At 42.6% G+C, this 72,089-nt stretch overlaps 4 protein-coding genes and 1 pseudogene across 4 annotated transcripts; 2 read left to right on the forward strand and 3 right to left on the reverse strand.

The window, feature by feature from the left end:
- Positions 1–5,652: 5,652 nt before the first annotated feature.
- On the forward strand, positions 5,653–6,735 carry LOC102165881 (vomeronasal type-2 receptor 116-like). Its single transcript, XM_013995405.2, is given in 2 exon segments — positions 5,653–6,245; positions 6,248–6,735. Coding segments are annotated over 2 exon segments (918 nt in total). The 5' UTR covers positions 5,653–5,815.
- Positions 6,736–13,390: 6,655 nt separating this feature from the next.
- Positions 13,391–14,391, reverse strand: LOC102166003 (olfactory receptor 2AE1-like). The gene has a single exon (XM_005661895.2). It carries the CDS (start codon positions 14,351–14,353, stop codon positions 13,391–13,393), a length of 963 nt encoding a protein of 320 aa, XP_005661952.1. The 5' UTR covers positions 14,354–14,391.
- Positions 14,392–16,841: 2,450 nt separating this feature from the next.
- Positions 16,842–48,800, forward strand: LOC110255288 (vomeronasal type-2 receptor 116-like). The gene is given in 6 exon segments (XM_021081032.1): positions 16,842–16,988; positions 30,809–30,977; positions 37,985–37,987; positions 42,919–43,472; positions 43,474–43,938; positions 48,669–48,800. Coding segments are annotated over 6 exon segments (1,470 nt in total).
- Positions 48,801–50,461: 1,661 nt separating this feature from the next.
- Positions 50,462–51,424, reverse strand: LOC100523780 (olfactory receptor 2AE1-like). Its single transcript, XM_003124327.3, has one exon. It carries the CDS (start codon positions 51,422–51,424, stop codon positions 50,462–50,464), a length of 963 nt encoding a protein of 320 aa, XP_003124375.3.
- A 16,582-nt stretch (positions 51,425–68,006) lies between these two features.
- LOC100523431 lies at positions 68,007–69,003 on the reverse strand (annotated as a pseudogene).
- Between the last annotated feature and the right edge of the window lie 3,086 nt (positions 69,004–72,089).

Consider the following 72,089-nt stretch of genomic DNA (forward strand, 5'->3'; position numbering starts at 1 on the left):
CAATGCCAGAACCCTCATTTAAAACCAGGCAAATTCATTCTAAATTTCCTCCATAAGAAAAAATAGGTTCAGGAATTCCCGTCACAGTGCAGTGGTTAACGAATCCCACTAGGAACCATGAAGTTTCGGGTTCGATCCCTGGCCTTGCTCAGTGGGTTAAGGATCTGGTGTTGCCGTGAGCTGTGGTGTAGGTTGCAGACGTGGCTCGGATCCTGCATTGCTGTGGCTGTGGCGTAGGCTGGTGGCTACAGCTCCAATTAGACCCCTAGCCTGGGAACCTCCATATGCTGCAGGAGCTGCCCTAGAAAAGGCAAAAAGACCAAACAAACAAACAAACAAAAAAAAACAAAACAAAACAAAAAATAGGTTCAAAGAAAATAATTACATAGCCGAGAAATTAGGGAGAAAAACCCATTTAAGATATTGAAGGTTATTAAGCAGTAACTTTTCTTCAATGTGGTTCAAACACGCTTGTTTTTTTTTTAAAAAAAATAGCAATGGGATCCTGCTATGTAGCACTGGGAATGCTGTCTAGTCACGTATGATGGAACATGTAATGTGAAAAAAAAGAAGGTGTTCATATATGTGTGCCTGGGTCACCATGCTGTACAATAGGAAAAACTATATCTATAAATAAAAGATAAAGAAGACAAAAATGACCATTTTTGCTACAATTTGGTAGCAAGTCAAGGATCTAAATTAGTACACAAAACACCATAGTGTTTCCATAGACAAGTAATAACAATACTAACTTTACCTCAGAAAATATTCCAATAATATAGCTACACATTTAAAATATTTAGTCATAAACTACAAGAAGTACACAAGCCTGGTCTAAAGAAAAATTCTAAAATTTAAGTACAAACATAAAACAAATTTATAAAAAGTAAAGGGATCCCATTATATAGGAAAACTCAAGTAAGGAAAGGGACAGCATGGCAGGACAGGAAACTTTTAGATGATCACTGCTCACTCCAGCATCACAGAATATCTGTGGCCCCTCCCACCAGGAAAGGCCCAGAAGGGAGCTTGGACTCCCAAGCTGTCCAGGCTGCAGTGAGACCGCCCCCCCCCATGGAGGCCCCTACATGGAGCATTAGAGCACGTCCAGTGGGGAGGTGGGATCCTCCTCAGCAAGGGCAGTAACCAGGCCCCTCCTGCAGGTGGGTGACTAGAGCTCCGCCCCTCCTGGGCCATATGGAGCCAGAGTTACCAGGCCATGCCCTTGGTATCCTGGGAGCCACAGGGAAGCAGGGGAGGTGTCCCTGGAGGCCTAGTGGGAAGTCACCCTCCCATAGCTCCTCAGAAGTAAGGAGATCTCTCTCCTCATGTGCCCACAGAGGCTGAGTGGGAAATGTGGACTTGTCCCCACCTGGGTGGTAACAGGGCAGTGTCCCCACTCTTTCCCACCCAGGGCAATGTCAAAGGAAGCCTCACAAAACAGGAGGTTTTAATCAAATCCAGAGCCTGATGACACAATAGCCAACATGTTCTGGTTTTCATCAAATGTCACTCATCATAACAAGAACCAGGAAGATCTCAAACCAAATGTAAAAATTCATCCAAAAGACAGTAACAGGGAGATCACAGGGATGTCAGTTATCTAAGAAATATTTTAAAGCAACCATCATAAAAAAATTGGGAGGAGCAATTATGAACATGTTTGAAACAAATGAAAAAAAAAAAGGTTCAGCAAAGAAACAGAGTTTACAGCTATGAATGAATAGCTATGTCAATATCCCAGCTGTGATGTTGAACTCTTTCGTGTGGGTTTTTTGTTGTTGTTCTTTTTGGGGGGGTGGCAGGGGTGGGGGTGGGTTTGGGCCACACCTGTGGCATGTGGAATTTCCCAGGTTAGACAGATGCCAGCCACTGCCACAGCCACAGCAACGCCAAATCAGATCTGCATCTGCGAACTGCACCACAGCTCACAGCAATGCTGAACCCTTAAGCCAGACCAGTGAGAGAACCCGTATCTTCATGGTTACTAGTCCAATTCATTTCTGCTGAGCCACCGTGGGAACTCCCATGTTGAAAGGTTTTTGCAAGATGCTACCACTGGGGAAAAGTGGGTGGAGGCTGCACAGGCTCTCCCTCTATCTTGCCAACCACTGCATGTAAAACCTCAATATAGAAGTTCTATTTAAAAATTACACAGCTTAGGAGTTCCCTTGTGGCACAGAGGATTGAGGATCCCTTGTCACTGCAGCAGCTTGGGTGTCTGCTGTGTCAAGGGTTCAATCCCTGGCCTAGGAACTTTCACATGCCGTGAATGAGGCCAAGAGGAAAAAAAAATAATTATGCATAGCTCAGCTTTAGAAAAACATGGCATTTTCAGTGTCAATTAAACCCTGGACATTTAGGCTTATTGATGGTAAAACTGTGGTTACTTTATCCCATCTCACTGTCGATAATTTAGGTAGCTTTAACAAATAACTGCCTTTGTATTCAATGATATATGTATTCCATGAATTTGTATATTGGGTGCTTATTTGATGGAGTAGCCACGACCAGGTAAGTGATGGGAACTGCTAATAGCATTGATTGGGAGACTGTGTTACAGACACATAGCTACATACCTGCTTTTTTCCGTTAAAAAAAAAAAAAACCTGTGGGAGTAGCTGTTATCATCATTATCATTTTAACCTGAGTTGACTTTACTGTGAGTATAGATTTTAGAAAGGCAAACACATGATTCCCCAAAATTCAGAATAAACATATGTCTTAAAGAGTTTTGTGGAACGAATACATTAGTGTTGACACAACTGCTTCCAGGGCTTTAGGTGAAATGAGTTTATATTGATTACCAGTAAAAGCATTTTTGGCAATAGAACATCAACAAAATAGTGTTAGAACACAATTTATAAGTCATAGACAAAAATGAGTAATATGCTACAATAAAACCATAATCTTGGGGCTTCTCTTTCTACTGGTTCATCTGATGTATAGGTTAATCTGCAACCTTACAGTGTTTGAGCCCTAATCAAATAGGAAATCCCAAAGTCAAACAGAAGCCTTTTGCTGGATAAATAAATAAGCCTTGAGGTGGCTTGGTAAATGATGCTGCAGGATGCCATGGAAAGAGCTTGTCATCCTCTTGCATGACTTCTAGGTATTGAATAAATTTTTAACAAATTAATAAAATCAGATGCTTAAAAAGTGGAAGAGCCCAAATTTGAATACCTCTAACTCCAAATCTTATCCTTTTCTCTTGCAAATAAGCCACACTCTTCCCGAACATCCCCAGCCTAAGGCGATCAGCAGAATGTAAAGAAAAGGGAAATAAAGTGTAAAACGAGATTATAGATACAAACATAGGGTGTGTAGGGAAACTAAGGAGTCAATAAGCCTTACACAGGCAAGAAATGCTACTCAGGTGAGATGAATCAAGCTGAGTCTAGAGACAGGTGTTTCTGGGAAAGGAAGGAAGTGACGTCCTAGAAAGAAGCATACCTCACCTGTGATCCACACACGTATCACAATCCAGGAGCATGTTGGGCTGAAGGGAGATGTCTCTTAAGGTCTCAATAGTCAGGAAGGACCTCAAAGGGCTGCTCACCCAAAAGTGCACAAGGTGCAGACAAGACCTGAGGATTCCATGAAACCTTTGGGAACCAGGTAACTCTCACTCACTTTGAACTATCCCATAATTTGTCTTAAAGAGGAAAGCTCATGAAATTTATTGCTTGCTTTTGTTTAGTATAATTCAGTGTAAAATGCTTGCTAATATTTGGACTATTGTGTACTCAGTTCTGCCCTACTCTAAGTTGAATTTCTTTGAAATTCGTCAGCTTGAAAATATTTAAAAGCCCTAATTGACTCTGATATGCTGTTTCTTTTGAACTTGATAAACTTATTTATAAGACTTTACTTAAATTTTATTTATTCGTATTTTATAAATGAGAATGGTCCATGGTTTTCTTTTTCGTGATACATTTCTTTTTTTTTTTTTTTTTTTTTTTTTGCTATTTCTTGGGCCGCTCCCGCGGCATATGGAGGTTCCCAGGCTAGGGGTCCAATTGGAGCTGTAGTCTCCGGCCTACGCCAGAGCCACAGCAACACGGGATCCGAGCCGCGTCTGCAACCTACACCACAGCTCACGGCAACGCCGGATCGTTAACCCACTGAGCAAGGGCAGGGATCGAACCCGCAACCTCATGGTTCCTAGTCGGATTCGTTAACCACTGCGCCACGACGGGAACTCCCGTGATACATTTCTGAACTAAAATCTTAAGAAATTCCTCTCAAGAAATAGTATCAAATACAGAAATTTCTCTGAACACTGTCATTCTAAGGGAATGAGACCTTTTTAAGGGAAAGGGATGTGATGAACATGAAACCTAGCAAAAGGTGTAGGATGGAAAGATCATAGGATTTGGAATCTCACAAAGGTGAGTGGAGATGGGACTTTGGTGAGGGAGGTGAGATGCAGGAGGTACAACTTCAAGGAGGTGCCTGGGGTCAGGCAGGGGTAGGGGTGGCACCTGAAAGAGAGTCTAGCTTCAATTTTGCCTCTTTGGTGACCTGTGTTTCTCAGCCTCATTCAGCCCCTTGGCCATGAATCTGGATACCAGCCCTACTCCCACTACCTCCACAATCTCAATTGAATTATGTCAGCCTTTTTGGCATCAATTATTTCCTTCTGCAGAGCAGTTGCTTCTATCTACCAACCTCCAAAGATTCTGTGAAAATTGAATAGATATATTCTATCAAGCGCATTGCCTGGAATATCACAGGTGCACATTAAAGTTGGTTTCTTTGCCTTCCTATTCTATCTACTCCCTCACCCCCCCGAAAAAGCTACTGCAGGCAAAGTAGGTAGAAGGTAGATAATTACAGACCTTTTTGCATGGCTAGGAGTTTGGACTCAGTCCAGAACAGTGATTCTCACAGTGTCTTACGTATACCAGCAGCATCTGCATGACCTGGGAATGTGTTGGAAATGGATGTTCTGGGTTTCCCTGTCAGAAACTCCAGCAAAACGAATGAGCCCTCCATAGGATTCTAATGGGTGCTGATTGAAAATCAGGTTGTAGAAGAACTTGAGAATGATCGTGACATTTGAATCAAGAAAGTAATATCAAAGTATTTAAATCATAGCAACATTCATAGCTGTGACTGAATAAATGAAAGATGACAGGGATTCAAGGCAGAAGGCACAGAACCTCATTAGGAAGATATTCCCTTAAAGTAACAATTCTGTTTCCCAAATATGAACGAGAATAGTGAAATTGATGATGCCTAGGACAGAGGTTTGCAGTGGTGTGGATATAGCAGAAATACTGTCAATGGGAAGCTTCTTAGTGAGGGTGTGCCTTGGTCCTCTCTAGATCTACAAAAACTGGGATACCAGCTTGGTCACAGGCGGTGGTCAGTAGATGGTTGCTTTTGAGTGAATGAACCCAGAGGATGTCCTACTCTGCTCATATTTAAGTGAAATAGTTGTATGTAATTACCTTTTTGTTGTGCTCACACCTGTGGCATATGGACATTACTGGGCTAGGGATCAAACCAGGACCACAGCAGTGACCCAAGCCACTGCACTAACAACGCCAGATTCTCACCCAGATGAGCCACAAAAGAATTCCCAGTTTCAAAGAAAAAAACTTGTTCTGTGGCATATGAGGATTAACAAAGCTCTATGATCTTTAATATACCAAGAAAAAGTAGACAACATGAACTTGGAATTTTTCTCTCTGTCTTGTTCCTTTTTTTTTGCTGCTGAATTAGAGTCTTCTGAGTAAATGTGAGTATGTGAAGAGCTCATGAGAATCACTGAACCCACGGTAATGGCACGTCACTTCTCTTGCCAGATATGAAGCAATGTGTGAGGTGTGCAGAGGATCAGTACCCTAATAGTGACCAAGACCATTGCCTGTCAAAGGTGGTGACCTTCCTGGCCTGTGGAGATCCTCTGGGGATGGTCCTGGCCTGCACAGCCCTTGGTCTGCCTGTGCTCACAGCTGGGGCTCTTGGGGTCTTTGTGAAGCACAGGGACACCCCCATAGTCAAAGCTAATAACCAGGCTCTCAGCTACATCCTGCTCATCTCCCTCATCCTGTGCTGCCTCTGCTCCTTCCTCTTCCTTGGCCGTCCCAACACTGCCACCTGCCTCCTCCAGCAAATGCCCTTTGGGGTCATCTTCACCATGGCCGTTTCCACCACTTTGGCTAAAACCATCACTGTGGTCCTGGCTTTCAAGGTCACAACCCCAGGGAGCATGATGTGGCAGTGGTTGCTCTCAGGGGCCCCAGTGCCCTCACTGCCATCTGCTTCTTGATTCAAGGGACTTTCTGTGCAGTCTGGTTGGGGACCTCTCCCCCTTTCATGGACATATATGCACATTCAGAACCTGCCCCCCTGATTGTCATGTGCAACAAGGGCTCTGCCATGATGTTATATCTTTCCTTAGGATACTGGGTTTCCTTGGCCCTCTTGAGCTTCGCCTTGGCTTTCCTGGCCAGGAACCTGCCCAACAATTTCACTGAAGCCAGGTGGCTGACATCCAGCATGCTGGTGTTCTGTAGTGTCTGGATCACATTCCTCCCTGTGTACAATGGCACCAAGGGGAAGGTCACAGTGACAGTGGAGGTCTTTTGCTTCTTGGCTTCCAGTGCTGGGTTACTGGGGTGCATCTTTGCCCCCAAGTGCTATCATATTCTCCTCAAGTCAGAGAGGGACACCCTGACAAGACTAAGGGGCAAAACCAACTCTGGAGAAAAAGAAATATTCTAAGATAGATTTTGTTTGTGTTTATTTCCTAAGACAATTATAAAGTTTGAAAATTTATACAAAACGTTGAGGAGTTGCCTCCATGCACCTTTATGTGGTTACCTAGCCATTCTGGCATTATTTTCCCCTTGATTTGTAAAGCCCCAGTTTTGGTAAACTACTTCCCTGGACATAAATCTCTGTTCTGTACTCACTCTTCTTTCATTGATTCTTTCCCTGAATGAATACTCTCTTCTTCTCACTTCCTAGTTTTCATAATATGTTTTGACAGCTGGTAACATTGTCTGGTATTGCAGTTTTACAGTTATTTTCTGTTTATTCTTAACAATTTTCTCTTTGACTTGACTGTCTGAATGGTCTTGGCAAGTTCCATAATGCACAGTAAAACATTTGGTTTGGAATAATTTTTATTTCAAAGATTAATTTGAAGAAGGGCTGACCTCTTTGCAATAAAGTTTTCCACTCTGAAATTCAGGTGATCTATCTTAGCTTTCTCTTTTTATTGGTTAAATTTTGGTTATGTTTTCTAAATGGTTATTTGGGTTGTTAAGTAGTGTATTGTTTCTTGTTTTTTTTGAGCTTACTGGTTTTCTCCTATTAGTTCTAAGTTCATTGTTTTGAATTCTAAGGTGTGCAAATAATATCAGGTTTCTTTCTCCTCCAGATAATTTTTTCTATACAATTGTATTAATGGAAGTCTTTAACACAATGCTTACTAGTAGTAGGAACTGTGAGGGAGTTCCCATCATGGCTCAGTGGTTAATGAGTCCGACTAGGAACCATGAGGTTGTAGGTTCGATCCCTGGCCTTGCTCAGTGGGTTTAGGATCCGGTGTTGCAGTGAGCTGTGGTGTAGGTTGCAGACACGGCTCAGATCCCACGTTGCTGTGGCTCTGGTGTAGGCTGGTGGCTACAGCTCTGATTCGACCCCTAGCCTGGGAACCTCCATATGCCGTGAGAGCAGCCTAAGAAATGGCAAAAAAAAAAAAAAAAAAAAAAGAAAAGAAAAGAAAAAAGAAAGGAACTGTGAGCTTTGTGTCCTTGGATTTGATGGAAATGTTTCTAGTATCTCTTTTTTTCAGTAAAATGTATGTTGGTGGTTTTCGATTATATCTTTTTTTAATTGAAATAAATATCTCATTAATGAGGAGTGTCCTGTATTCCACCCGTTAAGATTGTCATAAATGTTTTATATTGTGATAAAATATACATAATACAAAATTTACCATCTTAACCATATTTAAGTGCACAGTTCCATAGTAAGTACATTCATATGATGGTGCAACCAAATTCCAGAACCCTTTTGATCTTCTCAAAATAAAAGTCTATAAGAATGGGACAACTCCCCACCCCCTGGCTCCACAATTCTACTTTCTTTCTCTGTGAGAAAGAAAGTAGAATGTGTCTTTTGATGAAGACTTTATTTCACTTAAAATAATTTCCTTAAGGTTCATCCATGTGTAGCATATGTCAGAATTTTCTTCCTTTTTCAGGCTTAATCATATTCCTTTGTTTGTGTATGTACCACGTTTTATTTATCCATTCATTGATCAAGAAGCACTTGAGTTGCTTCCACTTCTAGGCTGTTGTGAATTACACTTCTATGAACAAAGGTGTGCAAATACCTCTTGGAAATGCTGCTTTTAATTCTCTGGGGCATATACCCAGAAGTGCAATTTCTGGATCACGAGGTAATTCTATTATTCATTTTTTGGGGTACCACCAAAACGTTTGCTCTGATGGCTGTACCAGTTTACATTCCCACCAAGAGTGCACAAGTAGTGCAGTGTCTGTGCATCTCTCCCAACACTTACTAATCTCTGCTTTTTAAAGAATAGTCATCTCAATAAGCTTGTGGTGGCAGCTGATTGTGTTAACAGATGTTTGTTTTTTCTTATTAAAGAGTGAGACTTAATTTTCTTATTTTAATAGTTATAAATGACATAGAACGTTATATTCCTCCAGGTGCACAGCATAGTGATTTGCTATGTGTGTGTTTCAAAATGATTGCCACACTAAGTTTAGTTAATTCACCTCACAGAGTTAGAATATTTTTCTTGTTATAAGAACTTCTAAAGTCCTTTGTCTTGGCAGCTTTCAAATACACAATTCTACATGATTAACTATAGTCACCATGCCATACATTAAATCCTTCAAACCCATTTACCTTACAACTGGAGGTTTTAATCTTGATCACCTTCACCTACTTCTTCTACCCTGAGCACCAACCCTGGCGTCACTAATCTGTTCTCTGTTTCTGCAAGTTGAGAGTTTTTGGAATTCTCTTATGGCACAGCAGGTTAAGGATCCAGCCTTTTCACAGCAGCGGCTTCGGTCCCTGCTGTGACACAAGTTCTTACACATGCTACAGGTGCAGCCCAAATAAATACACAAATAAAATTCGAGAGGTTTTTTTTGGTTCCACATATAAGTGATATCAGAAAGTATTTGTGTTTGTCTGACTCATTTCACTTAGCATTATGCCCTCAAGTTTCTTCCATCTTGTCACAAATGGCACGAAATCCTATTTTTTATTGTTAAATAATATTCCATTTATATATGAGTGTGTGTGAATATATATATATATATACATATATATATATATGTATATATATATCACATTTTATTTATCCACTCATCCATAAATAGACACTTGTTTTCCCTGTCTTGGATGTTATAAATAATACTGCAGTAAACATGATGGGGGGAAGACACATTTTCAAGGTAGTGATTTCACTCCCTTGAATATATACAGAGAACTGGAATTGCTAGATCACATTGTAGGTCTATTTGCAATTATTGAGGAATAAGCAGACTCTTTTCAGTAGTAGCTTTACCAGTGTACACTCCCACCAAGAACGCACAAGGGTTCCCTTTTCTCCACCTCCTCCCCAGCACTTACTGTGTTCTCTTTTCTTTCTTTCTTTTCAACTTTTTTTTTTCTTTTTAGGGTGGCACCTGTGGCATATGGAAGTTCCCAGGCTAGGGATCAAATCAGAGCTACAGCTCCCGGCCTACTCCACAACTACAGCAACATGGGATCTGAGCCACGTCTATGAGCTTCACCACAGCTCAAGGCAATACTGGATACTTAACCCACTGAGCGAGTCCATGGGTCAAACCCACATCCTCGTGGATCCTGGGCCACAGTGGAACTCCCTGTTTTCTCCTTGATAAGGGCCATTCTCCGAGATGCGAGGTGATGTATCTTTGTGGTTTTGAGTTGTATTTCCCTGATGATTAGTAATGTTAAGCACGTTTTCCTATTCCTCATGGCCATGTGGGTGTCTTCTTTGGAAAAAAAAAGTCTATTCAGTTCCACTGTCCAGTTCTAAGTCTTATTGTTCTTTTGCTATTGTGTGATCTTCTAATGTATTTTTGATATTAAACCCATATCAGATACATGATTTGCAAATATTTCTCTCATGCTCCAGGTTGTTGACTTTTTGATGGCTTATCCTGATATGAAAGGCTTCTGCTTTTTAGTTTTATGCAGTCCCACTTGTTTATGTTTGCTTTTGTTGCTTTTGCTTTTGGTGTCATACTCAAAAAATATTGTCCAGACTGATGTCCAGGAGCTTATACCACATATTTGGTTTCAGATCTTACTTTCAATGCATTAATCCAAAAGGAGATGGTTTTTCTTAAATCACATCCCAAGGGATAAATGAGATTGAGCATCTTTTCATGTGCTTGTAAGCCATTTGTATAACTTGTTTGGGAAAATGTCTTTGCAAGTCCTATGCCCATTTTTAATTGGGAACAATTTAATTTTTTTTCATTGTCTTTGAATTCTATTCATTCTTTATATATTCTGGATATTAATCTCTTATCGTGAAGCTTTTTCCTGTGTTTTCTCCTAAGAGTTTTATAGTTTTACCTGTTACATTTAGGATTTTGACACATTTTTCACTTAATCGTTTGTGTGAGGTAAGGAAAGGGACTTACATTTCTTTTCCATGTGGCTATCTGGTTTCCTCAGCACAATTTAGTGACAAAACTGTCCATTTCCCATTTAATGATCTTGGTGTCCTTGATGCTAATTATCTGGCCACACCTGTGAGGTTATTTTTTGGGGGTCTCTATCCTATTCCATGGTTCTATCCATCCATATTTATGGAAGTGTCATACTGTTTTGACTACTATAATTTTGTAGTAAGTTTCAAAATAAGGACGTGTGAGTCTTCCAGTTTTAGCCTTTTCCAGAATTGTATTGGCTACGTAGGTCCCTCGATTCCATGTGAATATTAGGGTAGGTTTTTCTATTTCTGAAAAAAATGCTGTTGAGATTTAGATAGTGATTGCCTTGACTCGGAGATCATTGTGGTAAGAAGGTGATCTTAGCAATATTAAGTCTTCTAATCTATGAAAACAGGGTATCTTTCCATTCATTTAGATCCCTTTAATTTATTTCAGCAGTTTTGTAGTTTTCAGTGTGCAAATCTTCCACTTCCTTAGATAAATTATTTCTGTTATTCCATTTGATTTCTATGGAAAGTGGAATGAAGTTGAAACCTCACCTTACACAATATACAACATTTAACTAAAAATGTACCAAGAACCTAATGTAAGAGCTCAAACTATAAAACTCTTAGAAGAAAATCTAGGGGGAACCTCATGGCAGTGCATTCACAAAGATTTCTTGGCTATGACACCTAAACCACAGACAACTAAACTAAAACTACATAAATGAGAATGTAGCAGAATTGTAAAACTTGCCTTTATTAAATGACAGAATCAACAGAGTGAAAGGCAACCTATGGAATGACAGAAAATATTTGTAATCCCTGTGTCAAAGAAGGGGTTAATACTAGTTCCTGTTGTGGTAGAGTGGGATCAGTGGTGTCTCTGCAGCACTAGCATGCAGGTTGAGAGGTTCCATGCCTGTCCAGTACAGTGGGTTAAAGGATCTGGCTTTGCACAGCTGAGGCATAGGTGAAAGAGTGGCTTGGATCTGATCCCTGGCTGGGGAAACCCATATGCCTCAAGTCATCCAAAGAAAGAAAGAAAAAAAAGGATAGGAGATTAATATCTAGAATATATCAAAATGATTACAGTTATGTAGAGTTATATCTCTTCTCAAGAGGGCAGGGGGATATAACACTGTCCTCTTTTATTTTTGGCAAATAATACATGAATAGCCACCCATCCACTTAGGTTAGGCTGTTTCATTCTATAATAACTTAATAGCATTCCTGACAAGGCCATATTTGTCTGACTAGAGAGAGAGGTAGCAGAGTAAAGACCAACTCTTTGTGTGTGTGTGTCCCTTTAGGGCTGCACTCCCAGAACATGGAGGTTCCCAGGCTAGGGTTTGAATTGGAGCTGTAGGCAGTGGCCTATGCCACAGACACAGCAATGCCAGATCTGAGACTTGGCTGTGACCTACACCACAGCTCATGGCAATGCCAGATCCTTAACCCACTGAGCGAGGCCAGGGATAGAACCTGTACCCTCATGGACACGAGTCAGATTCATTTCCAATGAGTCACAACAGGAACTCTAAGACCAACTCTTGCTAACTGGGATGGAGACCTAGCTGTTTATTCAACACCCTTACGCCTTCCAAAACAAGCCAGGCGTCGTTTCTGTAAAAATCAATTCTCCTTGATTGTGCTGTGTTACAAGGCAAATACAACGTGAGGGCTAGTGGTGAATATGGCCCCAGCTCATGATGAACAGCCCATCTTAGCTCATCATCTTGAGGATGCCAAAAGGCTCTTTCTCAAAGGGAAAATACCTGCCTGTCAAAGAAAGCATAACCTTGCTCCCAAACATTGTGTTACTCCTCTGAAGATGGTCACTAAGCTGAACAAAGCGTTTAACAGCTAGAAGAAGCAAGAAATAGGAATAGAAATCTGTCCATCACTTTGGCATCCCTCAGCCCATTAGACTCCAGGACAGTTCACTGAGATGTCAGATCCGTGAGATCACAGGGGAGTAATACATGGCTATCGTAGAAAATGACTCTTACTAAGGGATCTGTTGTAATGTTTATTTATATAATCAGTTTCCCCTCAATTGAATATCATTCATGTCAATTGAGTTAGCAAGGAGTCTTGGCCATTTTCCCTTATTAATCCATGCAGTAAATAGTGCGCAATTATGTCATGTCATGTTGGTTCCCAGCTTGAGTGAGAAATAGTAAACATAGCAGAGCCCTTGCCCTCTTGAAACTGTCATTCTAATACAGGCAACAGTAAGTGGACTATAATATAACATATTATGCAAATCATGCAGATGAGGTTCACAAAGTACAAACAGGGGACAGAGAATGAAGATACTGCTTTAAATAGGAACTTAAGGAGCCATGTTTGGACAAGGTCACTTTCAAAATGAGATCCAAAAGAAACTAGAGAGTGTCAAGAACATTCATGACTTGACCTTCGTCTTAGTCTCCAGAACTGTGAGAACTGAGTGTTTGGTGTTTAAGCCATCCCATTCTATGGTATTTTTGTTAGGGCAGCTCAAATGAACTAAGGTAGTTCTCTATGGTGTTGTAGTACTCTATGCTCTCAATACCCCTGAGACCAAGATTGAATACTGGAAATGTCTGTTAAACATTTAACTTTTGCAGCAGTCCTCAGGGATTGGTCCCTTGAAAAATCTTTAAAATTTACTGACGACAATTTAAGGAGCTTTAACCATTTGTCGCACACTCAGGGCAACCGCACTTTTGGGTTTTGAGTGATCATCTCTCTCCCCAGCACCCTCTTCAGAGCCTTAGCTATATCTTTATTTCGGAGAGTGTAGATTAGAGGATTCAGGGTGGGAGTAATGATAGTGTAGAACACGGAACCCACTTTATCTTGCAATGGGGTGCGCTGGGACCTGGGCCTCATGTAGGAGAAGATGCAGGCGCCAAACCAGAGGGAAACCACAGTGAGGTGAGAACTACAGGTGGCAAAGGCATTCCTCTTACTCCCAGCTGAGTGCATGCGAATGACACTGCGGAGGATGAAGATGTAGGATGCAGAAATCAGGACGATGGGGAGAAGGAGCAGGACGATGTCACTGATGTACACGGCGATTTCATACACAGTGATGTCTCCACATACCAACTGCACAACTGCTGGAAACTCACAGTAGAAGTGGTGGATGTTCCGGTGCCCACAGAAAGGGAAGTGCATCAAGATCACTGTGTGAATGAGAGAGTTTACTGATGCTCCCAACCAAGACATAACAGCCATCATCTGTCCCACCTTTCTGTTCATGAGAACAGCATAACGCAGTGGGTGACAGATGGCCACATAGCGGTCATAGGACATGAAAGTTAGGAGAATACACTCAGCACAACCCAGAGACAAAAAGAGGAAGTACTGAGTGGCACAGCCCACAAAGGAGATGGACTTGGTGCCAGAGAGGTAGTTGATGGCCATCTTGGGGATGGTGGTGGAGACATGCATCAGATCCATGAGGGAGAGCTGGCTGAGCAGGACGTACATGGGGGTGTGAAGCCGGGGGTCGGCACAGATGAGGAGGATGGTGAGGGTGTTGCCACTCACCGCAATCAGGAAGACCACCATGGTCAAGGAGAAGAGGAAAGCGTGGGCCGGGGAGTCATCAAAGAGCCCTTCCAGGATGAAGTCAGCCAGAGAGGAGGTCTGATTCCTCTGCCCCATCTCTCCTTTCTCTGCCCCTGGGGAAAGAGGAAGTGGGGACCAAAGTGCTATTGGAAATACTGGGGTTCATCCAACCTGACAGAAGCATCTTTTGATCTAGAAAGTAATTCTTCTAATTTTCATGCCTTATAGTTGATGTAGAATGTTGTGTTATTTCTCCTGTATAGCAAAGTGATTCAGATTCTTTTTCTTAATTTTTATTATAGTTTATCACCAGATATAGAATATAGTTCCCTGTGCTATACAGTAGGACTTTATTTTTGAAAGAAGGTTTAAATTTTTCTTCCATTACTAATTATTCAACAGCTCTAATTGTTGAAATAATTGTTCTTTAAATTGTAGAACTTCATATATCTGTTCGTGTATATGTTTTCTCTGTTCACTGTTCACTCTGATGTTCCAAAATATGTAGAGCCAAACTTCTAAACAGAGTCTCTCCTCACTAAGGAAGAATTATGTAGACACACATGTATATACTCATGTTCTTTTATAAGTGTACATAATATGCATGTGCTTTTCATGCATACTCTAAATTTTATATATAATATCAATGTAATCTTTCAGATTATTTCATATATCAGTCAGGGCTTAACCAGAGAAGCTGAACCACTGAAAGATTTATATATATATATATGCACATTTAATGGTTTGCGCAGAAAGGTGTCCTTACTTGACTGTGAAAACAGGTTAAGCAGGTCTGTGTAAGGCTGTCAGCTTTGTGTCTGATGCTGGAACTTGCAGTCCATGGGGCAAGCAGCCAGTCAGGAAAGATGGATATTAAGTGCAGTGAGACAGTTCCCTTGTGGCTCAGAGGGTTAAGTAATAGGCATTGTCAGCGCAGTGGCTCTGGTTATTGGAGTGGAGCAGATTTGATCCCTCCTGGGAACGTCCACAGGCAGTGGGTGCAGCTAAAAAGAAAAATGAGATGATGGATCAAGGTCAGGCTGGAACCCACAGACATGCCAGGTAATCCCACAAGGCAGACTGAAACCCAGGTGCCTTCTGGACTTGGGGACAGGGTTCTCTTGCACACCCTGAGGCCCTGCTTAATGAGTCTAAACATACCCTCCTGGCCCAGAAATCAGAGCATCTACGGCAGGATCCAGGGAAAGGTAGAGTAACTGCAGGCCCATAGCCACCTCCCACTAGGGAAGTGAGTCAGCAGATCAGAAGCAGATCAGCAGCAGTGTCATCAATGATAAGAACGGGTGCACCTATTCTTGCCTGGAAGTACTCCAGAGCATCTCCCCTGAGCCCACCTTAACCTGACACTCACAAGAGAGGGGTTCTGGTAAATGATGGGTATCCTAGCCCAGGCAACACATCACAACAGCCACAGACTGGATCTCCTGTCAAGGTGGCACATGTACTCATCTCCTTAAAACACACGTGATCCCTCAGTGAACACAGCAGAGTCATCCTTCTGCCTACTAGAACTATCCAGCATACAACCAAGCACATGTACGCAGTGTTAGGAAAACAGGGAAGAAATTACTCTTTACTATTGTCCATGGAATGAGTCACCCTTTCCAAGTGTTGACCCATCTGTGGACATCAAGTGCTCGCTTTCTCAGTCACTCCTGTTGATGCTGATAGACTCACAAACACAGTGACCAGGCAGCATGGGTGGAGGCTCTATGTGGGCCCAGAACCTTCCACTGACCATGGATGTCCACTCAGTCTACACTCAGCCTCTGCTGGGGCCCCATCTGCCAAGCCCAGAGACCAACACAGATCCCTGCTGTGGCACCATCCCCAGCAGAATCAGCCAGATACTGGGTGGTAGATGCATTATATTGATGGCTGCCATTAAGGCAGGGAAATTACTTTATTCTTACTGGATTGGACACTCTGGAGATGGACTTGCCTCCCTTCCCTAGAACTATGCTGCCACTCAACCCCCTGTGGATATACAGGAAGCTCTATTTGGCATCGTGCTGTACACGGAGCAGCTTCTGTCTAAGGAGCTCCTTTCATAGCACATCAAGTGTGGGGATGGGCCCCTTGCCCAAGGAATCCACTGGCCTTGCCATATGCTCCCTCACCCTGAAACTAGTGGCTTGTACAGCAATGGGGCTGCCTTCTGAGGACTCAGTTACAGCAGCAGACATTTGGCAAAACCCCACATTGCTGGGGATGTGGTCTCTCCTCAGTGTTTCTAGCTCCATTTATGTGCTGTTTCTCCTGTCGCAAGGGTTCACGGGATCAGGAATCAAGAAGTGGCAATGGGAGCAAGTTCTCTCCCTGTAATGTCTAACTATGGTTCACCAGTTAAAATTTTGCTTCCACACCTTTATGCTCTGGCTTATAGGGCTCAGTTACAAGGAAAGGGTTACCTTCCTCAGGCAGCACGATTTCACTCACTGAGAGCTGAGACCTTGCCAGTCTGGGCTCCTCATATCTCTGACTCAACAAGCCAAGCAAGTTACTCTGCTAATTGCTGTGGTGGATCCTGACTCACAAGGGGAAACTGAGTTGCTCCTGCACCATGGGGATGAGGACGAGCAGGCCTGGAGTGCAGGAGAGCTTCAGGCTGCATGCTCTACTCAAATGTGCTGCAGTGAACGTCAATGAAGGATTAAAAAGGTGCCATTCAGACATGCCAGCCAATGGCCCAGATCCTCTAGGAATGACAGTTAGGGTCCCTCCCCACCCTAATCATGGTCAAGTAACCATGACCAACTCCAGACCATGGGAATATGGAATAGACAGTGAGAGAAGGTAGATAGAAACACCAGCCAGGACCATGTGAGCAGCCAGAGAAACAAGCCAGATACAGTCATAGGCACATCTTATTTATATATGAGTACTTTGTGTATAAATATATTTACCAAATATTTCCAGTTTTTTCTGCTTAGTCACCCCTTGTCTAACATAAGATATATGAACATGGTTAACTGCATAGCTGAGCATTGAAGTTATTGGCTATGACAGGGGAATCAGGATTGAAACAAGCTTCACCTTTTTTATGGGAAGAGGGTTGGTTTTTTTTTAATGTTCTTTTTGGAAGCATGTGACGTGTTTTTTGCTTGAACATGGAATAATTGTATCAGGTTACTGGGAAGGAAACATGATGTTGCCTTTTTTTTGGAGATTAAGTGCAGCTGATAGAGATGTTTGTGGGAGAAAGGTTAACACATGATAAAGCAGCCATAGTATTTACTTGAGAGCAAATGAGGTAGGTGCCCTGTGTATATGGGTGAGCCTTCAACTTGTGGGCCAGGAAAATAAAACTTGAATTGTAGCATTTACTCAGCCAGTCAGCCCTTTATCACATTCTCCCATGAACATGGATCAGAATGAGAGCTTGATCTGTGTGGGGGCACTAGACCTTAAAACAATGATCTAAATCGATCCCCAAACATCCACCCTATCCTTCTTTCTGTTTTTCTCGAAAATATCTTTCTAGATGATCATGCATCCAGAGAACTTACATTTTAGAGTGAAGAGCTCACCAGTGAGAGTATGTTTAGAAGTATCATTTGACCAGTAAAAGAGCAGGCATGATCCCTACCTTGCTCCACATGTAAGCAGCCCAGGTCATCCTCTGGGCTGTCACCTCACACGGTCATTTCACACTCAGCTCCCCGTGGATGAAGAGCCCACATTCCCCACACTCCCTCTGTTCACTGCAGCCCAGGAAAGACTCCACACATTTCCCTTTACTTGGGCACCTGTATCCTTCCCTCAACACACACACTTCTCTCACTAGTCTCCATCTTTCTCTGGAAATGTCCATAGCGTACATTGATCCATCACCTGAGTCCTACCTCCCTTCCTCCAACAGGCAGCCTTCCTGTTCAAGTCCCATTCAAGGGAATTTTTCCTCTGTCTCCTCAGGCAGCTCTCATCAAGGAACAACCTGACGTCACCCCTGACCTGAGGTAGAGGAGTAAGCTGACCATGTCAGAGGTTGCCTTCATCCCTAATAAAAGGCTCTGGAATGGCCCAAGCCCCAACAATGCCTTACCTGGAACTTCCTCTGCAGAGGCTTGTGGGGAGAACAAGCATAGACGTGAAGAGAGAGGGCAGGACAGAGCCCCACTGCCTCACACCCTGGCTACTGGACATCCAAACAGGGCTTTTCTGAGGGCTCACCAGACGTCCTTCCTCACCCTGGGAATCTCCATTTACTGTGGAGGAGCAGAGGGTCCCACCCAGTCACCACTGTTTCCACTCGTTCTGTCCTGACAGCATCACCAGGAGAAACCGGGCATGGAATTCTGGGATGCTCTTGTGTGCAGGTTCAGAGTTTGCACTCCCTCAGCATACCTCAGGACAGATTAACTCACTGAACTTCTTTAGCCTCTAACTGGAGGGCCTTTGAATCCTGCCTATGCCTCCTCTGCCTCTAATGACAGATCGAGGTGCTTCTCCGTCCACAACAGTGATGAGATCTTGGGCCAGAACCCTTTACATTAATGCTCCCTGGTTAAGAAGCTCCATTTAATCCCTGCTGAATCCTCATGAGTCCAGAATCAAAAGAAAATCTGTTAGGGATTTTCTGCTCTATGTGGTCATTTAAGGAACATTCTTCTTAGTTTCACTCCTCCTTTCCCACTTGGTAAAGTAAGAATTTGGTTTTGGCCCTGATGGTTTTCGAATAAGCACCTTCCTGACAGCACAAATATTTCCTCAGGAAGAATAAAGGGGCTCAAATGAGGACAGACTGGGCCTGAGCTGAGCCAATCCTGAGGGAAGAGAGGAATCATCCATGAGAGATAAAACAGCCCCCAGCCCAGGGGACCCAGGTCAGCCAAGGCAGTTGAGGACACTAAATATATGGCATCAGGAATTCCCACCCAAAGGACATGTCCCAAATCTCTTCTGGAAACCATGCCTCGAGATGCCCATTAGACTTGCTGTGTGCATGAGTAAGTGTCCCCAAGGGCTTTGCTTGAAGTTTGAGTGTAGTCTCAGGGGAGTGAGAGATTTTGAGGAGTGTGGCTCAGAAGATCACATGGGGATATCTTCTCCAAGGGCCACTGAATTGTGGAGAGAAGCACTTCTGGAGGCCCTAGCTTGTTTTTCTTTTTTTCATTTATTCCTCACTTTAAAAAAGAATTAATTTCTTTATGAAGTGTAGTGATATACAATGTTATGTTTCAGGTATACAACAACGTGATTCAATGGCATATATATATATATTTAGCATATTTTCCCCCCTAGATTCTTTTTTTTTTGGTCTTTTGTCTTTTTAGGGCCATACCTGTGGCATATGGGGGTTCCCAGGCTAGGGGTCCAATCAGAGCTGTAGTTTCCAGCCTTCACCGCAGCCACAGCAACACCAGATCCGAGTCAAGTCTGCAACCTACAACACAGCTTGCGGCAATGTCAGATCCTTAACCCACTGAGCAAGGCCAGGGATTGAAAGCACAACCTCATGGTCCCTACTCATATTCGCCTCCACTGTGCCACAATGGAAAGTGTTCTTATAAAATACTGAGAAGGGTTCCCTGTAGTATGCAGTAGGTCCTTGTTGATTATCTATTTTATATATGGTAGGGTGCATATGTAAATCCCCAATTCTTAATTTATTCTTTTGCACCATCTTACCCCTTTGGCAACTATTACTCTGTTTTCTGCGTCTGTGTCTCTATTTCTATTTTGTGTATGTTTATTTGTATGATGTTTATTATGCTTCCACATATAAGTGATAGCATATGATATGTGTCTTTGGCATATTTCACTTAGTCTGATAATTTCTGGGTCCATTAATGTTCCTGCAAATGGCATTATTTCATAATTTTATGGCTAAGTTTCCATTGTTGAAATACACCACATCTTCTTTATCTATTGATCTGCTGACCCACATTTGGGTTGCTTCCATGTCTTGGGATTTGTAAACAGTGCTGCAGTGAATGTTTGGGTACGTGTCTCTTTTTGATTTTTAGGGTTTTCTCCAGATACGTGCCCAGGAGCGGGACTGCAGGACCATATGGTAGCTCTATTTTTCAGTTTTTTAGGGAACCTCCATACTGTTCTCCACAGAGGCTGAAGCAACTTACATTGCCACCAATAGTGTAGGAGGGTTCCTTTTCTCTGCCTCCTCTGTAGTATGTAGTATTTGTAGACTTTTTGATGATGTCTTTTTGGACCTGTGTGAAGTGATACCTTATTGTGGATTTAATTTGCCTTTCTCTCAAAATTAGGGATGTTGAGCACCTTTTCATATGCCTACGAGCCATCTGTATGTCTTCCTTTTTCTTTTTCTTCTTTTGTTTTGTTTTGCTTTTTAGGATTTCTTCTGCAACATTTACATGTTCCCAGGTTAGGGGTTGAGTCAGAGCTGAAGCTGCCAGCATACACCACAGCCACAGCACCGTGGGATCCAGGCTGTGTCTGCAGCCTATGCCACAGCTCAAGGCAATGCCAGATCCTTAAGCCACTGAGTGAGGCCAGGGATGGAACCCACATCCTCGTGGATACTCGTGGGGTTCCTAACCCACTGAACCGTAATGGGAACTCCTGTATACTTCTTGAGAGAAATTACAGATTTATTTATTTAGATCTTCTGCCCATTTTTTGGTTGGATTGTTGGGTATTTTAATATTGAGCTGTATGAGCTGTCTGTATATTCTGGAGATTAATCCTCTGTCGTTTGCATCATTTGCAAATGTTTTCTCCCATTTTGCAGGTTACCTTGTTGTTTCCCTTATGGTTTCCTTTCCTGTGCAAAAGCTTTGAAGTTTCACCAGGTCCCAGTTTGCTTTGTTTTTGCTTTTCTTCCCTTTGCTGTAGGAGGTGGATCACGAAGGATATTGCTGCAGTTTATGTCAAAGAGTGTTCTGCCGATGTTTCCTCTAGGAGTTTTATAGCATCTGGTTTTAATTTAGGTCTTTCATCCACTTTGAGTTTATTTGTGTGTCTGGTGGTGGTGAAAGTTCTAATTTCATTCTTTTACGTGTAGCTGAGTCCAGTTTTCCCAACACCATTTCTTGTTCTTCAGTATTGCTCTTTTCCAGTTATTTTCTGTTTGTTCTTAGACCTGTCTGTTTGAATGGCCTTGGCAAGTTCCATAATTCACAGTACAAGATTTGAACTGGAATTATTTTTTAAAGATGATGTTTATTTTTATTTATTTGTATAATGATTTTTATTTTTTTTTATTATAGTTGGTCTACAGTGTTTGGTCAATTTTCCACCATACAGCAAAGTGACCCAGTCCCCCCCCCCCCTCTCTGTCACACACACACACACGCACATATACATTCTTTTTCTGATATTATGCTCGATCTTGCTCCATCACAAGTGACTAGATATAGTTCCCAGTGCTATACAGGAGCGTATCATTGCTTATCCATTCCAAAGGCTATAGTTTGCATCTATTAACCCCAGATTCCCAGTCCATCCAACTCCCTCCACCTCCCCCTTGGCAACCATAAGCCTGTTCTCCAAGTCCATGTGTTCTTCTTCCGTGGAAAGCTTCCTTTGTTCCATATATTAGATTCCAGATATGAGTGATAGCGTATGGTGTTTGTCTTTCTCTTTCTGACTTACTTCACTTAGTGTGAGAATCTCTAATTCAACCTTTGTTGCTGCAAATGGCATTATTATGTTCCTTTCTTATGGTTGAGTAGTATTCCATTGTGTATATGTACCACATCTCTTAATCCATTCATCTGTCTATGGATATTTAGGTTGTTTCCATGTCTTGGCTATTGCAAATAGTGCAGCAATGATCATGTGGGCGCATGTGTCTTTTTTAAGGAAAGTTTTGTCTGGATATTTGCCCAAGAGTGGTCTTGCTGCGTCATATGGTATTTCTATAGTTTTCTGATGCACCTCTATGCTGTTTTCCATAGTGGTTGTACCAATTTACATTCCCACCGAAAGTGTCCCCCACCTTTTCTCCACACCATCTCCAGCATTAGTTTATGTGGATTTATTAATGATGGCCATTCTGATTGGTGTGAGATGGTAACTCATAGTGGTTTTGATGTGTATTTCTCTAATAATCAGTGATGTTGAGCATTTTTTAAATGTGCTCGTTGTCCATCTGTATACAGTCTCTGGAGGAATGTCTGTTCAGGTCTTTTGCCCTCTTTCAATTGGGCTTATTTGATTTTTTGCTGTTGAATTGTAAACGTTGTTTGTGTGTTTTAGAGATTAAGTCCTTGTCAGTTGCATCATTTGAAACTATTTTCTTCCATTCCATAAGTTGTCTTTTTTTTAATATAGTTTCCTTTGCTGTGCAAACTGCTCAGTTTGATTAGGTCCAGTTGGTTTATTTTTTATTTTATTTCTGTTGCCTTTGACGACTGACCTAAGAAAACATTTGTAAGATTGATGTCAGAGAATGTTTTGCTTATGTTCTCTTCCAGGAGTTTGATGGAGTCTTGTCTTATGTTTAAGTCTTTAAGCCATTTCAAGTTTACTTTTCTGCATGGCGTGAGGGTGTGTTCTAGTTTCATTGATTTACGTGCAGCTGTCCAGTTTTGCCGACACCACTTGCTGAAAAGCCTGTCTTTTTCCCATTTTATATTCTTGCCTCCTTTTCTGAAGATTAAATGACTGTAGGTGTCTGGGTTTGTTTCTGGGTTCTCCACTCTGTTCCTTCCGTCTGCGTGTCTGTTTTGGTACCAGCACCACACTGTCTTGATGACTGTGGCTTTGTCATATTGCCCGAAGTCTGGGAGAGTTATGGCTCCTGCTTGGTTTTTGTTCCTCAGCATTGCTTTGTCAATTCTGGGTCTTTTATGGTTCCATACAAGTTTTCGGATTGTTTGTTGTGGTTCTGTGACAAATGTTATGGGTCATTTGGTAGGGATTGCATTGCATCTGTAGATAGCTTTGGGTAGTATGACCATCTTTACAATATCAATTTTTCCAACCCAGGAGCATGGACTATCTTTCCATCTCTTTGAATCCTCTTGATTTTCCTTGATTACTGTTTTATAGTTCTTTCACCTCCTTGGTCAGGTTTATTCCTTGGTAATTCATTTCAATAGGTATTTTATTTTCGTATTCCTTTCCTAATCTTTCATTACTAGTATACAGAAATGCAGCTGACTTCTGAATATTAATCTTGTAGCTTGCGACTTTGCTGAATTTGTTGATCAGTTCAAGGAGTTTTTGCAGGGAGTCCTTAGGGTTTTCTCCATGGAGTATCATGTCATCCGCATACAGTGACAATTTTCCCTCTTTTCTCCCAACTTGAATACCATTTATTTCTGTTTTTTGTCTGATGGCTGTGGCTAGGACTTCCAATACTATGTTGAATAGAAGTGGTAAGAGTGGGTATCCTTGTCTTGTTCCAGATGTTAGTAGGAAGGCGTTCAGTTTTCTCCATTGAGTAGTATATTTTCTGTGAGTCTGTCATAAATGGCTTTTATTATATTAAGGATGTTCCTTCTATACCCACTTTGGTAAAATTTCTATCATGAATGGATGTTGAACTTTGTCAAATGCTTTTTTTCTGCATCTCTCGAGGTGATCATGTGGTTTTTGACCTTTCTTTCGTTAATGTGGTATATGCTATTGATTGATTTCTGTATGTTGCACCATGCATGTGAACCTGGGATGAATCCCACTTGGTCGTGGTGCATGACATTTTTGATATGTTGTTGGTTTCGGTTGGCTAAAATTTTGTTGAGAATTTATAGAGTCTATATTCAATTTCAGGAGTCTATATTCATCAAAGATATGGGCCTATAATTTTGTTTTTTGAATCTCTATTTTATTGCTTTCCTCTCTGATCTTTATGATTTCTGTCCTTTTGCTGACTTTAGGTTTTGTTCATTCTTTTACTACTTGCTTTAGGTGGTGGGTTAAGTTGTCAATTTGAGATTTGTCTTCTTTTTTGAGGAAGGCCTGTATTGCTATGAACTTCACTCTGAGCACTGCTTGTTTGACATCCCATAGATTTTGAATCTTCATGATCATTGTTCTGTCTTCATGATCATTTGTCTTGAGGTATTTTTAAATTTCATTTTTGATTTCCTCACTGACCCATTGGTTTTTTAGTAGCATGTTGTTTAGTCTCCATGAATTTGGTTTTTTCTCATTTCTCTTTCTGTGGCTGATTTCTAGTTTCATGCCATTGTGGTCAGAGATGACACTTGCAATAATTTCCAAATAATTCCTTAAATTTGTTGAGGTTTGTTTTGTGCCCCAGTATGTGGTCAGTCCTTGAGAATGTTCCATGTGCACGTGAAAAGAGTGCATATTCTGACTTTTTTGGATGTACGATCCTGAAAATGCCAAGTCTAAGTTTTCTGTTGTCATTTAGGATCTCTCTTGCCTTACTGATTTTCTTCCTGGAGGATCTGTCCCTTGCTGTGAGTGGGGTGTTAAAGTCTCCTAGTAGTACTGTATTCCTGTCAATTTCTCCTTTTATGTCTGTTAGTATTTGCTGTGTGTATCTGGGTGCTCCTGTATCAGGGGCTTGTATGTTAATGATTGTACTATCCTCTTCTTGAATGGATCCTTTTATCATTAAATTATGTCCTTCTTTGTCTTTTTGGATAACCTTCCGTTTACAGTCTATTTTGTAGGATTTTGGATTGTGATGATCATGGTACGACTATAAATGTGATAAATTCATTGAGTAATAAAAACATCTATTTGGTCTGATAAAAGTATGGCAACTCCTGCTTTTTTTTATATTCCATTGGCATGAAATATCTTTTCCCATCCCCTCACTTTCTTTCTTTCTTTTTTTTTTTTTGGCTTTTTGCCATTTCTTGGGCTGCTCCTGTGGCACATGGAGGTTCCCAGGCTACGGGTCTAATCAGAGCTGTAGCTGCTGGCCTGCAGCAGAGCCACAGCCACACGGGATTCGAGCCGTGTCTGCAACCTACACCACAGCTCACGGCAACGCCGGATCGTTAACCCACTGAGCAAGGGCAGGGATCGATTCTGCAACCGCATGGTTCTTAGTCAGATTCGTTAACCACTGGGCCACGACGGGAACTCTGTCCCCTCACTTTCAATCTATATCTGTCCTTTGACCTAAGGTGAGTCTCTTGTAGACAGCATATTGTAGGCTCTTGCTTTTTTATGCAGTCTGCCACTCTGTGTCTTTTGATTGGAGCATTCAGTCCATTGACATTTAAGTCATTGTTGATAAATATGCATTTATTGCCATGTTAAATCTTGTTTTCCAGTTGCTTCTATGTGTCTTCTTTGTTCCTTTCTTTTTGTAGTTGGATGATTTCCATTTATTTTATTCTTGTGTACTTTTCAGTGTTTGTGAATGTAATGTTTGGTTTTGATTTGTGGTTACCCTGTTTTGTAAGCATGTCAACCCCTTCCTATAACGGCTTGCTTTAGCCTGATAGTCATATTGGCTCAAAAACATTCTTAAATAGAAGAGTCTAGATTTTCTTACTTTGTATCCCCACGTTCCATGATTTTGAAGTCCTTTTTAATATCTTCATGTTCTACTATTCCTTGTAGGGTTTTTTTTCTTGCGTTGCTTAACTTTTTTTTATTATTAAATGAAACAAAGTATAAAAGTTGCCTAGATCCAAACAAGTTACAAAAGAACACCTACAAATGCACTATGGACTACATGTGACAATTCTATTTAACTTCTCTTTTAGTGATTTTAGTGTCCAAAAATATCAACGCCAGCATTTTTTCTTTTTTTTTAATTTTATTTTTTTTTCCCGCTGTACAGTGTGGGGACCAAGTTACTCTTACATGTATGCATTTTTTCCCACCATTTGTTCAGTTGCAGTATAAGTATCTAGACATAGTTGTCGATGCTACTCAGCAGGATCTCCTTGTAAATCCATTCCAAGTTGTATTCGATAACCCCAAGCTCCCGATCCCTCCCACTCCCTCCCTCTCCCCCCAGGCAGCCACAAGTCTATTCTCCAAGTCCATGATTTTCTTTTCTGTGGAAAGGTTCATTTGTGCCGGATATTAGATTCCAGTTATAAGTGATATCCTATGGTATTCATCTTTGTCTTTCTGACTCACTTTACTCAGTATGAGAGTCTCTAGTTCCATCCATGTTGCTGCAAATGGCATTATTTGGTTCTTTTTTATGGCCGAGTAGTTTTCCATTGTGTAAATATACACCACATCTTCCTTAGTATTGTTGTACTCTTTGGGCTTCTGTTTGTTGGAGAAATTCTTTATTCCTCCTTCTATTTCAAATGATATTCTTGCTGGATAGAGTATTCTAGGATGCAATTTTTTTTTCTCTTAGAACTCTGAATATATCTTGCCCCTCTCTTCTGGCCTGTAGTGTTTCTGTAGAGAAATCAGCTGATGGCCTTATGGAGGTTCCCTTATAATGATTGCTTTGTGTAGCTCTTGCTGCCTATAGAATCCTTTCTTTCACTTTTGCCATTTTTGTTATAATAGGTCTTGGTGTGGGTCTGTTTGGGTTCAACTTGTTTGGGACCTTCTGTCCTATTGTAGATTGATATCTGTTTTCTTTAGCTTTGCAAAGTTTTCAGCCATAACTTCTTCAAATATATTTTTGATCCCCTTGTATTGCTTGTATTGCTATAAATATTCCTCTTAGAATGGCTTTTGCTGATCTCATAGGTTTGGAAGTGCCGTATCTTTAAATGGGGAGTCAGGATTCTGAGGAGAGTTTTGCTTTGTGAATCTTTGGGGGCATTTCATGCAGTTGCAGTTGTCTCAGAATTTTCATCCTTTGTCAGGTTGAATGACACTCAGCTGACTTCAGCTATGTCCTCAGGCAAAGTTGTATGGTCTTTGGTGTTCCTGTCATGGCTAAGTGGTTTAATGAACCTGACCAGTATCAGGTTCAATCCCTGGCCTTGCTCAGTGGATTAAGAATCCAGTGTTGCTGTGAGGTGTGCTATAGGTCACAGACATGACTCGGATCCTGTGCAGCTGTGGCAAAGTCTGGCAGCTACAGCTCTGATTCAACCCCTAGCCTGGGCACTTCCATATGCAGTGGATGTGGCCCTAAAAAGGCAAAAGACAGAAAAAAGGTGAGTGATCCTTCTTGCCTGTGACCATAAAGTACAGGGAAGATAAGGGGATTTTGGAGGCCTTGGAGGGTGCAGTCAGGATGCTGTGGGCCCTGAGTATGAGAGGGCTGCAGAGCCCCACTGGCCCCTCTATCCTGGCATTTGGGGAGCTTGAAATGAGGACTGCCTTAGATGAGCACCAACACTGACATGAAATCTCTGCCCATCACTGTGTGGACTTGGCCATTGGACACAATGAAAGGACCCTTTGTGTCAGAAAGGATGGTCCTTTGTGGTAGTTTTCTAACTTCACATGTCTATGACTTCATATTTCCAGGGCTCAAAATAAAAATTGATCACTTGTGTATGGAATAATGATAATTTGTGGAAATAAACTTTTAAAATCACACTTCAAAAAAAAGAAGGAGAGGAGGTAGTCGTAGGAGATGCTCTCTAGGGGTTCTGATGAAATCACAGGGACTAGGGCTGGAGTAGGTGACATAAACATGTATTTTTTTCAGGTGTTTGTCTCTTGAGCCAGGCCTCAGATGTGCAGCCTCTGGACAGAGGAGGTCCCCAGGCCCTACAGCTGATGGGAGGGGATGCTGTGTCTCTGATGACAACAGGGGCCTTGACAGTGTCCCCTATGACCTTGAGACGTATATGTAGACTTGGTGCCCTTGTGTTCACCCTGGCCTTACATATGGGCCAAGACACCCCTGCCAATGCATTTCCTCAGAACAGTGGGGGGTTTAGCCTTGGCTTCTGTTTCCCAGGCTTCCCCCCAGCTCTGCCTGTTCCCTAACCACAGACTAAGAAGGAGGGTTGTCCATTGCAGAGACGTTTCCGCGATGATCTCTCTGATGTGGTGCTTTCTGATCCTGCACTTTCTTTCCACCGTCTGTGTGCAGCTCACACGATCCCTGCTGCTTATCCAAAATGAAGCCCAGTGTCTGCAGGGAGGGAGATGTGATCATTGGTGGCTTTTCCTCACTTTATTCACTTTTTCAAGATCCAGAATATTTTTGGAATGTTTCAACACCTTCCTGGCAGAGATGGGTATCTTTTCCAGTGAAGTGTTTTTCCTTTCCTTCTCTTTCCTCTTTCAAGTTTCCATAGTTTTATTTTCTGTGATTGTGAGGAAGGATCTCTCTTGAAGCTTCAGGTAGTGAAACAAATGTGCTCTGAGTTCACGCTCCCCCTTCTGCCTGTGTCCACTGTTCATCCTCCTCTCACTTATTCTCCTTCCATGGACTGATTTTCCTTTCAAGGTGGAGGCAGAAATCCATCGTTCTTCCTTCAGCCCTTCTTCCCTTCTGGCCCCTCACACCTCCCTTGGTACCTCATATTAGAACTCTCCCCATGCCTCTTCTCTTGCTTCTTGGCCAGGACACAGGTGAGAATGGGGATCCCAGTCACCCTCTGCCCTCCCGCATCCTGCCCTGGCGGTTCTAGCAGTGTGGATGGTGTGGCATCCTCAGAACTGCAGCCCCTGTCCAGAGGGCAGTGCTAAGAGGCTACAGAAAATGTTCTCCTACAGAGTCGAACATCTGTTAATGCTGAGGATGCTCATGGACAGTATCCCTGTGGAGGAGATCTCTGTCATATATGCAGATACCTCATTTTGTATAACTATCACCTTCCTTGGTGAAATATCCACACTTGTTACTATTGCATTAGGCATGGTCCCTAGTCTCTTTGCCTAGGTGCCAGCTCAGAGTGAGGAAGCCGTAGCCTGAGAGGGCTTTTGTCCTATTAGGTTCTCTTTCACTAGTGTTTTCAGAGGCATTAGAGATTGGGGCTTCCTTATTTTTTCCTACATTTAATTAAGTAATTAATTTATTTATCTTTTATTTTCTCTTATGCCTTCTTTTTATTGTTATTTCCCCAACACAATTTTTTTCCCACTGTACAGTATGGGGAGCCAGTTACACATGCAAGTATACATATTTTTTCTCCCACTGTCATGCTCCATTGGAAGTATCTAGATATAGTTCTCAGTGCTACACAGCGGGATCTCATTGTTAATCCATTCCAAAAGCAATAGTTTGAATCCATTAACCCCAAGTTCCTGATCCCTCCCACTCCCTCTGCTTCCCCCTGGGCAGCCACAAATCCATTCTCCAAGTCCATGATTTTCTTTTCTGTGGAGATGTTCATTTGTGCTATATATTAGATTCCAATTATAAGTGATATCATATGGTATTTGTCTTTTTCTGACGGATTTCCCTCAGTATGAGAGTCTCTGGTTCCCTCCATGTTGCTGCAAATGGCATTATGTCATTGTTTTTTATGGCTGTGTATATATACCACATCTTCCTCATCTGATCATCTATCAGTGGACATTTGGGTTGTTTCCATGTCTTGGCTATTGTAAATAGTGCTGCAAAGATCATGCAGGTGCATGTGTCTTTTTTAAGGAAAGTTTTGTCTGGATAGATGCCCAAGAGTGGGACTTCTGGGTCATATGGTAGTTCTATGTATAGATTTCTACGGTACCTGCATACTGTTCTCCATAGTGGCTGTACCAGCTTGCATTACCACCAACAGTGCAGGAGGGTGAGTAAAGTGAACTTTGAAGAGATTACTAAGGACAGCTAGGTGGGGCTGAATGTGACTCTGTGGTCAAGATTTTCTGAATTTTGTCCCTAGATTTTTTTTGGTTCTCATGTTCTCAGGTACCTCCTCAATGAATGTCTGACAACAAAGTGCCCAGCCTGAGTTTAATACTATACTAGCTGGTTTAAATATCATATCTCATTAATTTATTTATGTATATATACACACACAGAAAATTATGTTACATAATATTTAAATATGTGTATCATATATATATATACATGCTGTAATTGTAGTTTAAGTTACTTTCATAGGTATTACCTCGTTTGATTTTTAATGAAGTAACTGCTTTTAAATTTAAAGTTGAAAAAGAATGAAAATCTTTGTGAAGTCCTGCAGCTAACAGATCACCTGTATCCCCTTGAGAATTCTGTCTTCCACTCTATTACATCCCCTCCAGTTCCACCCTCTTCTGAAGAGCATTCAGTTTAACAACAGTGCTGGGGATTGGGTATTTTTGGATCAGCTTAGAATCCCTGGGAAAGAATATGATATTCTCAACTTTTGGAACTGTCCTGATGGACTTGGCTTCAGGTGAAAGTAGGACAATCTTCCCCCCAGGCTCCAGGTGGTCCAGATGTTTCCATACATGAAGAGTTGATGGAGCAGGCCATTGGGTTTATTGATGATACATAGCTCTTTAGAACATCCTGGCCATGAGCCCTTGGTGATCTCTGCGTGCTCAATAGAAGTAGCACAGACTCCCACTTCCAACCCGATTAATGGTCTCAGCTCCCTCCACCTTGAATAGTTGTCCTCTCCTAGTACCTGACACATGGGGGGAAAATACATCTAATCAAGACTTTACCTCTAACATTCGGTAGAGTTAGCTTCATGCAGGAGAGAAAAGCATCCAGGCCAGGAAATGGATGGGCTGCTTTTTTAAAAACTCACACTTGTTGGTTGTCCCTGGAACATTCTGGGGACCCAGGACTAGATCACGTGTGCAGGTTTTAACAAGACTTTCCTCGGATTTCTTGAGACTCCTCACTGTGTGTGCAGCAGGAGCTGTGGCCCTGGATGGAGGCAAGCTCCCCAGTGGGGAAAGGCTGCCTGCTGCTTTGACTGCATGTGCTCCCCAGAGAAGGAGGTGTCCAATGCCACCAGTACTGATCTGGGGACTCTCCTCCTCACCCGCTCCACTCTATGCCTATTTGTCCCTGCAGATGGGAAGGACCTAGAATAGAACAGTATTATCCAAGGTCTTCTTTCATTTACTCAGTAATTTCACTCTTCAAGCTAGTAATCCTCCTTAGGAAAGAATGTTTCTTTCTTTGTTTTATTCTTACTCATCTTTGGGACCCTTAGCATGACCTTCTCAAGACCATATTTTCAAAAGATTGTCCCAAATAGACCTATGTTTGTTGTGACTGTACAAGGTAATATGTGTTAGTGTTAGTAGCTTGGTTTTCTTGTGTTTCTCTCAACCACACTCCAGTCACACTAAACATTGTATCTTATGCAGCTTCCTTTCTCCAGGGCCTGGCACCACTCATAACTCAAGGAAGTGTCCAGAAATCACTTGTGTGGTTTCACAGGTGGGAGAGCCTTGTGTATTCCTGCTGGGGGCCAGCATATACAATGGCCTGAGGACACATCCTGGTTTCCTGGTTGCTCACCCCTCCCTGAGATCTGCTAGGTCAGAGGCAGGACGGGAGGTAGATGGGGGAGTGACCATGAGGAACGGGGGCCTAATACAGAGATGTGGGGAGTCGTTGACATGACTTTGGGGTTCAGAAGAATTTCCACAAAGGATGCAAGTTTATTACTGAGTTGTCAAAGACATAAGCATGTTATTAGCTGAATGAAGGGAGGAAGATTTCCTTGGAGAAAATAATTAAAGTCGTATGTTTCTACCACCCTTTGAGGACTTGAAAAAATCTAATGTGGCTGGAAAAAAAAGCAAATTGGAAGGTAAAAGCGTGGCTCTTTTGTCTCATCTCATTGTTGAGAATTTAGCCAAATGAATAACTGCCTTTGTATGCAACAATGTATGCCTGCAACAGATATATATTGTCAGTTAGATGCACAGCCCATGTCCAAGGATGTAATGTGATCTGCAATTAGCATAGATTGGGAGAGTGAGTTATAGATACATACCTGCATACCTGCTTTTTTCCATTAAAAAATCTGTGTCAGTAGATATTATCAACATGACCATTTTACCATGAGAATATTTTTTAAAAGGTAAACCATGACTCCCCAAAATATGGAATACACATGTATCAAAGATTTTTATGGGACAAATACATTAGCATTTATATAATTTGTTCCAAGGCTTGTGGCAAAATGGGTTTATATTGTTCATCAATAAAGGCTTTTTTTTGCTTAGGGTCCCCCCTGAAGCATATGGAGTGCCCCATGCTAGGGGTCAAATTGGAGTTGCAGCTGCCAACCTACACTACATCCACAGCAACACAGGATCCAAGCCACACCTGCCACCTACACTTCAGCTCATAGCAACACAGGATCATTAACCCACTGAGCAAGACCAGGGATAAAACCTGCATCCTCATGGATACTAGTCAGGTTTGCTAGAACTGAGCCACAACAGAAACGCCAGTAAAAGCACTTTTGACAATAGGACATGAAGAGAACCATGTTAGAACACAATTGATAGGTCAGATAGAAAATGCCTATGAGCTACGATAAAACCATAAACTTTGGGATTATCTTTCTACTGGTTCATCAGATCTATACATCAAACTGCAACTTCATAGTGTTTGAGCTCTAATGAAATGGTAAATCCCAAAGTCAAACAGAAACCTTTTGCTGGAGAAATACCTAAGCCTTGCGTTGGCTTGGTAAATGATGCTGGGGTATGCCACCAAAAGCACTTGTCATCCTCTTGCCTTGTTTCCAGGTATTGAATAATTTCTTAACCAATTAATAAGATCAGACCCCTAGGAAGTGGAAGAGCCCAAATTTGAGTTCTTCTAACTCCAAATCTTATTCTCTTGCAAATAAACCGCACTGTACTTGAACATCCCCAGCCTAATGAGATCAGCAGAATGTAAAGAAAAGGGAAATAAAGTGTAAAATGAGGTTACAGACATAAAAAATAGGGCATGTTGGGGAGCTATGGAGTCAATAAGCCTTACACAGGCAAGGAATGCTACTCAGGGGAGATGAGTCAAGGCCAGTGTAGAGACAGGTGTTTACAATTAATCGTGTGGGAAAGGGAGGAAGTGACGTCCCAGGAAGAAGAGAACGTGTGTGTGAGGTTCACAGGTGTGAGGACACAGGGGCGTGTTGAGCTGAAGGGAGGTTTCCCTTAAGGTCTTTGTAGTCATGAAGGACCTCAAAGGGCTGCTCACCAAAAGGCCATGCGGTCCAGACAGGACCTGAGAATTCCGTGAAGCCTTCAGGAACCAGGTAATTTTCACTCACTGTGACCCATCCCATAATTTGTCCTAAAGAGGAAAGCTTATGAATTGTATTGTTTGCTTTTGTTTCGTATAATTGAATATAAACATCTTGCCAGTATTTGGACTATTTTGGACTCCATTCTCCAACTCTAAATTGAATGTTCCTTCAAATTTGTTGGTTTGAAAATATTTTAAAAGCCCTAATTGACTGCGATATGGTCTTTCTTTAATGAACATGATTAACTTATTCCAAAGGTTATTCCGATTTTATTAATAGTATTTTGTAAATGAGATTGGTGTATGGTTTCCCTTTTCATGATACAGTTCTGAAATTAAATCTTGATAAAATCCTCTGGAGAAAATGCGTCACAATACTGAAATGACTCTGAATCCTGATATTCTAAGGGAATGAGAGCTTTTCAAGAGAAAAGGTTGAGATGAACATGAAAACTAGCAAAAGGGTGCATGAGAGAATGAGCATAGGCTTTCAAATCAGACTACAGTGAGTAGGGCTAGGACTTCAGTAAGGGAGGTGAGGGGCAGGACATATACCTTCACAGAGGCGCCTGGGGTCAGGCAGGGGCAGGTCTGGTGCCTGAAAGAGAATCCAGCTTCAACTTCACCCCTTTGGGTGACCTATTTGCCTTGGCCTCATTAAGCCCCTCGGTCCTGAATCTACATCCCAGCCGTGCTCGCACCACCTCCATGATCTCAGGTGCCTTACATCAGCCTTTTAAGCCTCAATTATTTTCTTCTGCAAAGCGGTTGCTTCTATCTCTCTACCTCCCAAGGTTCTGTGAAAACCCAGTGAGAGATATTCTAGCAAGCACATTGCCTGGAGTGTCACAGCTGCACAGGGATGTTGGTTTCTTAAGCCTCCCTATTCTATGCTGGGGCAGGGTGGTAGGGAGTCCCTGTGGGAGCAATGGGTAGAATGTAGATAATTACAGAGCTCTTTCTTTCTTTCTTCAACCACATCGCTGGCATATGGAAGTTCCTGAGCTAGGGGTTGAATCGGAGCTGCACCTGCCAGCCTACACCACAGCCACAGCTGTGGCTGTGAGGGATCTGAGCCTCATCTGTGACCTACACAGCAGCTCATGGCAATGACAGATATTAACCCACTGTGCAAGGCCTGGAATTGAACTGACATACTCATAGATACTAGTGGGGTTCTTAACCTGCTGAGCCAAAATGGGAGCTCTGAATTAGAGACCTTTGTTTCATGGCTAGGAGTTTGTACTCCATCTAGAACAGTGGTTCTCACAGTGTCCTACGTGTACCAACAGCATCAGCATGACCTGGGAATGTGTTAGAAATGGAAATTCTGGGTTTCCCAGGCAGAAAGTCCACTGGGGGGCGGGATCCAGCAACCTGATTTAGCAAGCCTTCCATAGGATTCTAATGGGTGCTCATGTTGGGGAATCATGTTGTAGAAGAACTTGAGAGTAGTTGTGGCATTTGAATCAAGAAAGTAGTATCAAAGTATTGAAATAAGAGCAACGTTCAGAGCTGTGACGGAATAAATGATGGACGACAGGGACTCAAGGCAGAAGGCAGGGAACCTTATTAGGGAGATATTCTGTTAAAGCAACTGCTGAGTTACCCAAGTCTCAACAATAATAGTGAAAGTGACCATGCCTAGGAGAGAGGTTTGCAGTGGTGTGGATATAGCAGAAATACTATCAATGGGAAGCTTCTTAGTGAGGGTGTGTCTTGGTCCTCTCTAGATCTGCCAAGCCTGGGATATTAGCTGGGTTACAGCAGGCTGACAATAGATGCTTGCTTTTGAGTGAATGAACCCAGGGGATGTCCTACTCTGCTCATATTTAGGTGAAGCAGTTGATGTTCATTCATTCATTCTTTCTTTCTTTCTTGCCACTCCTGAAGGATATAGAAGTTCCTGGGCCAGGGGTCAAACCAGGGCCACAGCAGCAACCCAGATGAGCACAAGATAATTCCTGTCATTACAATTTCTTTTTTTTTTATTTTCCGACTGTACAGCAAGGGGGTCAGGTTATCCTTACATGTATACATTACAATTACATTTTTCCCCCACCCTTTCTTCTGTTGCAACATGAGTATCTAGACATAGTTCTCAGTGCTATTCAGCAGGATCTCCTTGTAAATCTATTCTAAGTTGTGTCTGATAAGCCCAAGATCCAGATCCCTCCCACTCCCTCCCCCTCCCATCAGGCAACCACAAGTCTCTTCTCCAAGTCCATGATTTTCTTTTCTGAGGAGATGTTCATTTGTGCTGGATATTAGATTCCAGTTATAAGTGATATCATATGATCGTATTTGTCTTTGTCTTTCTGGCTCATTTCACTCAGGATGAGATTCTCTAGTTCCATCCATGTTGCTGCAAATGGCATTATGTCATCCTTTTTTATGGCTGAGTAGTGTTCCATTGTGTATATATACCCCTTCCTCCGAATCCAATCATCTGTCGATGGACATTTGTGTTGTTTCCATGTCCTGGCTATTGTGAATAGTGCTGCAATGAACATGCGGGTGCATGTGTCTCTTTTAAGTAGAGTTTTGTCCGGATAAATGCCCAAGAGTGGGATTGCAGGGTCATATGGAAGTTCTATGTATAGATTTCTAAGGTATCTCCAAACTGTTCTCCATAGTGGCTGTACCAGTTTACATTCCCACCAGCAGTGCAGGAGGGTTCCCTTTTCTCCACAGCCCCTCCAGCACGTGTTATTTGTGGATTTATTAATGATGGCCATTCTGACTGGTGTGAGGTGGTATCTCATGGTAGTTTTGATTTGCATTTCTCTTATAATCAGCGATGTGGAGCATTTTTTCATGTGTTTGTTGGCCATCTGTATATCTTCTTTGGAGAAATGTCTATTCAGGTCTTTTGCCCATTTTTCCATTGATTGATTGGTTTTTTTGCTGTTGAGTTGCATAAGTTGCTTATATATTCTAGAGATTAAGCCCTTGTCCGTTGTATCATTTGAAACTATTTTCTCCCATTCTGTAAGTTGTCTTTTTGTTTTCTTTTGGGTTTCCTTTGCTGTGCAAAAGCTTTTCAGTTTGATGAGGTCCCATGGGTTTATTTTTGCTCTAATTTCTATTGCTTTGGGAGACTGACCTGAGAAAATATTCATGATGTTGATGTCAGAGAGTGTTTTGCCTATGTTTTCTTCTAGGAGTTTGATGGTGTCCTGTCGTATATTTAAGTCTTTCAGCCATTTGGAGTTTATTTTTGTGCATGGTGTGAGGGTGTGTTCTAGTTTCATTGCTTTGCATGCAGCTGTCCAGGTTTCCCAGCAATGCTTGCTGAATAGACTTTCTTTTTCCCATTTTATGTTCTTGCCTCCCTTGTCAAAGATTAATTGACCATAGGTGTCAGGGTTAATTTCCGGATTCTCTATTCTGTTCCATTGGTCTGTCTGTCTGTTTTGATACCAGTACCACACTGTTTTGATGACTGTGGCTTTGTAGTATTTCTTGCAGTCTGGGAGAGTTATGCCTCCTGCTTGGTTTTTGTTTCTCAGGATTGCTTTGGCGATTCTGGGTCTTTTGTTGTTCCATATAAATGTTTGGATTGTTTGTTCTAGTTCTGTGAACAATGTCATGGGTCATTTGATAGGGATTGCATTGAATCTGTAGATTGCTTTGGGTAGTATGGCCATTTTCACAATATTGATTTTTCCAATCCAGGAACATGGAATATCTTTCCATTTCTTTACATCTTCTTTGATTTCTTTGATTAAAGTTTTATAGTTCTCGGCATATAGGTCCTTTACCTCTTTGGTCAGGTGTATTCCGAGGTATTTGATTTTGTGTGGTACAATTTTAAAAGGTATCGTATTTTTGTATTCCTTTTCTAATGTTTCATTGCTGGTATACAGAAATGCAACTGACTTCTGAATGTTAATCTTATATCCTGCCACTTTGCTGAATTTATTAATCAGTTCAAGGAGTTTTGGGGTTGAGTCCTTAGGGTTTTCTAGGTATAGAATCATGTCATCTGCATACAGTGACAGTTTGATCTCTTATCTTCCTATATGGATGCCTTTTATTTCTTTTGTTTGTCTAATTGCTGTGGCTAAGACTTCCAAAATGATGTTGAAGAGCAGTGGTGAGAGTGGGCATCCCTGTCTTGTTCCAGATTTGAGTGAGAAGGCTTTCAGTTTTTCCCCATTGAGGATTATATTTGCTGTGGGTTTCTCATAAATGGCTTTGATTATATTCAGGAATGTTCCCTCTATACCCACTTTGGCGAGGGTCTTGATCATGAATGGATGTTGAACTTTGTCAAATGCTTTTTCTGCATCTATTGAGATGATCATATGATTTTTGACTTTTTTTTTGTTAATGTGGTGTATGATGTTGATTGATTTGCGTATGTTGAACCATCCTTGTGAACCTGGGATGAACCCAACCTGGTCATGGTGTATAATTTTTTTGATATGTTGTTGGATTCGGTTGGCTAAGATTTTGTTGAGAATTTTTGCATCTATATTCATCAATGATATTGGGCGATAGTTTTCTTTTTTGGTGGTATCTCTGCCTGGTTTTGGAATGAGGGTGATGGTGGCCTCATAGAATGTCTTTGGGAGTATTCCTTCTTCTTCAACCTTTTGAAAGAGTTTAAGGAGGATGGGCACCAGATCCTCTTTATATGTTTGATAGAATTCACCTGTGAAGCCATCTGGTCCTGGACTTTTATTTGTAGGGAGTGATTTTATGACCTCTTCAATTTCATTTCTAGTGATCGGTCTGTTCAGTTGGTCTGTTTCTGCTTGATTCAGTTTTGGCAGGCTGTAAGATTCTAGAAAATTGTCCATTTCTTCCAGATTGTCAAACTTATTGCCATATAGTTGTTCATAGTATTCTCTTATGGTTTTTTGTATTTCTGCTGTATCCGTTGTGATTTCTCCTTTTTCATTTATAATTTTGGTGATTTGGGTTCTTTCTCTCCTCTTTTTAGTGAGTCTGGCCAGGGGTTTATCAATTTTGTTCACCTTTTCAAAGAACCAGCTCTTGGTTTTATTAATTTTCTCTATTGTTTTTTGAGTCTCTATTTTATTGATTTCTTCTTTGATCTTTATAATTTCCTTCCTTCTGCTGACTTTAGGACTTTTTTGTTCTTCTTTTTCTAATTCATTTAGGTGGAGGGTTAAGTTGTCAATTTGGGATCTTTCTTCTTTTTTGAGAAAGGCCTGGATTGCTATAAATTTCCCTCTGAGCACTGCTTTCGCAGCATCCCATAGATTTTGAGAGGTTGTGTCTTCATTATCATTTGTTTCAAGGTAGTTTTTAATTTCCTTCTTGATTTCCTCATTGACCCATTGGTTTTTTAGTAGCATGTTGTTGAGTCTCCATGGAGTAGGTTTTTTCTCTTTGCTTTTCCCATGGTTGATTTCTAATTTCATGGCATTGTGGTCAGAGAGGATACTTGAGATAATTTCTACGCTCCTAAATTTATTGAGATTCGCTTTATGTCCCAATATGTGGTCGATTCTTGAGAATGTTCCATGAGCATTTGAGAAGAATGTGTATTCTGCTTTTTTTGGATGTAGTGTCCTGAAGATATCAATGAAGTCTAACTTTTCTATTGTTTCCTTTAGGATCTCTGTTGCTTTATTGGTTTTCTGTCTAGAGGATCTGTCCATTGATGTGAGGGGGGTATTTAGGTCTCCTACTATGATTGTATTCTCATCCATATCTCCCTTTATGTCTGTTAATATTTGTTGTATGTATCTGGGTGCTCCTATGTTTGGGGCATATATGTTGATGATAGAAACATCCTCTCCTTGGATGGATCCCTCAATCATTAAATAGTGTCCTTCTTTGTCCTTCTTTATGTTTTTTGTTTTAAAGTCTATTTTGTCTGATATGAGACAATCATATCATTTGCGACTCCTGCTTTTCTGTCATGTCTATTGGCATGAAATACTTTTCCCCAGCCTTTCACTTTCAATCTATATGTATCTTTTGTCCTAAGGTGAGTTTCTTGTAGGCAGCATATTGAAGGTTTTTGCCTTTTTATCCACTCAGCCATTCTGTGTCTTTTGATTGGGGCATTCAGTCCATTGACATTTAAGGTGATAATTGATAGATGATTATTTATGGCCATTTGAACCTCGGGTTCCAGTTGATTCTATGGTTCTCCATTCTTCCTTTTTTTTTTTTTTTTTGGTTGGATGGTCTCCTGTTATTATCTGCTTGAGTGTATTTATTTTTCATTTTTTGCAAATGCAATATTTGGTTTTGGCTTGTGGTTGCACTGTTTTTAAAGTATGCTAACCCCTTCCCATAATTGTGTGTTTTAGCCTGATGGTCCTGTAAGTTCAAACACTTCATTACTATATTAAAATTAAGAAGAGAGACATACAAACACACAAAAAGGGTTATTTACCTCCTAACATCCCTTGCCCACATTTTATGGTTTTGATGACTCTTTTTTATTTTTTTCTTTTTAATTTTATTTTGTTTGAAGCATGTTCATGATTAAATCTGTATGCTGGCTTATTTGAGTGACTGCTCTCTGATTGCGGTTTCCTCAGTCCTAGTTCTTCCTCTTCTTCTTCTTTTTTTTTCTTTTCTTTTTTCTTCCCTTTCCTTCCTTTCATTTTGGTTTAGAGAAGCCCTTTCAATATTTCCTTTAACCTGGGTCTTGTGTTGCTGTATTCTTTAAGTTTTTGTTTGTTGGGGAAATTTTTTATTTCCCCTTCTATTTTAAATGATATTCTTGCTGGATAGAGTATTCTAGGTTGCATATTTTTTCCTTTTAGCACTTGAAATATCTCTTGCCTTTCCCTCCTGGCCTGTAGTGTTTCTGTAGAGAAATCAGCTGATATTCTTATGGGGGTTCCCTTGTAGGTAACATTCTGGTTTTCTCTTGCTGCCTTTAGGATCCTCTCTCTATCACTAACTTTTGCCATTTTTATTATGATGTGTCTTGGTGTGGGTCTGTTTGGGTTCAGTTTGTTTGGGGCCCTCTGTGCTTCTTGTATCTTGAATCCAGTATCCTTTAGACTTGGGAAGTTTCCATCGATAATTTCATCAAATATATTTTCCATCCCCTTATCTTTTTCTACTCCTTCTGGAATTCCTATTATGCGTAGATTGGCCCGCTTTATATTATCCCATAGGTCTCTTATACTGCTTTCCAGTTTTTTGATTCGGTTTTCTGTCTGTTGACCGGATTGAGTGATTTCCATTATTCTATCTTCCATATCACTGATTCGTTCTTCTGCATTATTCATTCTGGTTTTTACTGCCCCTAGTTCAGTTTGCATCTCTGCAAATGAATGTTCTAGTTTTTCTTGGCTCCTCCTTATATTTTCTAGCTCCTTTCTGAGGGTATCTGCATTACTGTTCATATCTTCTCTTAATTCCTTCAGTATTTTCACTATTTCTCTTTTGAACTCCAGGTCTGTCAGAGTGCAGAGATCTGTTTCATTGTTGACTGTTTTAGGTGAGTTCTCCTGTTGGTTTGACTGGGGGTGGTTCCTCAGCTTCTTCATCTTGCTTGTTGTTTTCTTTCTCCTGAGGGAGTTGTACTCTCCTTGATCGGGCAGTGTTTGCCTTGTCACTGCTGTGGAATATTTCCTGAGGGCTGGCGTTGTTGGTCAATCTTTTTTGAGGCAGTGTGGCTTTTCTGGAGTGTTGATGGGGCTAACAGTGTTTCTTTGAAGCAAAGGAGGACTTCCTGAGGGCAGACAGGACTGGGAGGTCCACCCCACGATGGTAGCAGATTTCACTTGGTCATGCAGAGCTTGCTCTGGTGTTTTTAGGCTGTGGGGTTCTTGCAGGGGGTTGGCGGTGTTGGGCAGCTGCTCCTCAGGAGTGCAGCACCCCCTGGGGGCTGGAGCAGCTATCTCTGTCACTGAGAACCTAAGAGGGTCTTCCCTAGGGCAGCCCAACTCAGAAGGATAGCCTGAGAATGTAGGCGGATCTTTTCACAGTCTGGCCGAGCTTGTTGCAGCTTTTCTGGGCGGCAGGGGGTCCTCCAAGGGGTTGGTGGTGCTGAGCAGTTATTTCACGGGTGTGGGGTACCCCCTGGGGTTTTGGGCGGGTAGCAGGGCCATTGGAGACCCAAGAGGCTCCTCCCCAGGGCAGCCCGACTCAGAAAAACCGTCTGAGATCTTTTCCCGACTCGGCCAGGCTTGTTGCAGCTTTTCTGGGCTGCAGGGGGTCCTGCCTGGAGCTACCAGTCCTATGCAGCTGGTCCACTAGAGCATCCCCTGGGGGCTTGGGCAGGTAGCAGGGCCGTTGGAAACCCAAGAGTCTTCTCCCCGGGGCAACCCGACTCAGAAAAACCGTCCGAGAATTAGGTCGATCTATTCACAGCCTGGCTAAACTTGTTCTAGCTTTTCTGGGCTGCAGGCCTTTTCTCGGGGGCTGGTGGTGTTTGGTGCTGCTCTGCAGAAGTGTAGCCCCTCCAAAGGGCAAGCAGGCTTGTGCAGGGACAGCCCCTGTGGTGGTAGGCTTCAGGCAATTGTTGAGGCCAGCCCTCCTGGATGGCAGGCAGCCCCAGGTCCGGTGAGAGCGTAGGGGGTGGTGGGGGTGGGGGGAGGGGATGCACTGGGAAGCACAGCTTTCAGCTAGCTAGCGGGCCTGTAAGCTTGCTGTGGCATGGGGGGTATTCTATGGGGACCCACTACTTCTTCTCTCCCCTCCCCAGCACGGCTGCAGACCAGGCTCTTCTCCCAGGTTCCCTCTGATGCGGCTTTCCACTTCCCTGCTCCTAGAGTATTGTTCCCTTCCTCTGCGACAGCTTTGTTTTCTAGTCTCCCAGGCAGTCTCTGCCCCGTCAAATGGTTTAGAGACCTCCCAAGCAGTTTCCGCTCTGCCCCGCCCCCCCAGCCCGGGGACTAACCTCTGGAGCCAAGGTCTCGGTGCCCAGCCCCCCCCCCCATGTGTCCCCCGGCCCTTTCTCGGGGACTAACCTTCAGCGGCGAGGTCTCGGTGCCCAGCCCCCACCCAGGCGTTCCCCGGCCCTTTCCCGGGGACTAACCTCTGGAGCCGAGGATTCGGTGCCCAGCCCCCAACCAAGTGTCTCAATTTTTGGTGACTGTGCCCGTAGTTCAGATGGTCCGTTGGGTTCTTGATCGGCTTTTCCGTACTCCAACTTACTGCTACACTCTTCTCTGCATCTGGAGATTCCTCCGGTTCGTTTGATCTTCCCCCCGGTAGGTGACTTTCCAGGGTGCGGGATCCCTTTCTCCTCCGCAGTTCCCTTTCGGGAGCGCCCGTCCCGCTCGGATTCACCTTCTCTCACTCTCCTCTTTTCTCCCGTTCTGCCCAATAATGTCACGAACTTCTTGCCGTTATTGGAGTTGAGGTTCCTCTGCCAGCAATTGGTTGCTGTTCTCTGCGAGTCATTTCTTCTGTAGATGTGCTTTTTTTGTTGTGTTTGTGGGAGAGGGCGAGCGTGTCCCCCTACTCCTCTGCCATCTTGTCCTCTCTCCCACAATTTCAAAGAAAAAAAAAAAACTTGTTCTCTGGCAGATGAACATCAATAAAACAGATGTTAGGGCTCCTTGGTCTTTGATAGACCAAGCGAACCTGGACATCGTGACCTTGGAATTTTTCTCTCTGTGCTGTTCCTTTTTTTGCTGTTGAATTAGAGTCATCTGGGTAAATGTGAGTATGTGAAGAGCTCATGAGAATCACTGAACCCACGGTAATGGCACGTTGCTTTTCTTGCCAGATATGAAGCAATGTGTGAGGTGTGCAGAGGATCAGTACCCTAATAGTGACCAAGACCATTGCCTCTCAAAGGTGGTGACCTTCCTGGCCTGTGGAGATCCTCTGGGGATGGTCCTGGCCTGCACAGCCCTTGGTCTGCCTGTGCTCACAGCTGGGGCTCTTGGGGTCTTTGTGAAGCACAGGGACACCCCCATAGTCAAAGCTAATAACCAGGCTCTCAGCTACATCCTGCTCATCTCCCTCATCCTGTACTGCCTCTGCTCCTTCCTCTTCCTTGGCCGTCCCAACACTGCCACCTGCCTCCTCCAGCAAATGCCCTTTGGGCTCATCTTCACTGTGGCTGTTTCCACCACTTTGGCTAAAACCATCACTGTGGTCCTGGCTTTCAAGGTCACAACCCCAGGGAGAACAATGTGGCAGTGGTTGCTCTCAGGGACCCCCAGTGCCCTCATTGCCATCTGCTTCTTGATTCAAGGGACTTTCTGTGCAGTCTGGTTGGGGACCTCTCCCCCTTTCATGGACATAGATGCACATTTGGAGCCTGCCCCCGCCCTCCCCGACTGTCATGTGCAACAAGGGCTCTGCCATGATGTTGTATCTTTCCTTAGGATACTGGGTTTCCTTGGCTCTCTTGAGCTTCTCCTTGGCTTTCCTGACCAGGAAGCTGCCCAACACTTTCAAAGAAGCCAGGTGGCTGACATCCAGCATGCTGTTGTTCTGTAGTGTCTGGATCGCATTCCTCCCTGTGTACAATAGCTCCAAAGGGAAGGTCACGGTGGTGGTGGAGGTCTTTTGCATCTTGGCTTCCAGTGCTGGGTTACTGGGGTACATCTTTGTTCCCAGGTGCTGCCATATTCTCCTCAAGTCAGAGAGGAATACCCTGACTAAACTAAGGGGTAAAAACCAACTCTGGGGGAAAATAAATATTCTAGGAGGTGCATGTGTGTGTTACCTAAGACAATTAGAAAGCTTGAAAATTAAAGAAAACCCTGAAGAGTTGTCTCCCCACACCTTGCCATGGGTACCTGTCTGTTCTGGCATCATTTTCCCCCTTGATTTGGAATGCCCTGGTCATGTTCATTGCATCCCTGGATATAAATCTCTGTTCTGCACTAACTCTTCTTTCACTGATTCTTTTCTTGAATGAATAGCCTTTTCTTTTCACTTCCTAGATTTCATAGCATGTCCTGACAGCTGATAACAGCTATATTTTGGTATTGCTGTTTTGCAGTTAGTTTGTTTACTCATAATAATTTCCTCTTAAAGTTTTGAAAGGTCTTGGCAAGTTCCATAATACACAGGATAGCATTTGGGTTGGAATTGTTTTGATTTTGTAGATGAATTTGAAGAAGGACTGACTTCTTTGTGGTAAAGTTTCCCATTCAGGAATGCATGTTAACTCTCCATTTATCCTAGCCTTTTCATTTTATTTATTAATGCTTTATTATATTTATTATATTAATGAGTCATCTCTAGTTATTTTGGTTGTTAAGTAATGTATAATTTGTTCTTTTTTTTTTTTTTTTTTTTTTTTTTTTTTTTTTTTTTGTCTTTTTGCTATTTCTTGGGCCGCTCCCGCGGCATATGGAGGTTCCCAGGCTAGGGGTCGAATCGGAGCTGTAGCTGCCAGCCTACGCCAGAGCCACAGCAACGCAGGATCCGAGCCGCGTCTGCGACCTACACCACAACTCACGGCAACGCCGGAACCTTGACCCACTGAGCAAGGGCAGGGACCGAACCCGCAACCTCATGGTTCCTAGTCGGATTCGTCAACCACTGCGCCACGACGGGAACTCCTAATTTGTTCTTTTTTGAGCTTACTAGTGGACTCCTATTAATTGTAAGTTGATTCGAAAGATCCTAGGATTCTTAGGATTCTAAGACGTGGATAATAATACAAGGTTTTTTCTACTCTAGATACTTATTTCATTCCAGTTGCGTTGATGAGAGCCTTTGACACTCTGCTTAATAGTAGTCGTAACTGTGAGCTTTGTGTTCTTGGATTGGTGGAAATACTCCTTATTTTTTTTCACTAAGGTATATATTTGTGGTTTTTGATCACATCTTCTTTTTAATGGAAATAAGTACCTCATTAATGACGCGGGTGCCCTTTCTTCAATGCACATTGTTTTTACATAATTATTTAAGTTGTGATAAAATATACGTAAAATTTCCATCTTAACCATTTTAAAGTGTACATTGCAGTAGTAAGTATATTCGCAAGATAGTGCAAACAAATCCCAGAACTCTTTTCATCATCTCAAAATAAAACTGTAAACATGAAACACTTCCCCATCCCCTGCCTCCATCATTCTACTTTCTTTCTCTATGAATTCCTCGAGGTACCTCATAGAAGTAGAATCATAAACTCTCTGTCTTTTGATGAATAGTTTATTTCACTTGGAATAATGTCCGTCAGGTCCATCCACATGTCACATGTGTCAGAATTTTCTTCCCTTTTCAGGCTGAATGATAATCCTTTGTACATATATGAACCACCTTTTGTTTATCCATTAATTCATCAATGGGCACTTGAGTTGCTTCCACTTTTAGGCTCTTGTGAATTATGCTGCTATGAACAAACCTGTACAAATATGTCTTTGAAGTCCTGCTTTCAATTCTTTTGGGCACATACCCAGAAGTGGAATTTCTGGATCACAGGATAATTCTCTTTTTAAGTTTTTGAGGAACCACCAAAGTGTCTGCTCTAATGGCCGCACCATTTTACATTCCCACCAACAGTGCAGAAGCTTTGCAGTTTCTCCACATCCCTACCCACACTTGCTCCTCTCGGCTTTTTTAAGAAAATTCATCTCGATAAGCATGTGGTGGCATCTAATTGTGTTAACAGCGGTTCGTTTTGATTAAGGAGTGAGATTTAGTTTTCTTGTTTTAATAGATAGAAATGACACACAACATTGTATCATTCCAAGTATAGAACATAATTTGCTGTGTTGTATAATCTACCATGATTACCACAATAAGTTTAATTCACCTCACAATTTACAACATTTTTCTTACTGTAAGAACTTCTGAAATCTATTCTCTTAGCAACTTTTGAATATACAGTTCTCTATTATTAACTATGGTTGCCATGCCATACATTAAATGCTTCAAACTCATTGACCTTGCAGCTGGAGGTTTTTGCCTTGTAATTACCTTCACCCATTGCCCTCACCCCCAGGGCCAACTCTGGCAGTCACTGATCTGTTCTCTGTATGTAAAAGTCAAGAGTGCTCTTGTAGTGCAGCAGCTTTGGAATCCAGCCTTGTCACTCTGGTGGCTTAGTTCACTGCTGGGGCATGGGTTCTACTCTCACTTAGGAACTTACACATGCCACAAGTGCAGCCAAAGAAATAAAAAAGATAAAAGCTGAGAGGGTTTTTTTGGTTCCATACATGTGATATCATGGAATATTTGTCTTTCTCCATCTGACTTATTTCACTCACCATAATGCCTTCACAGTCCATCCATGTTGTCACATGTGACAACAGTTGCTAATTTTTTATGGTTAAATAATATTCCACTGGGTATATGTGCCACATTTTTTTATCCAGTCATCAGTAGATAGATACTTAGGTTGTTTCCCTGTCTTGGATGTTACAAATAATACTGCTATCAACATGGGCAGCAGATACATTGTTCAAGACAGTGATTTCACTTCCTTGAATACATACGGAGGGATGGAATTGCTAGGTCATATTGTGGGTGTATTTTCAGTTGAGGAATACTCAGACTCTTTTCAATAGTACCTTTACCAATTGAAATCCCACCAAGAGCGCACAAGTGTTCCCTTTTCCCCACATCCCCCCACCCCAGCACTTATCTCTTTTCCCTTTGATAAGAGCCATTCTAACAGATGTGAGGTGATATATCATTGTGGTTTTGTCTTGTATTTCCCCGATGATTAGTAATGTTGAGCACATTTTCACATTTCTCATGGCTGCATGGGTGTCTTTGGAAAAATGTCTAGTCATGTCCACTGTCCAATATTAGCTCTGATTGTTTGCTTTTTTATGATTGAGTTCTACGAGTTTCTCATATATTTTTGATATGAAACCTATATCAGATATATGATTTACAAATATTTCTCTCATGCTCTAGGTTGTTCTTTTTTTTTTTTTTTTCTTTAAGGCTACACTCACAGTGTATGGAAGTTCCCAGGCTAGGGGTCAAATCAGTGCCATAGCTGTCAGCCTACACCACAGCCACAGCAACACAGGATCCAAGCCCTGTCTGCAACATACACCACAGTTCACGACAACAGTCGATCCTTAATTCACTGAGGGAGACCATGGATTGAACCTGTGTATCCTCATGGATACTAGTCGGATTCATTTCTACTGAACAATGATGGGAATGCCCTCTTTTTTTATGGTTTCCTTTGCTGTGGAAAGCTTCTGCTTTTTAGTTTGATGTAGTCCCACTTACTTATGCTTGCTTTCGTTGTTTCTTCTTTTTCATGTCTTATTCAAAACATAGTGCCAAGACTGATGTCACGGAGCTTATCCCACATATTTTCTTCTAGAAGTTTATCATTATGGGTCTTACTTTCAATACATTAAGTCAATGTGAGATGATTTTTCTTAAATTATACCTCAGATGATTAATGACATTGAGCATCATTTTCATTTGCTTGTTGGCCATTTGTATAACATGTTTGGGAAAATGTCTGTGCGAGTCCTTTGCCTTTTTTGGTAGGGGGGATGGATGAATTCAAGTGTGGCACATGGAATTTCCCAGGCTAGGGGTTGAAACAGAGCTGCAGATGCTGGCCTATGCTGCAGCCACAGCACTGCCAGATCTGAGCCATGTCTCCAACCTACATCAGAGCTCATGGCAATGCCGGATCCTTAACCCACTGAGCGAGGCCAAGGATACACCCCACATCCTCATGGATACTAGTCGAGTTCACTTCTGCTAGGGTCCAAAGGGAACTCCCTTTGACCATTTTTCATTGGGAATAATTAAATTATTGCCATTGTCTTTGAATTGTATGCATTCTTTACATAATCTGGATATTCCTCTCTTTCCATAAAGTTTCCCCTGTGTTTTCTGCTAAGGGTTTTACAGTTATACCTCTTACATTTAGGCTTTCGATACATTTTAACTTATTGGTTGGATGGCATAAGGTAAGGGTCCAACTTCTTTGTTTTGTATGTGGCTTTCTGGTTTTCCTAGCACAATTTATTGAACAAACTGTCCTTTTCCCATTGAATGATCTTGGGTATCCTCGATGATAATTACCTGGACATACATGCGACGTTTTTCTTCTGAGGTCTCTATTCTACTCCATTGCTCTATACATCCATACTTATGGTGGTATCACACTGTTTGGATTCCCGTAACTTTGTAATAAGTTTCAAAATAAGTATGCAGGAGTCTTCTGGTTTTAGTATTTCCAGAATTGTGTTAGCTACTTAGATCCCTTGATTTCCATGTGAATTTTAAGGTAGGTTTTTCTATTTCTGAAAAAATGCCATTGAGATTTAGACAGTGATTGTATTGACTCTGGAGATCACTTTGGGTAATAACGCAGTCTTAGCAATATTAAGTCTTCTAATCTATGAACACAGGAGATCTTTCCATTTATTTATTTCGCTTTAAATTATTTCATCACTTTTGTAGTTTGTGGTGTGCAATTCTTTCACTTCCTTGGATAAGTTCATTCCTAAATATTTCATTCCATTTGATTTCTATGGTAGGTGGAATGAAATTGTACCCTTACCTTATACCATATACACAATTTAGCGGAAAACGTATCAACAACTTAATGTAAGAGCTCAAAGTATAAAACGCTTAGAAGAAAATATAGAGGGAAGCTTCATAACACTGCACTTGCCATCACTTCTTGGATATGACCCCAAAACCACAGGCAACTAAACTAAAGATACATAAATGGGAATATATCAGAACTTTAAAACTTGGGTTCATTAAATGACAGAATCAACAGAGTGAAAGGCAGCCTGAGGGATGACAGAGAATATTTGTAACTGCTATATAAAATAAAGGGTGAATAGGAGTTCCCGCTGTGGTGCAGCATGATGGGTGGTGTCTCTCTAGGGCCAGGTGGCAGGTTCATAGGTTCAATCTACCCCAAGCACAGCGAGTTAAAGGTTTTGGCCACCCCCAGCTTTGGCATAGATTGCAACTGCAGTTCAGGTCTCTTCCCTGGTCCAGGAACCCCATATTCCTTGGGGTGTCCAAAAAAAAGAGAAAATATGTAAGGGGTTACTATGCAGAATAGATCAAATGATTACAACTATGTAGAGTTATATCTCTTCTCAAGAGGGCAGTGGGATATAACACTGTCCTCTTTCTTTTTGGCAGATAACAGCATTACATAAGTAAGCACCCATTTGTTTAGCTTAGGTGGTTTCATTCTGAACTAATCTTATAGCATTGCTGACAAGGCCCTAGTTGTGTGTGGAGAGAGAGAGGTAGCAGAGGAAAAACCAACTCTCTCTAAGTGGGATTGGGGCACCTAGCAGTTTGTACAACACACTTATGCCTTCAGAAACAGGGTGGGCATCATTTCTGTGAAAATGAAGTCTCCTTGATTGCGGCATGTTTCAAGGCAAACAGAACCTGAGAGCTTGTGGGAAAGAGAGCACCAGCTCATGACGAAGAGCCCGTCCTAGCCCATCATCTTGAGGATGCCAAAAGGGTCTTTCTCAAAGGGAAAATACCTTCTTGTCGAAGAAAGCATGACCTTGCTTGCAACCACTGTGTTATTCTTCTGAAGATGGTGTCTGGGCTGAACAAAACTTTCAGGTGATAGAAGACGCAAGATGGAGAAATGTGCCCATCACCTGGGCATCCCTCAGCCCACCAGACTCCAGGACAACTCACGGAGATGTCAGATCGCTTTATTTACATGGGATTCATATCAGATTATCTCAGAAAATGAGTCTTATCAAGCAATCTATTATTTATTTGTGTAATTTCTTCCCTCTCTTATTTGAATATCCTTAAGTCAGGTGAGATAGTGAGACACGTCTTGGCCCTTTTCTTCTATTAATCCACGCAACAAAGTGTAATTATTTCATGTCATGTTGGTTCCTGGCTTGAATGAGAAATTGCAAACAAAGTGGAGCCCTTGCCCTCCTGAAATGCTCATTCTAATAAAGCAGACAGTGAGTAGAATCTATTTCGCAAATCATGGAAATAAAAGTACAAGGTAGAATCATGGGACACAGAATGAAGATGCTGCTTTACATAGGGCATGTTTGGACAAGGACACTTTTAAAATGAGATCCAAAAGGAATTAGCGGCTAGAACGCTCAAGACTTGACTTTGGTCTTCTCAGTTTCCAGAACTGTGAGAAATGAATAAAGCCACCCAGTCCATGGTATTTTTGTTAGGGCAGCTGGAATGGACTAAGGTAGTTCTCTATAGTGCCTAGCCACCTGAGAGAGGTTAGAATACTGGAAATGTTTGTTCATCACTAACTTGTTGCAGTAGTCATCAGGGATGGGGTCCCTAGAAAAATCTTTGAAATTTACTAAGGGCAATTTAGGGATCTTTTACCATTTGATGCACACTCAGGGCAACCGCACTTTTGGGTTTTGAGTGATCATCTCTCTCCCCAGCACTCTCCTCAGAGCCTTTGCCACGTCCTTATTTCGGAGAGTGTATATCAGAGGATTCAGGGTTGGGGTAACGATGCTGTAGAACACGGAACCCACTTTGTCTTGCAATGGGGTGCGCTGGGACCTGGGCCTCATGTAGGAGAAGATGCAGGCGCCAAACCAGAAGGAAACCACAGTGAGGTGAGAGCTACAGGTGGCAAAGGCATTCCTCTTACCCCCAGCTGAACGCATGCAAATAACACTGCGGAGGATGAAGACGTAGGATGCAGAAATCAGGACGATGGGGAGCAGGAGCAGGAGGATGCTGCTGATGTACACTGTGGATTCATACACAGTGATGTCTCCACACACCAACTGCACAACTGCTGGAAACTCACAGTAGAAGTGGTGGATGTTCCGGTGCCCACAGAAAGGGAAGTGCATCAAGATTGCTGTGTGAATGAGGGAGTTTACTGATGCTCCCAACCAAGACATAACAGCCATCATCTGTCCCACCTTTCTGTTCATGAGAACGGCATAACGCAGTGGGTGACAGATGGCCACATAGCGGTCATAGGACATGAAAGTTAGGAGAAGACACTCAGCTCCACCCAGAGACAAAAAGAGGAAGTGCTGGGTGGCACAGCCCACAAAGGAGATGGACTTGGTGCCAGAGAGGTAGTTGATGGCCATCTTGGGGATGGTGGTGGAGACATGCATCAGATCCATGAGGGAGAGCTGGCTGAGCAGGACGTACATGGGGGTGTGAAGCCGGGGGTCGGCACAGATGAGGAGGATGGTGAGGGTGTTTCCACTCACCGCAATCAGGAAGACCACCATGGTCAAGGAGAAGAGGAAAGCGTGGGCCGGGGAGTCATCAAAGAGCCCTTCCAGGATGAAGTCAGCCAGGGAGGAGGTCTGATTCCTCTGCCGCATCTCTCCTTTCTCTGCCCTGGAAAATAGGCATTGCGACCAAAGTCCTAATGGAAAGAGTTTCCTCGTTAAGGAATAATTATGTAGACACACACATATATGTATATACTCATTGTCTTTTATAAGTATAAATATGTGTACATGTTTTTCATGTATACTTGAGTTTTACATGAAAACTATTGTAGGAGTTCCCATCGTGGCTCAGTGGTTAACGAATCCGACTAGGAATATGAGGTTGCGGGTTCGATCCCTGGCCTTGCTCAGTGGGTTAAGGATCTGGCATTGCCATGAGCTGTGGTGTAGGTTGCAGACGCAGCTCAATCCCATGTTGCTGTGGCTCTGGCATGGGCTGGCAGCTACAGCTCCAATTGGACCCCTAACCTGGGAACCTCCATATGCTGCAGGAGTGGCCCAAGCAATGGCAAAAAGACAAAAAAAAAAAAGAGAGAAGATAAATATTGTAAATATATTTATATATGTCAGTCAAGGTTTAACCAGAGGAGCCGAACCACTGGGACAGGTAGAAAACATGTATGTACACGTTTAATGGATTGTACAGAAAGTTGGCATTTCTTGACTCTCGGCTACGTAAGCTGTCTATGGAAGGCTAATGGACTGGTGTGGGAAATTGCAGTCCTCGGGGCAAGCCATCAGTTAGAAAAGATGGATATAAGGTGTAGTGAGACAGTTCTCTTGTGGCCCAGTGGGTTAAGTATCCAGCGATGTGACTGCAGTGACTCTGGTTATTGGAGTGATGCGTGTTCAATCCCTGGCCTGGGAACATCCCCAGGCAGTGGCTGCAGCTGAAAATAAAATATGATGGATGAAGGTCAGGCTGGAACCACAAACATGACAGGTAATCCCACAAGGGCAGGCTGAAACCCAGGTCCCCTCTTGCTTCTGGACTAGGTGGCAGGTTCTCTTGCCCAAGCTGAGGCCCTAGATCATGAGGCTACACACACACACACACACACACACACACACACTCCTGTCCCAGAAATCGGAGCATCTAAGGCAGGAACAGGGGAAGGTAGAGTAACTGCAGGCCTACAGCCACCTCCCACAAGGGAGGTGAGTCAGCAGAAGAGCAGCAGTGTTGTCAATGATAAGAATGGCTGCTCCCCTTCTTGCCTGGAAATACTCCCGAGCATCTCTCCTGGGCCCACCTTAACCTGACACTCGCAAGAGAGGTGTTATCACAACACCACCAGACTGGATCTCCTGTCAAGTTGGCACATGTGCACATCTCCTTAAAACACACGTGATCCCACAATGAACATAACAAAGTCATCCTTCTGCCTAATAGAACAATCCTGCATACAACCAAACACATGCAAGCCGTCAAGAAAAACAGGGAAGAAATTACCATTGTCTATGGGCTGAGTTCCCCTTTCCAAGAGCTACCCATCTGTGGAGGTCAGGTGCTCACTTTCTCAGTCACTCCTGTTGATGCTGATAGACTCACAAACACAGTGACCAGGCAGCATGGGTGGAGGCTCTACGTGGGCCCAGCAACTTCCACGGACCATGGATGTCCACTCAGTCTACACTCAGCCACTGCTGGGGCCCCATCTGTCAACCCCAGAGACCAACACAGAGTTCCTGCTGAGGCAACATCCCCAGGGGAATCAGCCAAATACTGGGTGGTAGATGCATTTGATTGATGGCTTCCATTATGGAAGGGAAATTACTTTATTCTCACTGGATTGCACACTCTGAACATGGATTTGCTTCCCTTTCCTTCAGCTCTGCTGCCAAACAACCCCCTGTGGACATACAGAACCCTGGATTCAGCCTCATGGTGTAGACAGAGCTGCTTTGACTAAGGAGCTTCTTTCATAGCACATCACGTGTGGGGATGGGCCCCTTGCCCAGGGAATCCACTGGTCTTACCATGCGCTCACTAACCCTGAAAAAAGTGGCCTGAAGTGGAATTATAGAGGTGTTCATGGGAGCCAAGTAGACACATACTAAACAAACATGAGAACGAATGTGATATGCGTCCTGGGTGTAACTGGGAGCCTACCATTTATGGGCCAGGGTGTTTCAACTAGGATTATAACATTTACTCAGCCAGTCTCCCCTTTATCACATTCTCCCAAGAACACTGATCAGAATGCGAGCTTGATCTCTATGACAAAACTGAACTTAGGAAATAAATGGAAAGTGATCCCCAAATAACCAGCCTATCCTTCTGTATTTTTCTACAAAAACATTGGTCTAGATCATCTTGCATCCAGGTAATTTTTTTCTTTTTGGTCTTTTTAGGGCCACACCCATGGCATATGGAGTTTCCCAGGCTCGGGGTCAAGCCAGAGCTGTAGGCAATGGCCTATACCAGAGCCACAGCAAAGCCAGATTGGAGCCATGTCTCCAACCTTCACCACTGCTCATGGCAGCACCAGATCCTTAACCCACTGAGCAGGCCAGGGGTTGAACCTGCATCATCATGGATGCTAGTCAGATTCATTTCCACTAAGCCTGAATGGAAACTCTCCAGATAACTTAATTTTTGAGTTGTATGCTTAGAAGTATCATTTGACCAGTAAGAGAGCAGGCATGATCCCTACCTTGCTCCACATGTAAGCAGCCCAGGTCATCCTCTGGGCTGTCACCTCACACGGTCATTTCACACTCAGCTCCCTGTGGACGAAGAGCCCACATTCCCCACACTCCCTCTGTTCCCTGCAGCCCAGGCAACACTCCACACATTTATCCTTATTCGGGCACCTGTATCCTTCCCCCCAACACACACACTTCTCTCATTAGTCTCCATCTTTCCTGGAACTCTCCATAGCATACATTGATCCATCACCTGAGTCCCATCTCCATTCCTCCCCAGCCAATCTACCTATTCACATCCCATTCTGAGTTGTGTCGCTCAAGGGACTTTTTCCGTGTCTTCTCAGGCAGCTCCTCAAGGAGCAAGCTGACTCACCCCTCACTCGAGTGTTGAGGAGCAAGCTGGCAGTGTCAGAGGATGCCCTCATCCCTAATAAAGGCTCTGGAATGGCCCAAGCCCCAACAGTGCCTTACCTGGAACCTTCTCTGCAGAGGCTTGTGGGGAGAACAAGCATAGATGTAAAGAGAGAGGGCAGGACAGAGCCCCACTGCCTCACACCCTGGCTACTGGACGTCCAAACAGGGCTTTTCTGAGGGCTCACCAGAGTCCTTCCTCACCCTGGCAATCTCTGTTTACTGTGGAGAAGCAGAGGGTCCCACCCAGTCACCACTGTTTCCACTCGTTCTGTCCTGACAGATCACCAGGAGCAACCGGCATGGAATTCTGGGATGCTCTTGTGTGCAGGTTCAGAGTTTGCACCCCTCAGCATGCTTCAGGACAGATTAACTCATTGAACTTCTTTAGCCTCTAATGGAGGGCCTTTGAATGATGCTTATGCCTCTCTGCCTCTAACCATAGATCCAGCGCTTCTCCATCCACAATGGCAATGAGAGCTTGGGCCAGAACTCTTTGCTTTACTGTCCCTGCTTAGGAAGCTCCTTTAATCTCTGCTTAATCCTCATGAGTCCAGAATCAAAAGTAAATCTGTTTGGCATTTTCTCTGTATTGGGTCCTCAAGGAACCCTCTTCTTAGCTTTAGTCCTCCTTTCCCACTTCGTAAAATAAGAATTGGGCTCTAGCACTGGCTTTTCAAATCAGTCCCTTCCTGACTGCATGGATGTTTCCTCAGTAGGAATTAAAGGTCTCAAATGAGGACAGATTGGGCCTGAGCTGAGCCAATCCTGAAGAAAGAGTGGACTCACCCATGAGAGGAAAAACAGCCACAAACCCAGGGGACCAATGTCAGCCAAGGCAGTTTAGGACGCTAAATATATGGCATCGGGGATTCCTATGCAAAGGATACATCCTGAACGTCTTCTGGAAACCATGCCTCGAGATGCCCATTAGACTTGCTGTGTGCATGAGATAAATGTCCCCAAGGGATTTGCTTGAAGGTTGAGTGTAGGCTCCGGGGAGTGAGTGGTTTTGAGGAGGGTGGCTGAGAAGAATACATGGGAATATCTTCTGCAAGGGCCATTTAACATGGAGAGAAACAATTCTAGATGCCCCAGCTTGATTTTCTCTGTTTCTTTTATTCCTCACTTTTAAAAAATGTGTTTTTTTTATTGAAGTAGAGTGATATGAAATGTGTTAGTTTCAGGTGTACAGCAAGATGATTCAATGTTCTATACTTTTTTTTCAGACCATTTTCCCATATAGGTTGTTATAGAATACTGAGGGTTCCCTGTGCTATGCTGTAGGTCCTTCTTTATGATCTATTTTATATGCGTAGTATGTATATGCAAATCCCAAATGCCCAAGTTATCCCTGCCCATCACCTTTCCCCTTTGGTACCTATAACTTTCTTTTCTGTCTGTGAGTCTATTTCTGTTTTGTATACAAGTTTATTTGTATTATTTTCATTAGACTTCCACATATAAGCTATATCATATGATATTTGTCTTTGTCTGGCTTATTTCCCTTAGTCTGCTAATCTCTAGGTCCATTCATGTTCCTGCAAATGGAATTATTTCATTCTTTTGAATGGCTGAGTAATGGTCCAGTGTTTAAATATTACCACATCTTCTTTTTTTCCGCAGCTTCTTTTTTTTAATCACTCAATGAATTTTATGACATTTATAGTTTTACAACGATCTTACAACAGGATTTTATAGCATTTCCATCCCAGACCCCCAGTGCATCCTTCCAACCTCCCACCTGTCTCTTTTGGAAACCATAATGTTTTCAAAGTCTGTGAGTCAGTTTCTGTTCTGCAAGGAAGTTCATTGTGTGCTTTTTTCAGATTCCACACGTAAGTGATAGCATATGATGTTGGTGTCTCACTGTCTGGCTAACTTCACTTAGCATGATAATTTCCAGGTCCATCCATGTTGCTGCAAATGCTGTTATTTCTTTCCTTTCGATACCACATCTTCTTTATCCATTACTGTTGGTATACATTTAGTTTGCTTCCTTGTCTTGGCTACTGTAAATAGTGCCTCATAGAACATTGCTCTGCATGTGTCTTTTTGATTTATATGACTTTCTCCAGCTATTTTCCCAGGAGTGGGACTGCAGTATCACAGGTTAGCTCTATTTTTAGTTTCTTAAGGAACCTCTGTGTTGTTCTCCATGGTAGTTGTACCAACTTACATTCCCACCAAAAGTGTGGGAGGGTTCCCTTTTCTCCACATCCTCACCAGCACTTTTTATTTGGAGATTTTTGGATGGCATCCTTCCTGACCAATGTGAGGTTGTACCTCATTGTAGTTTTGATGGGCATTTCTCTAATAATTGATTAAGATGTTGAGCATCTTTTCATGTGCCTCCTAGACATTCTTCTTTAAAGAAACGTCTATTTGGAACTTCTGACAAGGTTTTGATTGGGTTATTTGTTCTTTTCTACTATTGAGCTGTATAAGCTGTTTGTTTCACAAACTACAAGAAGGACACAATCTGCTCTAAAGAAAAATTCTAAAATTTAAGTCTAAACAAACTGATTACCAGCAAAGGGATCCCATTATATTTTGTAGGAAAACTCAAGTAAGGAAAGGGACAGCATGGCAGGACAGAAAACTTGTAGATGATCACTGCTCTACTCCAGCATCACAGAAGATTCCTGACGCCTCCCACCAGGAAAGGGCCAGAAGGGAACTTGGACTCCCAGGCTCTCCAGGCTGCAGCCAGACCCCCCATAGAGGCCCCTACCTGGCGGTGTGAGAGCAGGTCCAGTGGGGAGGTGGGATCCTCCTCAGCAAGGGCAGTAACCAGGCCCCTCCTGGGCCATAAGGAGGCACGCTGCCCCTCCCCATGTAGAGACTCTGGACTGTCCCCAGAGTTACCAGACCACACCCTTGGTATCTGGGAGCCACAAGGAAGCAGGGGAGGTGTCTCTGGAAGCCTAGGGGGAGTTCCACTCCCATAGCTCCTCAGAAGTGAGGAGGTATTCCCCTCTTTTGTCCCCACCCTTTTCCAGCCAGGGCAATGTCAGAGGAAGCCACACAAAACAGGAGTTTCAATCAAATCCAGAGCCTGATGATGCAATAGCCAAAATGTTCTGGTTTTCATCAAATAGCTCTCACCATAACAAGAACCGGAAGATCTCAAGCCAAACATAAAGTCACCAATAGACAGGACAGTGAGATCACAGGGATGCAGAATTATCTAAGAAATATTTTAAAGCAACCATCACTCTCATAAAAAGGTGTAACGAGTAATTATGAACATGTTTGAAACAAATGAAAAAATTTCAGCAAAGAAATAGAGTTTATAGCAGTGAGTTAATAACGATGTCAATATCCCAGTTGTGATGCTGATCTCTTTTGTGTGGTTTTCTCCCTTTGTTTTTTTTGGGGGGTTGCATACCCATGGCATATTGGAAATTAGGCTAGACAGCTAATGGCCTATAGCACAGCCACAGCAATACCAGATCTGAGCTGTGTCTGCGAGCTACACTGCAGCTCTCGGCAACACCAGATACTTAACCCACTGAGCAAGACCAGGGATCGAACCTGAATCCCCATTGATAGCAGTCCAATTCATTTCAGCTGAGCCACTACAGGAGCTCCCATGTTAACAGTTTTTTGCAAGACGTTACTACGAGGGAAAAGTGGATGAGGGCTGCACGGCATCTCCCTGTATCTTGCCAACCACTGCATGTCAACTACGACTACCTCAAGTTTACTTTTTGAAAGTTTAATTTAGAAAAGTTTAATTTAAAAAGTTCACAGTTGAGGAGTTCCCAAAAGGCGCAGAGGATTAAGGATCCCATGTTGTCACTGCAGTGGCTTGGGTGGCTGCTGTGGCATGGGTTCAATCCCTGGCCGAGGAATTTCCACACACCACGAGTGAGGCCAAAAGAAAGTTACATAGCTCAGCGTTGGAAAAACCAACTGAAACACAGCTTTTTCAGTGTCAAGCCCTAGACATTCAGGCTTATTGAAGGTAAAAATGTGGTTATTTTGTCCATCTCATTGTTGACGATTTAGTCTTGTTCAACAAAGAAATGCCTTTCTATTCAATAGTAAATGTATTCCACAAATATACATTTGTAGAGTGTCTATTAGATGCGGTAGCCACATCCAGGTAAGTAATGGGAATGTATGTACCATTGATGGCGAGACTGTATTGCAGACATATACCCACATACCCACTTTTTTACATTTAAAAAAATCCTGTGGGATTAGCTGTTGTCATCGTTATCATTTTGCTGTGAGTATAACGGAAAGGAAAATACATGACTCCCAAAAATATGGAATCAGCATGTCTCAAAGATTTTTGCAAAATCAATACATTAATGTTGAAACAACTCCTTCTAAGGCTTTTGGTGAAACAGTGTATATGGTTCATCAGTAAAAGCGTTTTTGATAATAGAACATCAGTGAAAGAATGTTACAACAAAAGCCATATGTCAGAGAGAAAAATGAGTAATATGCTACAATAAAACCAGCTCTTGGGGATTCTCTTTCTACTGGTTCATCTGATGCATAGATTAACCTTCAACTTCACCATGTTTGAACTCTAATCATATAGGAAATCCCAAAGTCAAACAGGAGCCTTTGGCTGGATAAATACATAAGCCTTGAGGTGGCTTGGTAATGATGCTGCAATATGCCATGGAAAGCCTTTGTCATCCTCTTGCATGATTTCCAGGTATTGAATAAGTTTTTAACTAATTAATAAGATCAGATGCTTAAAACGTTGAAGAGCCCAAATTTGAGTACTTCTAACTCCAAATCTTATCATATTCTCTTGCAAATAAACCACACTGTTCCTGAACATCCCTGGCCCAATGAGATCAGCAGAATGTAAAGAAACAGGGCAATTAAGTGTAAAACAAGATTATAGATATAAACATGGGGTGCGCTGGGACATTATGGTATCCATAAGCCTTACACAGGCAAGGAATGCTACTCAGGTGAGATGAATCCAGCTGTGTCTAGAGACAGGGGTTTATAATTAGTCACGTGTGGAAAGGGAGGAAGTGACGTCCCAGGAAGAAGCGAATGCCCCTGTGATACACACAGGTATCACGATCCAGGAGCATGTTGAGCTGAAGGGAGATGTCTCTTAAGGTCTTGGGAGTCAGGAAGGGGCTCAAAAAGCTGCTCACCCAACAGGGCTTGAGGTGCAGACAAGACCTGAGGATTCCAGGAAACCTTCAGGAACCAGGTACATTTCACTCACTTTGAACTATCCCATAATTTGCCTTAATGAGGAAAGCTCTGGAATTTTATTGTTTGGTTTTGTTTAGTATGATGGAATATAAAATCTTGGCAGTATTTGGATACAATACTGCCATTACTCAGTTTTCCTGACTCTAAGTTGAATATTCTTTGACGTTTGTCAGTCTGAAAATATTTAAGAAGCCCTAATTGACTGTGATGTGCTCTTTCTTTACTGAACTTGATTAACCTGTTCTAAGATTTTACTTAACTTTTATGTGTTAGTATCATAAATAAGATTGACCTCTGTTTTTCATTTTCATGATACATTTCTGAAATTAAATCTTGAGAAATTCCTCTCAAGAAAACGTATGAAATACAGAAATTTCTCTGAACCCTGTAACTCTAAGGGACTGAGAGTTTTTTTAATGAGCAAATGCTGTGATGAACATGAAAACTAGGACAAGGTGTGGGAGGGAAAGATCATAGGCTTTGGAACCTGACAAACGTGAGTGGGGCCAGGACTTCAGTAAGGGAGGTGAGGGGCTGGAGGTACAACTTCACGGAGGTGCCTGGGGTCAGGCTGGGGCAGGGCTGGCACCTGCAAGAGAATCTGGCTTCAATTTTGCTCCTTTGGTGACCTATCGGCCTCAGCCTCATGCGCCTCTTGGTCATGAGTCTAGATACCAGCCCTGCTCCCACTACTCCCACAATCTCAGATGAGTTACTTCAGCCCTTTAACTTTAACCTCAATTATTTTCTTCTGCAAAGTGATTGCTTCTATTCACCTGTCTCCCAAGGTTCTTTGAAAATTGAGTAGATATATCTAGTGAGCATATTTCCTGGAGTATCACAGGTGCACATTAAAGTTTGTTTCTTTACCTCTGGATTCTACCCTGCAGCCCCTCTCCACCCCCACAAAAAGATGCTGCAGGAGAAGTAGTTAGAAGGTAGATAATCACCGACTTTTTGCATGGATAGGTGTTTGGGCTCAATCTAGAACATGGTTCTCACAGTGTCCTACATATCCCAAGAGCATCAGCATGACCTGGGAGTGTGTTAGAAATGGAAATTCTTGGAGTTCCCCTCATGGCTCAGTGGAAACAAATCTGACTAGCATCCATGAGGATGCAGGTTCGATCCCTGGCCTCGCTCAGTGGGTTAAGGATCCGGCATTGCTGTGGCTGTGGTGTAGGCTGGCAGCTGCAGTTCTGATTCGACCCCTAGCCTGGGAACCTCGTGTGCTGCAGGTAACCCTAAAAGACAAAAAAAAAAAAAAAAAAGAGAGAGAGAGAGAAATGTAAATTCTGGGTTTCCCAGTCAGATACTCTGGTAGGGGTCAGGATTAAGCAAACTGTTTTAATGAGCCCTCCATAGGATTCTGATGGGTGCTCATGGTGGAGAATCATGTTGTAGAAGAACTTGAGAATAATTGTGGCATTTGAATCAAGAAAGTAGCATCAAAGTATTTAAATGAGAGCAGCGTTCAGAGCTGTGACTGAATAAATGATAATGACAGGGATTCAAGGCAGAAGGCAGGGAGCCTCATTAGGAAGATATTCCTTTAAAGTAACTGTTCAGTTACCCAAAAGTGAACAACAATAGTGAAAGTGACCATGCCTAGGACAGAGGTTTCAGTGGTGTGGATATAGCAGAAATACTGTCAATGGGAAGCTCCTTAGTGTGTATCTTGTTCCTCTAGATCCAAACCGGGGATATTATCAGGGTCACAGCAGGTGGACAATAGATGGTTGCTTTTGAGTGAATGAACCCAGAGGATGTCCTGCTCTGCCATATTTAAGTGAAATAATTGGTATAATTAACTTTTTTTTAATCACACCATGGCACATGGAAGTTCCTGGGCCAGGAACCAAACCAGGACCACAGCAGTGACCCAAGCCACTGCCTGACAAGCCAGAGTCTTACCCAGATGAGCCACAAGAGAATTCCTGTCATTTCAATTTCAAAGAAAAAAAACTTGTTCTCTGGCAGATGAACATCAACAAAACAGATGCTGTTTGGGCTCCTTGCCTTTGATATACAAGCGAACCCAGACATCATGAACTTGCAATTTTTCTCTTTGCCATAATGTTTATTTGTTGTTGAATTAGAGTCATCTGGGTAAATGTGAGTATGTGAAGAGCTCATGAGAATCATGAACCCATAGTAATGGCACGTCACTTCTCTTGCCAGATATGAAGCAATGTGTGAGGTGTGCAGAGGATCAGTACCCAATAGTGACCAAGACCATTGCCTCTCAAAGGTGGTGACCTTCCTGGCCTGTGGAGATCCTCTGGAGGTCCTGGCCTGCACAGCCCTTGGTCTGCCTGTGCTCACAGCTGGGACTCTTGGGGTCTTTCTGAAGCACAGGGACACCCCATAGTTAAAACTAATACCCGGCTCCAACTACATCCACTCGTCTCCCTCATCCTGTGCTGCCTCTGCTCCTTCCTCTTCCTTGGCCGTCCCAACACTGCCACCTGCTCCTCAGAAATGATTTTGGGTCATCTTCACTGTGGCTGTTTCCACCACTTTGGCTAAAACCATCACTGTGGTCCTGGCTTTCAAGGTCACAACCCCAGGGGAGAGATGTGGCAGTGGTTGCTCTCAGGGGCCCCAGTGCCCCATTGCCATCTGCTCCTTGATTCAAGGGACTTTCTGTGCAGTCTGGTTGGGGACCTCTTCCCCTTTCATGGACATAGATGCACATTTGGAGTCTGCCCCCCCTGATTGTCATGTGCAACAAGGGCTCTGCCATGATGTTGTATCTTTCCTTAGGATACTGGGTTTCCTTGGCCCTCTTGAGCTTCACCCTGGCTTTCCGGCCAGGACCTGCCCAACACTTTCAATGAAACCACTGCTGACATCCAGCATGCTGGTGTTCTGTAGTGTCTGGATCACATTCCTCCCTGTGTACAATAGCTCCAAGGGGAAGGTCACAGTGGCGGTGGAGGTCTTTTCCCCTTGGCTTCCAGTGCTGGGTTACTGGGTGCATCTTTGCCCCCAAGTAGTATCATATCCTCCTCCGGTCAGAGAGGAATATCCTCCAAAGACTAAGGAGCAAACCTCTCTGGGGAAAATAAATATTCTAGGAGGGGTGTGTGTGTGTGTATTACCAAGACAATTAGAAAGCCTGAAAATTAAAGAAAACCCTGAAGAGTTGTCTCCCCACACCTTGCCATGGGTACCTGTCTGTTCTGCATCATTTTTTCCCTTGATTTGGAATGCCCTGGTTCTGTTCATTACATCCCTGGATATAAATCTCTGTTCTGCACTAACTCTTCTTTCATCGATTTTTTTCTTGAATGAATAACCTTTTCTTTTTACTTCCTAGAATTCATAGTATGTCCTGACTGCTGATAACAGCTGTATTTTGGTACTGCTGCTTTGTGGTTATTTTGTTTTTCATAATAAATTTCTCAAATTTTTGAAGGGTCTTGGTAAGGTCCATAATACACAGTAAAACATTTGGTTGGAATTGTTTGATTTCATAGATGAATTTGAAGAAGGACTGACTTCTCTGTGGTAAAAGTTCCCACTCAGGAATGCAGGTTAACTCTCCATTTATCCTAGCCTTTTCATTTTATTTTTTAACACTTTATTATATATATTATATTAATGAGTCATCTGTAGTTATTTGCGTTGTTAAGTAATGTATTGGGTGTTGTTCTTTTTTGAGCTTACTGGTTTTCTCCTATGAGTTCTAGATTGATTATTTTGAATTCTAAGGTATACCAAATAATAACAGGTTTCTTCCTGCTCCAGATACTTATTTCTTCACAGTTGTATTAATGGGAGTCTTTAACATAATGCTTACTAGTAGTAGAAAGTGTGAGCTTTGCATTCTTGGATTTGATGGAAATGTTTCTAGTATCTCTTTTTTTCCACTAAAATGTATGTTGGTGGGTTTTGATTATATCTTTTTTTTTAATAATTTTTTAATTTTCCCACTGTACAGCAAGGGGGTCAGGTTATCCTTTCATGTATACATTACAATTACAGCTTTTCCCCCACCCTTTCTCTGTTGCAGCATGAGTATCTAGACATAGTTCTCAATGCTATTCAGCAGAATCTCCTTGTAAATCTATTCTAAGTTGTGTCTGATAAGCCCAAGCTCCCAATCCTTCCCACTCCCTCCCCTCCCATCAGGCAGCCACAAGTCTCTTCTCCAAGTCCATGATTTTCTTTTCTGAGGAGATGTTCATTTGTGCTGGACATTAGATTCCAGTTATAAGTGATATCATATGATGGTATTTGTCTTTGTCTTTCTGGCTCATTTCACTCAGTATGACATTCTCTAGTTCCATCCATGTTGCTGCAAATGGCATTATGTCATTCTTTTTTATGGCTGAGTAGTATTCCATTGTGTATATATACCACATCTTCCGAATCCAATCATCTGTCGATGGACATTTGGGTTGTTTCCATGTCCTGGCTATTGTGAATAGTGCTGCAATGAACATGCGGGTGCACGTGTCTCTTTTAAGTAGAGTTTTGTCCAGATAGTTGCCCAAGAGTGGGATTGCGGTATCATATGGAAGTTCTATGTATAGGTTTCTGAGGTATCTCCAAACTGTTCTCCCTAGTGGCTGTACCAGTTTACATTCCCACCAACAGATTATATCTTTTTTTAATTGAAATAAATATCTCATTAATGAGGAGAGTGACCTGTATTCAACCCGTTAAGATTTTACATAAATGTTTCATATTGTGGTCAAAGATACATAATATAAAATTTACAATCTTAACCATATTTAAGTGCACAGTTCCATAGTAAGTACATTCATATGATGGTGCAACCAAATTCCAGAACCCTTTTGATCTTCTCAAAATAAAAGTCTATAAGAATGGGACAACTCCCCATCCCCTGGCTCCACCATTCTACTTTCTTTCTCTGCAAGAAACAAAGCAGAATGTGTCTTTTGATGAAGACTTCATTTCACTTAAAATAATTTCCTTAAAGTTCATCCATGTGTAGCATATGTCAGAATTTTCTTCCTTTTTCAGGCTTAATCATATTCCTTTGTTTGTCCATGTACCACGTTTTGTTTATGCATTCATCGATCACCAGGCACTTGAGCTGCTTCCACTTCTAGGCTGTTGTGAATTACACTTCTGTGAACAAAGGTGTGCAAATAGCTCTTGGAAATGCTGCTTTTAATTCTCTGGGGCATATACCCAGAAGTGCAATTTCTGGATCACGAGGTAATTCTATTATTCATTTTTTGGGGTACCACCAAAACGTTTGCTCTGATGGCTGTACCAGTTTACATTCCCACCAAGAGTGCACAAGTAGTGCAGTGTCTGTGCATCTCTCCCAACACTTACTAATCTCTGCTTTTTAAAGAATAGTCATCTCAATAAGCTTGTGGTGGCAGCTGATTGTGTTAACAGATGTTTGTTTTTGTTAAAGAGTGAGACTTAGTTTTTTTATCTTAATAGTTCTAAATGACACAGAACATTATATTCCTCCAGGTGCACAGCATAGTGATTTGCTATGTGTGTGTATTTCAAAATGATTGCCACAGTAAGTTTAGTTAATTCACCTCACATAGAATATTTTTCTTGTTATAAGAACTTCTAAAGTCCTTTGTCTTGGCAGCTTTCAAATACACAATTCTACATGATTAACTATAGTCACCATGCCCTACATTATATCCTTCAAACCCATTTACCTTACAACTGGAGGTTTTAATCTTGATCACCTTCACCCATTTCTTCTACCCTGAGCACCAACCCTGGCGTCACTAATCTGTTCTCTGTATCTGAAAGTTGAGAGTTTTTGGAATTCTCTTATGGCACAGCAGGTTAAGGATCTGGCCTTTTCACAGCAGCAGCTTCGGTCCCTGCTGTGACACATGTTCTTACACATGCTACAGGTGCAGCCCAAATAAATACACAAATAAAATTTGAGAAACTTTTTTTTTCTTCCACATATAAGTGATATCATAGAGTATTAGTCTTTCTCTGTCTGACTCTTACCATTATGCCCTCAAGCTCTTTACATCCTGTCACAAATGGAAAGAAATCCTAATTTTTTATCATTAAATAATATTCCATTGTACATAATGTGTGTGTTTATATGTGTGTGTGTACATATAGCAATATTAAGTCTTCTAATGTATGAACACAGGGTATCTTTCCATTCATTTTGATCCCTTTAATTTATTTCAGCAGTTTTGTAGTTTTCAGTGTGCAAATCTTTCACGTCCTTAGATAAATTATTTCTGTTATTCCACTTGATTTCTATGGAAAGTGGAATGAAGTTGAACCCTCACCTTACACAATATACAACATTTAACGAAAAATGTACCAAGAACCTAATGTAAGAGCTCAAACTATAAAACTCTTAGAAGAAAATCTAGGGGGAACCTTCATGGCAGTGCATTCACAAAGATTTCTTGGCTATGACACCTAAACCACAGACAACTAAACGAAAACTACATGAATGAGAAGGTAGCAGAATTGTAAAACTTGCCTTTATTAAATGACAGAATCGACAGAGTGAAAGGCAACCTATGGAATGACAGAAAATATTTGTAATCCCTGTGTCAAAGAAGGGGTTAATAGGAGTTCCTGTTGTGGTAGAGTGGGATCAGCGGGGTCTCTGCAGCACTAGCATGCAGGTTGAGAGGTTCCATGCCTGTCCAGTACAGTGGGTTAAAGGATCTGGCTTTGCACAGCTGAGGCATAGGTGAAAGATTGGCTTGGATCTGATCCCTGGCTGGGGAAACCCATATGCCTCAAGTCATCCAAAGAAAGAAAGAAAAAAAAGGGATAGGAGATTAATATCCAGAATATATCAAAATGATTACAGTTATGTAGAGTTATATCTCTTCTCAAGAGGGCAGGGGGATATAACACTGTCCTCTTTTATTTTTGGCAAATAATACATGAATAGCCACCCATCCACTTAGGTTAGGCTGTTTCATTCTATAATAACTTAATAGCATTCCTGACAAGGCCATATTTGTCTGACTAGAGAGAGAGGTAGCAGAGTAAAGACCAACTCTTTGTGTGTGTGTGTCCCTTTAGGGCTGCACTCCCAGAACATGGAGGTTCCCAGGCTAGGGTTTGAATTGGAGCTGTAGGCAGTGGCCTATGCCAGAGACACAGCAATGCCAGATCTCAGCCATGGCTGTGACCTACACCACCGCTCATGGCAATGCCAGATCCTTAACCCACTGAGCGAGGCCAGGGATAGAACCTGTATCCTCGTGGACACGAGTCAGATTCATTTTTGATGAGCCACCACAGGAACTCTAAGACCAACTCTTGCTGACTTGGATGGAGACCTAGCCGTTTATTCAACACCCTTACGCCTTCCAAAACAAGCCAGGCGTCGTTTCTGTAAAAATCAATTCTCCTTGATTGTGCTGTGTTACAAGGCAAATACAACGTGAGGGCTAGTGGTGAATATGGCCCCAGCTCATGATGAACAGCCCATCTTAGCTCATCATCTTGAGGATGCCAAAAGGCTCTTTCTCAAAGGGAAAATACCTGCCTGTCAAAGAAAGCATAACCTTGCTCCCAAACATTGTGTTACTCCTCTGAAGATGGTCACTAAGCTGAACAAAGCGTTTAACAGCTAGAAGAAGCAAGAAATAGGAATAGAAATCTGTCCATCACTTTGGCATCCCTGAGCCCATTAGACTCCAGGACGGTTCACTGAGATGTCAGATCCCTGAGTTCACAGGGGAGTAATACATGGCTATCGTAGAAAATGACTCTTACTAAGGGATCTGTTGTAATGTTTATTTATATAATCCACTTCCCCTCAATTGAATATCATTCATGTCAATTGAGATTACAAGGAGTCTTGGCCATTTTCGCTTATTAATCCATGCAGTAAATAGTGCACAATTAAGTCATGTCATGTTGGTTCCGGGCTTGAGTGAGAAATAGCAATCATAGCAGGGCCCTTGCCCTCTTGAAACTCTCACTGTAATACAGCCAACAGTAAGTGGAGTACAGTGTAACACGTTGTGCATATCATGCAAATGAGGTTCACAAAGTACAAACAGGGGACACAGAATGAAGATACTGCTTTAAATAGGATCATAAGGAGCCATGTTTGTAGAAGGTCACTTTCAAAATGAGATCCAAAAGAAACTAGAGAGTGTCAAGACCATTCATGACTTGACCTTCCTCTTTGTCTCCAGAACTGTGAGAACTGAGTGTTTGGTGTTTAAGCCATCCCATTCTATGGTATTTTTGTTAGGGCAGCTCAAATGAACTAAGGTAGTTCTCTATGGTACTCTAGTACTCTACGCTCTCAATACCCCTGAGACCAAGATTGAATACTGGAAATGTCTGTTAAACGTTTCATGTTTGCAGTAGTCATAGGGGTGGGGTACCTAGAAAAATCTTTGAAATTTACTGAGGACAATTTAAGGAGCTTTAACCATTTGTTGCACACTCAGGGCAACCGCACTTTTGGGTTTTGAGTGATCATCTCTCTCCCCAGCACCCTCTTCAGAGCCTTAGCTATATCCTTATTTCGGAGAGTATAGATCAGAGGATTCAGGGTGGGAGTAATGATAGTGTAGAACACGGAACCCACTTTGTCTTGCAATGGGGTGCGCTGGGACCTGGGCCTCATGTAGGAGAAGATGCAGGCGCCAAACCAGAGGGAAACCACAGTGAGGTGAGAGCTACAGGTGGCAAAGGCATTCCTCTTACCCCCAGCTGAGTGCATGCGAATGACACTGTGGAGGATGAAGACGTAAGATGCAGAAATCAGGGCGATGGGGAGAAGGAGCAGGACGATGTCACCAATGTACACGGCGATTTCATACACAGTGATGTCTCCACATACCAACTGCACAACTGCTGGAAACTCACAGTAGAAGTGGTGGATGTTTCGGTGCCCACAGAAAGGGAAGTGCATCAAGATCACTGTGTGAATGAGAGAGTTTACTGATGCTCCCAACCAAGACATAACAGCCATCATTTGACCCACCTTTCTGTTCATGAGAACAGCATAACGCAGTGGGTGACAGATGGCCACATAGCGGTCATAGGACATGAAAGTTAGGAGAATACACTCAGCACAACCCAGAGACAAAAAGAGGAAGTACTGAGTGGCACAGCCCACAAAGGAGATGGACTTGGTGCCAGAGAGGTAGTTGGCTGCCATCTTGGGGATGGTGGTGGAGACATGCATCAGATCCATGAGGAGAGCTGGCTGAGCAGGACGTACATGGGGGTGTGAAGCCGGGGGTCAGCACAGATGAGGAGGATGGTGAGGGTGTTGCCACTCACCGCAATCAGGAAGACCACCATGGTCAAGGAGAAGAGGAAAGCGTGGGCCGGGGAGTCATCAAAGAGCCCTTCCAGGATGAAGTCAGCCAGAGAGGAGGTCTGATTCCTCTGCCCCATCTCTCCTTTCTCTGCCCCTGGGGAAAGAGGAAGTGGGGACCAAAGTGCTATTGGAAATACTGGGGTTCATCCAACCTGACAGAAGCATCTTTTGATGCAGGAAAGAATTCTTTTAAATTTCTTGCATTATAGTTGATGTACAATGTTGTGTTATTTCTCCTGTATAGCAAAGTGATTCAAGTGCTTTTTCATAACTTTTCTATTATCGTTTATCACTGTGCTATACAGTAGGACTTTATTTTTGAAAGAAGGTTTAAATTTTTCTTCCATTACTAATTATTCAACAGCTCTAATTGTTGAAATAATTGTTCTTTAAAATGTAGAACTTCATATATCGGTTCATGTATATGTTCTCTCTGCTCACTGTTCACTCTGAAGTTCCAAAATATCTAGAGCCAAACTTCTAAACAGAGTCTCTCCTCACTAAGGAAGAATTATATAGACACACATGTATATATATCATTGTCTTTAATAAGTGTACATAATATTCATATGCTTTTCATGCATACTCTAAATTTTATATATAATATCAATGTAATCTTTCAGATTATTTCATATATCAGTCAGGGCTTAACCAGAGAAGCTGAACCACTGAAAGATTTATATGTATCTATACACATTTAATGGTTTGTGCAGAAAGGTGTCCTTACTTGACTGTGAAAACAGGTTAAGCAGGTCTGTGTAAGGCTGTCAGCTTTGTGTCTGATGCTGGAACTTGCAGTCCATGGGGCAAGCAGCCAGTCAGGAAAGATGGATATTAAGTGCAGTGAGACAGTTCCCTTGTGGCTCAGAGGGTTAAGTAATAGGCATTGTCAGCGCAGTGGCTCTGGTTATTGGAGTGGAGCAGATTTGATCCTCCTGGGAACGTCCACAGGCAGTGGGTGCAGCTAAAAAGAAAAATGAGATGATGGATCAAGGTCAGGCTGGAACCCACAGACATGCCAGGTAATCCCACAAGGCAGACTGAAACCCAGGTGCCTTCTGGACTTGGGGACAGGGTTCTCTTGCACACCCTGAGGCCCTGCTTAATGAGTCTAAACATACCCTCCTGGCCCAGAAATCAGAGCATCTACGGCAGGATCCAGGGAAAGGTAGAGTAACTGCAGGCCCATAGCCACCTCCCACTAGGGAAGTGAGTCAGCAGATCAGAAGCAGATCAGCAGCAGTGTCATCAATGATAAGAACGGGTGCACCTATTCTTGCCTGGAAGTACTCCAGAGCATCTCCCCTGAGCCCACCTTAACCTGACACTCACAAGAGAGGGGTTCTGGTAAATGATGGGTATCCTAGCCCAGGCAACACATCACAACAGCCACAGACTGGATCTCCTGTCAAGGTGGCACATGTACTCATCTCCTTAAAACACACGTGATCCCTCAGTGAACACAGCAGAGTCATCCTTCTGCCTACTAGAACTATCCAGCATACAACCAAGCACATGTACGCAGTGTTAGGAAAACAGGGAAGAAATTACTCTTGACTATTGTCCATGGAATGAGTCACCCTTTCCAAGTGTTGACCCATCTGTGGACATCAAGTGCTCGCTTTCTCAGTCACTCCTATTGATGCTGATAGACTCACAAACACAGTGACCAGGCAGCATGGGTGGAGGCTCTATGTGGGACCAGAACCTTCCACTGACCATGGGTGTCCACTCAGTCTACACTCAGCCACTGCTGGGGCCCCATCTGCCAAGCCCAGAGACCAACACAGATCCCTGCTGTGGCACCATCCCCAGCAGAATCAGCCAGATACTGGGTGGTAGATGCATTTGATTGATGGCTGCCATTAAGGAATGGCACTTCTCTCATTAGTCTCCATCTTTCTCTGGAACTCTCCATAACATACATTTATCCATCACCTGAGTCCCATCTCCCTTCCTCCCACTATTCACATCCCATTCTGAGTTGTGTCGCTCAAGGGACTTTTTCCTCTGTTTCCTCAGGCAGCTTCCCTCAAGGAGCAACCTGACATTACCCGTGACGTGAAGGTTGAGGAGCAAGCTGACCTTGTCAGAGGATGCCCTTGTCCCTAATAAAAGGCTCTGGAATGGCCCAAGCCCAACAGTGCCTTACCTGGAACCTTCTCTGCAGAGGCTTGTGGGGAGAACAAGCATAGACGTGAAGAGAGAGGGCAGGACAGAGCCCCACTGCCTCACACCCTGGCTACTGAACGTCCAAACAGGGCTTTTCTGAGGGCTCACCAGACGTCCTTCCTCACCCTGGGAATCTCCGTTTACTGTGGAGAAGCAGAGGGTCCCACCCAGTCACCACTGTTTCCACTCGTTCTGTCCTGACAGCATCACCAGGAGCAACCAGGCATGGAATTCTGGCATGCTCTTGTGTGCAGGTTCAGATTTTGCACTCCCTCAGCCTGCCTCAGGACAGATTAACTCATTGAACTTCTTTAGCCTCTAACTGGAGTGTCTTTGAATCCTGCCTATGCCTCCTCTGCCTCTAACCATAGATCCACCCGCTTCTCCATCCAAAATAGTGATGAGAGCTTGGGCCAGAACCCTTTGCATTAATGTTCCCTGGTTAAGAAGCTCCATTTAATCCCTGCTGAATCCTCTTGAGTCCAGAATCAAAGGAGAATCTGTTGGGATTTCTGCTCTATCTGTCACTTGAGGGAACATTCTTCTTAGTTTCACTCCTCCTTTCCCACTTGGTAAAATAAGAATTTGGTTCTGTCCCTGATGGTTTTCGAATAAGCACCTTCCTGACAGCACAAATGTTTCCTCAGGAAGAATAAAGGGGCTCGAATGAGGACAGACTGGGCCTGAGCTGAGCCAATCCTGAGGGAAGAGAGGAATCATCCATGAGAGATAAAACAGACCCCAGCCCAGGGGACCCAGGTCAACCAAGGCAGTTGAGGACACTAAATATATGGCATCAGGAATTCCCACCCAAAGGACACTTCCTGAATCTCGTCTGGAAACCATGCCTCGAGATGCCCATTAGACTTGCTGTGTGCATGAGTAAGTGTCCCCAAGGGCTTTGCTTGAAGTTTGAGTGTAGTCTCAGGGGAGTGAGAGATTTTGAGGAGTGTGGCTCAGAAGATCACATGGGGATATCTTCTCCAAGGGCGACTGAACTGTGGAGAGAAACACCTCTGGAGGCCC

This window comes from Sus scrofa, unplaced genomic scaffold (genome assembly GCF_000003025.6).
Source record: "Sus scrofa isolate TJ Tabasco breed Duroc unplaced genomic scaffold, Sscrofa11.1 Contig1202, whole genome shotgun sequence".
Taxonomy (NCBI): domain Eukaryota; kingdom Metazoa; phylum Chordata; class Mammalia; order Artiodactyla; family Suidae; genus Sus; species Sus scrofa.

Bases quoted from the DNA above. Each gene is read 5' to 3' on its own strand.
- LOC102166003 (XM_005661895.2), bottom strand. From the start codon at position 14,353: ATGGGGCAGAGGAATCAGACCTCCTCTCTGGCTGACTTCATCCTGGAA.
- LOC100523780 (XM_003124327.3), bottom strand. From the start codon at position 51,424: ATGCGGCAGAGGAATCAGACCTCCTCCCTGGCTGACTTCATCCTGGAA.